The 71,920-nt window shown below is 49.0% G+C and overlaps 1 protein-coding gene across 1 annotated transcript; it reads right to left on the bottom strand.

Annotated features, from left to right (window-relative positions):
- Positions 1-11,459: 11,459 nt before the first annotated feature.
- LOC138278826 (avidin-like) lies at positions 11,460-63,941 on the bottom strand. The gene is made up of 4 exons (XM_069219336.1): positions 63,823-63,941; positions 60,406-60,607; positions 54,170-54,290; positions 11,460-11,827 (listed from the first exon to the last, which is right to left on the bottom strand). The coding sequence occupies exons 1-4, from the start codon at positions 63,898-63,900 to the stop codon at positions 11,794-11,796; spliced, it is 435 nt and encodes a 144-aa protein (XP_069075437.1). The 5' UTR covers positions 63,901-63,941; the 3' UTR covers positions 11,460-11,793.
- Between the last annotated feature and the right edge of the window lie 7,979 nt (positions 63,942-71,920).

Raw genomic sequence — 71,920 nt, 5'->3', positions numbered from 1 at the left:
AGCCCCTGTTACTCCAAAAAATTCATTGTCCAAACTGATGCATCTGAATTAGGGGTAGGGGCAGTCTTATCACAACTTAACTCTGAGGGCCAGGATCAACCTGTTGCTTTTATCAGCAGGAAGTTGACCCCTAGAGAAAAGCGTTGGTCTGCCATAGAGAGGGAGGCCTTTGCTGTGGTCTGGGCACCGAAGAAGTTGAGGCCATACCTGTTTGGCACTCACTTTATAGTTCAGACAGACCACAAACCTCTACTTTGGCTAAAACAAATGAAAGGTGAAAACCCTAAATTATTGAGGTGGTCCATATCTCTACAGGGGATGGACTATACAGTGGAACATAGACCTGGGAGTACCCACTCCAATGCAGATGGACTCTCCAGATATTTCCACTTAGACAATGAAGACTCATCAGGTCATGGCTAGTCTTATTGTCCTTCGTGGGGGGGGGTTGTGTAGGAAAGTACCATCTTGCCTGGCATGTTACCCCCATATTTCACTGTATATATGTTGTTTTAGTTGTATGTGTCACTGGGACCCTGCCAGCCAGGGCCCCAGTGCTCATAAGTGTGCCCTGTATGTGTTACCTGTGTTTTCACTAACTGTCTCACTGAGTCTCTGCTATCCAGAACCTCAGTGGTTATGCTCTCTCATTTCTTTCCAAATTGTCACTAACAGGCTAGTGACCAATTTCACCAATTTACATTGGCATACTGGAACACCCTTATAATTCCCTAGTATATGGTACTGAGGTACCCAGGGTATTGGGGTTCCAGGAGATCCCTATGGGCTGCAGCATTTCGTTTGCCACCCATAGGGAGCTCTGACAATTCTTACACAGGCCTGCCACTGCAGCCTGAGTGAAATAACATCCACGTTATTTCACAGCCATTTACCACTGCACTTAAGTAAGTTATAAGTCACCTATATTTCTAACCTTTACCTGGTAAAGGTTGGGTGCTAAGTTACTTAGTGTGTGGGCACCCTGGCACTAGCCAAGGTGCCCCCACATTGTTCACGGCAAATTCCCCAGAATTTGTGAGTGCGGGACACCATTACACTGCCAAACTGCCTTTTCAGGGGTTTCACTGCAGCTGCTGCTGCTGCCAACCCCTCAGACAGGTTTCTGCCCCCCTGGGGTCCAGCCAGGCTTGGCCCAGGAAGGCAGAACAAAGGACTTCCTCAGAGAGAGGGTGTTACACCCTCTCCCTTTGGAAAACGATGTGAAGGCAGGGGAGGAGTAGCCTCCCCCAGCCTCTGGAAATAAGCCAGTCTACACCGGTTCAGGGACCCCTCAGCCCTGCTCTGGAGCGAAACTGGACAAAGGAAAGGGGAGTGACTACTCCCCTGATCTGCACCTCCCCTGGGAGGTACCCAGAGCTCCTCCAGTGTGCTCCAGACCTCTGCCATCTTCGAAACAGATGTGCTGCTGGCACACTGGACTGCTCTGAGTGGCCAGGGCCAGCAGGTGACGTCAGAGACTCCTTCTGATAGGCACCTTCAGGTGTTGCTAGCCTATCCTCTCTCCTCAATAGCCAAACCCTCTTTTCTGGCTATTTAGGGTCTCTGCTTTGGGAAATTCCTTAGATAACGAATGCAAGAGCTCATCAGAGTTCCTCTGTATCTCTCTCTTCACCTTCTGCCAAGGAATCGACTGCTGACCGCGCTGGAAGCCTGCAAAACTGCAACAAAGTAGCAAAGACGACTACTGCGACCTTGTAACGCTGACCCTGCCGCCTTCTAGAATGTTTTCCTGGTGGTGCATGCTGTGGGGGTAGTCTGCCTCCTCTCTGCACTAGAAGCTCCGAAGAAATCTCCAGTGGGTCGACGGAATCTTCCCCCTGCAACCGCAGGCACCAAAGAACTGCTTCACCCGTCCTCTGGGTCTCCTCTCAGCACAACGAGCGAGGTCCCTTGAACTCAGCAACTCTGTCCAAGTGACTCCCATAGGCCAGTGACTCTTCAGTCCAAGTTTGGTGGAGGTAAGTCCTTGCCTTCCCACGCTAGACTGCATTGCTAGGAATCGCGTGTTTTGCAGCTACTCCGGCTCCTCTGCACTTTTCCAGGATTTCCTTTTTGCACAGCCAAGCCTGGGTCCACGGCACTCTAACCTGCATTGCACGACCTCCTGAGTTGTCCTCCGGCGGCGTGGGACTCTCTTGTGCAACTTCGGGTGAGTACCGTTTCACTCCACTTTGTACTGCCTGTTCCGGCACTTCTGCGGGTGCTGCTTGCTTCTGAGTGGGCCCCTTGTCTTGCTGGGCGCCCCCTCTGTCCCCTCATGCAATTGGCGACATCCTGGTCCCTCCTGGGCCACAGCAGCATCCAAAAACCCTAACTGCGAGTTTTGCAGCTAGCAAGGCTTGTTTGCGGTCTTTCTGCCGGAAATTACTTCTGCACGACTCTTCACGACGTGGGACATCCATCCTCCAAAGGGGAAGTTTCTAGTCCTTGTCGTTCTTGCAGAATCCTCAGCTTCTACCATCCGGTGGCAGCTTCTTTGCACCAACAGCTGGTATTTCCTGGGCATCTGCCCACTCTCGACTTGATTGTGACTTTTGGACTTGGTCCCCTTGTTCCACACGTTCTCTCGTCTGGAAATCCATTGTTGTTGCATTGCTGGTGTTGGTCTTTCCTGCAGAATTCCCCTATCACGACTTCTGTGCTCATTGGGGAACTTCAGTGCACTTTGCACTCACTTTTCAGGGTCTTGGGGTGGGCTATTTTTCTAACCCTCACTGTTTCCTTACAGTCCCAGCGACCCTCTACAAGGTCACATAGGGTTTGGGTCCATTCGTGGTTCGCATTCCACTTCTAGAGTATATGGTTTGTGTTGCCCCTATCCCTATGTGTCCCCATTGCATTCTATTGTGACTATACATTGTTTGTACTGTTTTCTATTGCTATTGCTGCCTATGTTGGTATTGTGTACATATATCTTGTGTATATTTTCTATCCTCATACTGAGGGTACTCACTGAGATACTTTGGCATATTGTCATAAAAATAAAGTACCTTTATTTTTAGTATATCTGTGTATTGTGTTTTCTTATGATATTGTGCAAGTGACACTAGTGGTACTGTAGGAGCTTCACTCGTCTCCTAGTTCAGCCTAAGCTGCTCTGCTAAGCTACCATTATCTATCAGCCTAAGCTGCTAGATACCCTATACACTAATAAGGGATACTTGGGCCTGGTGCAAGGTGTAAGTATCCCCTGGTACTCACTACAAGCCAGTCCAGCCTCCTAGAGGGACCCACATCTGTGAAATCGTAAGGGAAAGTGATAACTCAGCGACCATGCATTGGGTGAAAACGACAGACAGTAGAGAGGTAGTAGTGTTAAAGTACATGTAGTAGGTAGGTTTGTATTCTTACCTGTGTCTCACTGGAAATATTTCAGGATCACAGAGTTCCTGTTGTCGATGTCCTCTTCTTCGGCTGCCTCGTCTTCACTGTCCACAGGCTCCACAGCTGCAACAACACTGCCATCTGGACCATCCTCCTGCAGAAAAGCACCTGTCATCGCAAAGCCAAGTTGTGAGGCATACAGCAGGCCACAATTATTTGGCACACCTTCTTTGGTGAGTAGAATAGGGATCCACCTGTCATATGGAGGCACCTGAACCTGGCCTTCAGGAGGCCGAAGGTCCGCTCTATTATCTGCTGAGTTCACCCATGGGCCTCATTGTAGCGTTCCTCTGCCCTTGTCCTGGGATTCCTCACTGGGGTCAGTAGCCATGACAGGTTGGGGTAACCAGAGTCACCTGCAAATGGCGAGGGACAACTGTTAGACACATACTAAACTGCAGGGATATCCCCAGACCCAGACAACCGTTCCCACTGACTTGCTTCCAGGTACTCACCTAATAGCCACACACAGTGCCTCTGGAATTGACCCATCACATAAGGGATGCTGCTATTCTGCAGGATGTAAGCATCATGCACTGAGCCAGGGAATTTGTCATTAAAATGGGAGATGTACTGGTCTGCCAAACACACCATCCACACATTCATGGAATGATTACTCTTCTGGTTTCTGTACACCTGTTCACTCCTGCGGGGGAGGGTACCAAAAACACGTGTCCCATCAATGGCACATATGATGTTGGTGATATGTCCCAGCGCAGAGAAGTCACCTTTCACTGTAGGCAAATCCTCCACCTGAGGGAAAACGATGTAGCTCCGCATGTGTTTCAGCAGGGCAGACAACACTCTGGACAACACGTTGGAAAACATAGGCTGGGACATCCCTGATGCTATGGCCACAGTTGTTTGAAATGACCCACTTGCAAGGAAATGGAGTACTGACAGCACCTGAACTTGAGGAGGTATTCGTGTGGGATGGCGGATAGCTGACATCAGATCTGGCTCCACCTGGGCTCACAGTTCCAGGATTGTGGCACGATCAAGCCTGTAGGTGATGATCACATGTCTTTCTCCATTGTCGACAGGTCCACCAGCGGTCTGTACACCAGAGGATGCCGCCATCTCCTCACATGTCCCAGCGGACGGTGCCTATGAAGGACAACAGCGAGCACAGAGTCAACCAACCAGAGGTACGTAACCACAGCTTACACAGAACACAAATCCTAATCCGAAATTTGGCCTGTATGAGTGTTGAGGCTAGGCCTAGGTATGTGTGACGTAGTTAAAAATAAAGCCATGTGGGCCCCTGAAATGGCGGCAGCCTGACATGTAAAGTGGGACAATGGGATGTGAGGTAACTGAGCTGATGTTGTACACCGTCGCGGTAGGCGGTCGAAAACCGCAGCGCAATTCTGCATTGGTTAACATTGGATCCTATGGGTCCCAGGAGCCAATGATGATGTACGCCAGCATTGATGGTACGCACCGCCGCGGACGTGACCGCCATTTTCTATCTGTTCAATCACTCGATACCTGATCTTTGACAGGAGAGGACCTACACTGCAATTGCTGCTGTGACCTCGGTCTGAAAGAGACAATGGCTCGTGCGTCTGGGGAAAGGGCCCCTGCCTTAACATCGGAGGAGTTGGAGAAACTCGTGGATGGGGTCCTCCCCCAGTACATGCTACTTTACGGTCCTGCAGACAAACAGGTAGGTACAATGGGAGCATGCTCTATGGGCTATACCTGTGTGGAGTGGGGTGGATGAAAGATTGGGGGGGAGGAGATTGAGGTGTGCATGAAACGACGGTGAGTGCATGTGCCACATGGCAAGGGTAGGGATGGGGGCCAATGACTGTGATGGTGCAGTTGGTAAAAACTTTTCTTTCCCCCCTGTACAAATCATGTAGGTCAGCGCCCACCAGAAAAAAGATATTTGGCGTGCCATCGCCAAGGACGTCAGGACCCTGGGGGTCTACCACAGACAGAGCACCCACTGCCCTAAGAGATGGGAGGACATTCACCGCTGGAGCAAGAAGATGGCGGAGGCCCATCTGGGGATGGCCTCCCAACGTGGGAGGGGTGCCTGTCGCACCATGACCCCCCTGATGTTCAGGATCCTGGCGGTGGGGTACCCGGAGTTGGATGGGCGCTTGAGGGCATCACAGCAGCCACAAGGGGGTGAGTACACTCTCATTCTGCTGATTTTGCGAGGAGTGGAGGTGTCTGGGTGGGGGAGGTGGGCTGTGGGTTTCCCTAGGCCAGGGTGAGTGTGCTAGTTTGGTCCCCTTGTTCTGGCAGACCCTGTGGCACCCCACCCCACCTGTGTACAGTCCCAAGTACACCTAGTCAGGCTCCTGTGTCATCCATGTGTGCATATGTCAGCAATAGCCTTGTAGGCCATGTCCCAGGGATTGAACAGTGGACCCCAAGTGCGCGGTGTAGTGCAGGGGGCTTCTGTGTCTGTCGTGTCCGCCAACGGTAGTGGTAATGCATGCACTCAACATGTCTTTCTTCTGTCGTCCCCCCCCCCTTTTGTGGTCTCCCTGTTCTTGTGTGCATCAGCATCATCAGGCGGAGGAGCAGTGGCACCGGAGCAGGAGGGACCTGCATCCCACATGGCCCTGGAGGGCGAGACAATGGACTCGGATTTCACCAGTGGGACAGAGGGCGAGGGGAGCTTCACGGCAGGGACAGGATCTGACACCAGTGACACGGACTCGTCCTCTGATGGGAGCTCCCTTTTGGTGGCGGCAACATCTGTGCCCCCCACTTCTGCAGGTAGAGCCGCCACCCCCTCTACCAGCACCTCTGCCTTTGCCCCGTGCCCGCTCACCCAGGAGGGTGGGCATCACCTGCGCCCCAGGCACCTCAGCCCCTGTCGCAGTCACCCCTGCTGGTGGAGGCCATTGACCTCCTCAGGTCCCTCACTGTTGGGCAGTCTACCATTTTGAATGCCATCCAAGGTGTAGAAAGGCAGTTGCAACAAACAAATGCATTCCTGGAGGGAATTCATTCTGGTCAGACGGACCTTCACCGAGCCTTTCAGACTCTGGCCTAAGCACTGATGGCAGCCATTGTTCCTGTCTCTAGCCTCCCCCCTCCAACTTCCTCCACCCAGACCCAATCCCCTGTACCTCAGCCTATCCCAAGCACACCTTCAGACCAGCATGCACACATGTCAATACACAAGGGAAGCTCTGCCAAACATAAGCACCACACATCCCACAGGCACTCACACAAGCATCACACATATGCAGACACACCAACATCCACTGCCTGCACTGTGTCCCCCTCCTCCTCGTCTCCCTCCTCCCTCCCAGTCTCGTCTACACTCACACCTGCATGCACTACATCTACAGCCACTACTTCCATCACCAGCACACACACCACCACACCCCGCTCACGTGCAGTCACCACCCCCACTTCCATTCACACGTCCCCTGTGTCCTCTCCCAGTGTGGCTGTTACGCCACCTCCCAAGATACACAAACGCAGGCACACACCCACCCAACAGCCATCCACCTCCAGCGCATGCACCTTCACCCAAAGTCCCCAAACGAACGTCTGCTACAACCACAACCTCTTCCTCCACTCCCAAACCCCCTCCAGCTACCCGTCCCAGTGTTCCCAAGAAACTTTTCCTGTCCAACCTTGACCTCTTTCCCTCACCTCCCCCACCCCGTTCATCTCCTAGGGCCCGACTCTCCAGGTCCCTACCTAGCACCTCAGCCACAACATCTCTGGGACCAGTGGTGCCTGTAGTCACCGGAATCTGGAGTGCACCGGCCACCAGGGCAGCCAGTGTGGCATGGACCCACAGCACGGATAGCCCCCCACCTGTCAAGCATCAAAAGTTGGCCAGTATCCGGCGGGAGAGGGGGAAGACTCCAGCCACCAAAGCCGCTCCCAGGGGTACAGGTGGGAGTGTTAAGTCTGCTGCGACACCGTCCAAGGTGGTGAAGGGTCGCAAGAAAGTCAGCAAGTCTGGGAAGTGCAGCACGGCAGAGAAGACCGCCATCATCCCCACTGCCCAGGAGGCCACCACCAGCCCTGCTGCCCAGGAGGCCACCGCCATCATCCCCACTGCCCAGGAGGCCACCGTCATCATCCCCGCTGCCCAGGAGGCCACTGCAAGCACCAGCCCCGCTGGGCCAGACAGAACCGCCAGCACCAGCCCCGCTGGGCCAGACAGGACCGCCAGCACCAGGACTGCCAGCACCAGCCCTGCTGGGCCAGACAGGACCGCCAGCACCAGCCCCGCTGGGCCAGACAGGACCACCAGCACCAGCCCCGCTGGGCCAGACAGGACCGCCAGCACCAGCCACGCTGGGGCATGAAGGACCACCAGCACCAGCCCCGCTGCCCATGAAGGACTGAATCACTGCAAAAGGCCCTGCCGCCACACGCACCGCTGAACAGGGCACCACCGCCACAAGCACCGCTGAACAGGACACCGCCACAACAAGCACCGCTGAACAGTTCACCGCCGCAACAAGCACCATTGGCCCCTGAGCGCCAAGGGCACTGACGCTACTGAGTCCGTCACGAGCAGGATGAAGCACTCTGGGCACCAAGCTCCCTCCAGAACCAGTGGAGAAAGGCATCCACTACCTCAGTCCTTAGCAGGATGAAGCACTCTGGGCACAAAGCCCCCTCCAGAACCAGTGGAGAAAGGCATCCACTACCTCAGTCCTTGGCAGGATGAAGCACTCTGGGGGACAAAGCCCCCTCCAGAACCAGTGGAGACTGTTATCCACTTGAGAGACTGTAGCTTTGCACTCCCCAGGATGGAACAGTGGGCAAACCACCCACTGTAGAGACTTGAGAGACTGTGGCTTTGCACTCCCCAGGAGGGAACAGTGGGTAAACCACCCGCTGTAGAGACTTGAGAGACTGTGGCTTTGCACTCCCAGGATGGAACAGTGGGCATGTGGCCCCCTTCGTGGATTTGGCGTCATGTACTCAACCGGCTAAGGTGCCCCCCTTTCCCTTCCCCCTGAGGTGCCTGTTTTATTGCTATCTGATGCTCCTGCAGTGTTCTCTCCGTCATGTTCGGGGATTGAGTTTGGGCCTCGCCCATACCGTGTGGGCCCAGTGTTCCACGGACTTCAATGGAGCACTACCTGGACTACTATTCTTGGTGTATATTTTGTTTATAGTGTATATATATATTTTTGCGTACTGGATGTTAATATATTACAATGGTTACACTCATTTCCTTTTGTCCTTGAATTCTTCCGGGGGGGTGTAACTGTAATGTATCATGCTGTATTAGTGTGTGTGTTGTCGTGGGTGAGGGTGGGGGTGGGGGTGTTGCGTATTGCATGTGTGTGTCCCTGTTTTTTTCCTCCCCTCTCCTCTGTGTCGTAGGTGCAGTACTCACGTGGGCTTCGCCACCGGCGTTCGTGCTCCTGGTAGAGGAGCAAGAAGATAAGGGCTGGCAGGATCTGGAGTTCGGGTTCCATGGCATCCGGATCCCTCGTGGGGTGTGTAGAGGTGAGCATTTTCCCTTCGAAGTCCTGTTTACGCCGTGTTTTTGTTTGCGGTGAATCCGCCCTGGAAAAAGTGGCGGATTGGCAGGTTGTGATACTGTGGGCGGTACATTGTCCTCCGCCTGTCTGTTGGTGGTGACCGCCAAGCTGTTTGTTTGGACCGCCGTGGCGGTCGGAGTGTTAAAGTGGCTGTCTTTGTTGGTGGAAATGCTTCAGCCCATAGGGATCTCCTGGAAACCCAATACCCTGGGTACCTCAGTACCATATACTAGGGAATTATATGGGTGTGCCAGTATGCCAATGTGAATTGGTAAATTTAGTCACTAGCCTGTTAGTGATAAATTTGGAAAGCAGAGAGAGCATAACCACTGAGGTTCTAGTTTAGCCGAGTCTCAGTGAGACAGTTAGGCATCACACAGGGAACACATACAGGGCACATACTTAAGAGCACTGCGGCCCTGCCTGGCAGGGTCCCAGTGACACATAAACTAAAACAACATATATACAGTGAAATATGAGGGTAACATGCCAGGCAAGATGGTACTTTCCTACAGGTCGTAATTCCAATTTTTTTTCAGCCGCCCTGTTGGCGGTCTTACCGCCGCTTTAACACCAACCGCCAGGGTTGTAATGACCACCTATGTCCCAAATTGGACCTCTTAACTTCAACCTACACCTATGGAATTCATCATCAGATACAGCACCACCACAGCCACACAAACCACAGACTGACCACCTGGAAACTCCTCTCCACCCAGGACACCACCTCCACCATGAAATCTATCCATTCAGGAGCCCCCACAGAACCTTGCCCTCACAACAATTTAAATCTCGAAAACCAAAGGATAGACCAGGAGCTCAACTCCCTGCTCAACACCTCCAACATTTATGCAACATTTCCCAACACCCGTAAACACGGCAAAATCAATGCATATATGACCCAACTAGCCAGCGTCATCTGATCCCAAGGTCTCATCATAATTTCATATGCAGACAACACCTAGCTCAACCTCTCACTCACCGATGAAACCCACCATCACCAAAACCAACTTCCACATATTTATGACAGACGTCACAGACTTCATGAAGGACAACTGCCTGGACAACTCATTAGAGTAAGTAATGGGAGGAGGAAGGAAGAATCGAAGTAATGAAGATTACCAGTAAGTAATTCACACGTTACTGCCAGCAGGACACCCAACCCAATTATCATCATTTTGGAATCCAAGTAGGAACGGTGAGGGTGAGTCAGGCCTAATGACCTATAAGCAAACAAAGGCTTTACTAGAAGGAGTCAATGAAGAGACTTGAAGGTATGAGTTGCATTATCATACTTTTGGGTTCCAGCAACCCATCGGCTGCAGACTGACATACGTCTTTAGGGGCAAAAAGTCACAGTCTTAGAGGCCCCAATATAGAATTTACTGCATGTCCAATGCAATTAATGGTCAACCACTAAGCAGGGTACTCCTGGGCAGAAACACTGAACTTTTGCCAAAACTTTAAACTGATCCATTTCAGCTTTTGTGCAACATGTAAACATAGGGAAAAAGCCCAAAAGAAAGCCAATCATTTTATGGAATCCTCCAAGGTCTGTAACAAAGGCAAGCTTTGACTCAGGGACAGATCAAGATTTTCTTGGAGAAATAAGTAGAAATTGAGTTTAGCATAGATACACTCTAATCAATCATCATATCTACTTGGCTTGGGTTTGGAGAGGCAAATCTTCAGCTGATGGTTGAAGTAAACTCAGCACACTTATGGGGTGCTTAAGAGGTTCCCCTGGGAATATGGCCCTCTTGGGTGACAACATTCTCCCTGTACCAGTGGCCCTTGAGGCAGGGAGACAGGAGACCATCAATTTCACACCCCATAGTGGGTCATCTGCACTTACTACTGCTGTATCATCTCATAAGGGTCCTCCTGCTGTGATCCACTAAATATGCAAATCTGCCCAGCTTTGTAACACAGCAAGAGCCTATAGGATATAGAAAAAACACACACTGCTGGTACTTGCTTCAGTTCACGCAAGAGTATAATGCCAGCTGTTGCATTTCATTTCAGGTGATTCCTTTGGCACCCAACTATATCTCTGCATAGGACTATATTTGATAGAGGGACACAGTATCCTCATGAATATAATGATAAAGTAGGAAAACTTGTTCAAACTCCCTCAGTGCCAGTTCTATTTCTTCTGCTCCCACTACACGTGAGGATGACTTGTTGGGCTCCAACTTTTCTTTGATTTGCAGGCCTACATGGTGTGTTCTAGGATTTATGCCTTTTACACCAGTGATGGATTCAGAGGGCTGTGAGATACACTGCCAACTTATCTAAAACCTGCAGTAACATTTTAGGGTTTTCCAGGTCCAGACCTATCACTGAAACCACCTTTAGGAATAAAAGCTCAAACTGGTCTTTTCCGTTCTATGTTTCATTTCACTCCTGCAGTACACTCTGTCGCTTGAGTAGCAGTGGACCCTGAAGTTTTGAACATGCTCTTTTTTCATCCATGATGTCGGCTTCACCCAGACTTGCACTGATTATAGAAACTTACTTCTAAAGTTGTGCACCATGAAAGAAAATACTCATAGGCAACAATTCCGGATTCATTTTTTATTGATTTCAGTATATTTGAATATGATACAAAGCTTAATGACAGAGTAAACATGCCTTTAGACCTCTGCATAACCTGCTAGAAGCTTGTGGAATGGGATATTAGGTGGGCTGACTCAGGGAGGTTGTAAACCTCAGCAAGGCCCTGAAGTAGTGATTGGCAGTAGTGACTCTCTGTGAGTCTGTGGTCCATACCTCCTTGATAGGTGCTGATTTCAGTGAAACTATGCAAAGCTGATGTGAATAAGAACAGAAGAGAGTTCAGCAGATGTCAGTCCATCTCTGGTGTCTCATCCTTGGTGCAGCCTTAAGGATCCACTCAGAGCACTCGAGTAAAAACATTTGTCCCAACCCTGCAGGGCATAAATAAAACATACACATTAGGATTTCAGCAAAGACACTCTTAACATATTCATCATCTTGAGCAAAATTCAATCCACCATTTTCAAAATCTAATTACCTCCTCTTGTAACCACTCAGTCCGTATTCTCAATGATCAAACAATGAATGAACCTTATACCTATTACTCAGCCAAGGTCACATTCAGGTATTCATCTTCTCGAAAAACTCTCCCAGATAAAGACGGACATTGCTGAGTGTGAGTCCCTGCATTCCCTTTCATCTCATTCAGAAAACAAATCTCTACTCTTAATGTCAATCAATAAATAAATTATTTGTATTACAAGGATTTGTCCCTCCCTCTATCAAGTGTGGCCTATTGACCCCTGCCACAGGCCATTAAACAAGCACTGACAATGCCAAAACCTGTGGCTTATGAACAAAAGTGTATTTTGCGTCACTGATAGGTGTAGACACTCAGTAAATCATCAGGCACACGCTATGTCACTCCTCTTATTTCACACATGCATCCATTCATCAATTTATTGATTGATCCTTTGATACATGCTCTGACACAACCACATTAAAATACACACTAACTCTGCAACATATGCAAGATAAATGAAAAGGATAAATTTTTATAACAAAACTAAACATAGCAGTGTGTGTCCATCTTCCAAAGCGATTGTAAATAGTTGTTTTAAAGTTCAAGAATGGCGCCACATTCATAACCAATGTGTGGGTTATCTTTGAATGGTAAAACAATGATGCACTAAACAGCAGCATTCCATAATGCTCTTCTGGTTTAGAAGAAGTAGCCACGTGGGATGGAGTGACTGCACATGAAATGAGAGGTAGGCAAGTCACTTGTTAGCATTTCCTAGAAAGTTGTAGCATCCTCTTGAGAAATATTAAAATAAAAAGAGGAGAAGCAAAGAAATGAAAGGGGAACTATAAAAGGTGGACACTGAAAACTAAACAGCCAACCACCCTGGACACTGAAGCACACTCATTTTCAGGTGGATGTACACATGTAATCAGCAAACGCTGTCATTCACAGCAAGAGAGCCAATGACTGAGGTAGGCTGAACCAAGACCCCTTGCAGGATGCTGCCATGGATAGAAGTAAGGTGTAAATGACACTCAGGTAGACCAATGGCAGAACAAAGCTGATTTAAAGGCCCTCTATGTTTCCTTGTGGATATATATTTATAAATATGAATGTTTGTGTTATTTCATAATTTCAAAGCTTAGAAAATGTTCTGCTTTTGTGCGTAATTACGCACCATAGGAATAAATGGGAAATTTTTTAAAAATCCATACAAAATCAGGCAATGCTTTCACCTATTTTTAGGTCAAGGTTGTCAAGATTTCCTGTGGGCCAGCTGGAGAAGTTCGGGCAGTTCCCGGCTCAAGCTAGAGCAGTGGCTGAAAGTCTTGGAGTTGGTGCAAAACAGAGAGGGGGGCCGCTTGGAAACACAATGCACAGATGAACTTAAAGGTATGACCGGTGGATCCTCTTGGAAGGTGGAGGTCAATAGGGGTTAGGAACCTCTATAGCACAGCTGGTTTGCCAATGAAGGGGCCAGGGAGGCCGGGAACAATGCAGATTGGTCAGCCAGGAGTTGTGCATTTTGGGGTCCTTGGAGCCAGGTGCAGGTCACTTGGAGGGTACATTGATTGTCAGCAGGGCTATTCTATGGGGTGGTTCTTGTGTGTCCTGAAGCCTCTCAACTGGTCTTTGCTTCTGAGCTTTTGAGAGTCAGGAGTGGACTTTCCTTCTTGGTGTCCAACACTGGGGGTCCAGTACTCTGGGCAATGGTATGTCTCAGGCCCTGAAAGTTGCAGTGCCACCAAACTTGGGACACTGGTAGGTTTTGTTGTTTGGGTCCATCGTGATGAGTTTGGTCAAGCTGCTGGATCTGCTTCATTGGTCAGCAGCTGGTCAGTGAACTGGACTTCAGGGTGCACAAGAGTGATACCTTCACAATGAGTGAGGTATTTGGTGATTTTCTGAAGGATTGATGTGCTTTGGGATTTTGTAGAGTCCTTCAGTTTTCCAGTTAGCACCTCAGTGGCGTTGGTCGAGTCAGGGTTTGGTGCCTTTTTCTTTGTACAGCAGGATTTTTGTTCTTGTGTCTTGGGTCTTCTTTTCTCCTGGTCTTCTTGTGTCCATCAAATCTGATCTGTTGGTCTAGGGAGATCCACTAAATACATCTAAGGGTCATTAGGGGGAGTAACTGGTGGTGGCCATTGGGTCACCTATTTTAGGGTGGCTTCACCCACTAAGTGACCGCTTCCTGTGGGGAGGGCTCACATCCAACACTGGCATCAGTGTGGGTTAATTATTCTGAGTTGTTTGACACCAAACAGCCCAGGGTTCAGAGAGGACATCATGTAGCTAAAGAAATCATAATGATCTGTGTCCAGCACATGCATTTGCTATGGCTCCCCTGTACACTTACCACATCTTAAGGTTTAGCGATGTCCATAGTAGAGGCATTTTTTCTCATGCACACAAATGCCCTGACATGCATTATAGTGCACCCTGCCTTAGAGCTGTAAGGCATGCCAGAGTGGTGACCTACCTATATTGCATGCAGTGTTATTGGGCATGGCACTCTGGGTGAGTGTCATGTTGAGTTTGCAATTTTAGATGCACCTTGTCATGCACTTGCAATGGGAGTCTGCATGAGGCTCGTGTGGGGCATCCCAGAGTGACACAATTGGTGCTGTAACTCTGAGGGGCCCTCTTCAGTACTCATGCCCCAGGTATTCGAGGTACCATTTACTAGGGACTTTCAAGGGTGTCTGAAGTGCCAAACATAGTACAGTTTTTGTGAAAGAGATCTGGCCCTAGGAACCTGTTTAGCAGGGGCCCAGGGCACTTACAGTTTGAAACTGCATCATTTTCCAAGCAAAGAGTGGGTGGGGCTACCATGTCAACAGAGTCCCTTTCTCACACTTGCGCCTTAAGGTAATTAAAACTCGCATAGCGCCATGCACTGCTAATTATCACAGATATTACAGCACCCATGAAAACCTTTAATAAAATAAAAAAGCAATGAAACAGTAACAGTCAAATTATTGAACAAAAAACTGTGCATGGTGGGGGCACAATTTATAGTTACCTTACGGTACCAGTTATAGTTACTTGAAATAACTCTAACTATAACTGCTGAATTTCTATGGCTTTTTGTGAGTAAATTCAGAAACGAACTATAATGTCCCTGCAACCGTTGGGTTTTTAATTGAGTCTATATATCCCTTTTTTCCAACCCCTGCTTGATGAATCATCCTAAAACTAGGTAGTTATAGTTAGCAGACCACTACACAAGCATGGCACTGAAGATCAATGAAAGGCATGAACCAATACAACGGCTGTTGCTCACGTATAGTGGAAGAGACACGACTGCACGACTTATTAAGGTCGTAGCACAACACTTGATTTGGAGCGCATTTTACGCTTTTTGCATACATGACAGACATTGGACTTGGTGGGATGTCCAGAACACAGGATCCTCGATACAGTCTTTACAGTATTGGTTCATGCCTTTCATTGATGCCTTGAAAAAGTCTTTTAGACAAACCACGTGTCGGCTGTTAGGCTGTTGTTGCCATTGAACTTACCGTTGCCTTGATTTGAATCTCTTGCCAACGGATGAATAAAATCCTTTTGATGCACCATATACTCGTTTCACGCACTGACTTGCAAACATAGAAAAGTTTGGACTTCTTGGACTTTTTGGGTGTGCCCCGGTGCATATTTGTAGGAGGCTGAACTGGCTTGTAGTCAGTACCAAGGGGTACTTGCACCTTGCACCAGGCCCAGTTATCCCTTATTAGTGTATAGGGTGTCTAGCAGCATAGGCTGATAGATAATGGTAGCTTAGCAGAGCAGCTTAGGCTGAACTAGGAGACGAGTGAAGCTCCTACAGCACCACTAGTGTCATTTGCACAATATCATAAGAAAACACAATACACGGTTATACTAAAAATAAAGGTACTTTATTTTTATGACAATTGCCAAAGTATCTCAGAGTGTACCCTCAGTATGAGGATAGCAAATATACACAAGTTATATGTACACAATACCAAAAAAATGCAGTATAGTCTTAGAAAACAGTGCAAACAATGTATAGTTACAATAGGATGCAATGGGGACACATAGGGATAGGGGCAACACAAACCATATACTCCAAAAGTGGAATGCGAACCATGAATGGACCCCAAACCTATGTGACCTTGTAGAGGGTCGCTGGGACTATTAGAAAATAGTGAGAGTTAGAAAAATAGCCCTCCCCAAGACCCTGAAAAGTGAGTGCAAAGTGCACTGAAGTTTGCCAAAGGACAAAGAAGTCGTGATAGGGGAATAATGCAGGAAAGACACAAACCAGCAATGCAACAACGATGGATTTCCAATCTAGGGTACCTGGGGAACAAGGGGACCAAGTCCAAAAGTCACAAGCAAGTCGGAGATGGGCAGATGCCCAGGAAATGCCAGCTGTGGGTGCCAAGAAGCTTCTACTGGACAGAAGAAGCTGAGGATTCTGCAGGAACGACAAGGGCTAGAGACTTTCCCTTTGGAGGACGGATTCCCCACGCCGTGGAGAGTTGTGCAGACGTTTTTTCCCGCCGAAAGACCACCAACAAGCCTTGCTAGCTGCAAATCGTGCGGTAAGGGTTTTTGGATGCTGCTGTGTCCCAGGAAGGACCAGGATGTCGCAAATTGCATCAGGAGAGAGAGGGGATATAGAGCAAGACAAGGAGCCCTCTCAGCAGCAGGTAGCACCCAAAGAAGTGCCAGAAACAGGCACTATGAGGATGCATGAAACAGTGCTCACCCGAAGTTACACAAAGGAGTCCTACGTCGCCGGAGACCAACTTAGAAAGTCGTGCAATGCAGGTTAGAGTGCCGTGGACCCAGGCTTGGCTGTGCGCAAAGGATTTCCGCCGGAAGTGCACAGGAGTCGGAGTAGTTGTAAAAGACGCGGTTTACAACAATGCAGTCTGGCGTGGGGAGGCAAGGACATACCTCCACCAAACTTGGACTGAAGAGTCACTGGACTGTGGGAGTCACTTGGACAGAGTTGCTGGATTCAAGGGACCTCGCTTGTCGTGCTGAGAGGAGACCCAAGGACCGGTAATGCAGCTTTTTTGGTGCCTGCGGTAGCAGGGGGAAGATTCCGTCGACCCACGGGAGATTTCTTCTGAGCTTCTAGTGCAGAGAGGAGGCAGACTACCCCCACAGCATGCACCACCAGGAAAACAGTCGAGAAGGCGGCAGGATCAGCGTTACAGAGTTGCAGTAGTCGTCTTAGCTACTTTGTTGCAGTTTTGCTGGCTTCCAGCGCGGTCAGCAGTCGATTCCTTGGCAGAAGGTGAAGAGAGAGATGCAGAGGAACTCTGATGAGCTCTTGCATTCGTTATCTAAAGTTTCCCCAGAGACAGAGACCCTAAATAACCAGAAAAGAGGATTTGGCTACTTAGGAGAGAGGATAGGCTAGCAACACCTGGAGGAGCCTATCAGAAGGAGTCTCTGACGTCACCTGGTGGCACTGGCCACTCAGAGCAGTCCAGTGTGCTGGCAGCACCTCTGTTTCCAAGATGGCAGAGGTCTGGAGCACACTGGAGTAGCTCTGGACACCTCCCAGGAGAGGTGCAGGTCAGGGGAGTGGTCACTCCCCTTTCCTTTGTCCAGTTTCGCGCCAGAGCAGGGCTAAGGGGTCCCCTGAACCAGTGTACACTGGCTTATGCAGAATTGGGCACATCTGTGCCCATGAAAGCATTTCCAGAGGCTGGGGGAGGCTACTCCTCCCCTGCCTTCACACCATTTTCCAAAGGGAGAGGGTTTAACACCCTCTCTCAGAGGAAGTCCTTTGTTCTGCCATCCTGGGACAAGCCTGGCTTGACCCCAGGGGGGCAGAAACCTGTCTGAGGGGTTGGCAGCAGCAGCAGCTGCAGTGAAACCCCTGAAAAGGCAGTTTGGCAGTGCCAGGGTCTGTGCTACAGACCACTTGGATCATGGGATTGTGCCAACTATGCCAGGATTGCATAGAGGAGGCAATTCCATGATCTTAGACATGTTACATGGCCATATTCGGAGTTACCATTGTGAAGCTACATATAGGTATTGACCTATATGTAGTGCACGCGTGTAATGGTGTCCCCGCACTCACAAAGTCCGGGGAATTGGCCCTGAACAATGTGGGGGCACCTTGGCTAGTGCCAGGGTGCACTCACACTAAGTAACTTTGCACCTAACCTTTACCAGGTAAAGGTTAGACATATAGGTGACTTATAAGTTACTTAAGTGCAGTGTAAAATGGCTGTGAAATAACGTGGACGTTATTTCACTCAGGCTGCAGTGGCAGGCCTGTGTAAGAATTATCAGAGATCCCTATGAGTGGCAAAAGAAATGCTGCAGCCCATAGGGATCTCCTGGAACCCCAATACCCTGGGTACCTCAGTACCATATACTAGGGAATTATAAGGGTGTTCCAGTATGTAGGAAAGTACCATCTTGCCTGGCAGTTTACCCCCATTTTTCACTGTATATATGTTGTTTTAGTTGTATGTGTCACTGGGACCCTGTTCTCCAGGGCCCCAGTGCTCATAAGTGTGCCTGAATGTGTTACCTGTGTAGTGACTAACTGTCTCACTGAGGCTCTGCTAATCAGAACCTCAGTGGTTATGCTCTCTCATTTCTTTCAAATTGTCACTAACAGGCTAGTGACCAATTTTACCAATTTACATTGGCTTACTGGAACACCCTTATAATTCCCTAGTATATGGTACTGAGGTACCCAGGGTATTGGGGTTCCAGGAGATCCCTATGGGCTGCAGCATTTATTTTGCCACCCATAGGGAGCTCTGACAATTCTTACACAGGCCTGCCACTGCAGCCTGAGTGAAATAACGTCCACGTTATTTCACAGCCATTTTACACTGCACTTAAGTAACTTATAAGTCACCTATATGTCTAACCTTTACCTGGTAAAGGTTAGGTGCAAAGTTACTTAGTGTGAGGGCACCCTGGCACTAGCCAAGGTGCCCCCACATTGTTCAGGGCCAATTCCCTGAACTTTGTGAGTGTGGGGACACCATTACACGCGTGCACTACATATAGGTCAAAACCTATATGTAGCTTCACAATGGTAACTCCGAATGTGGCCATGTAACATGTCTAAGATCATGGAATTGCCCCCTCTATGCCATCCTGGCATTGTTGGCACAATTCCATGATCCCAGTGCTCTGTAGCACAGACCCTGGTACTGCCAAACTGCCTTTCCTGGGGTTTCACTGCAGCTGCTGCTGCTGCCAACCCCTCAGACAGGTTTCTGCCCCCCTGGGGTCAAGCCAGGCTTGTCCCAGGATGGCAGAACAAAGGACTTCCTCTGAGAGAGGGTGTTACACCCTCTCCCTTTGGAAAATGGTGTGAAGGCAGGGGAGGAGTAGCCTCCCCCAGCCTCTGGAAATGCTTTCATGGGCACAGATGTGCCCAATTCTGCATAAGCCAGTCTACACCGGTTCAGGGGACCCCTTAGCCCTGCTCTGGCACGAAACTGGACAAAGGAAAGGGGAGTGACCACTCCCCTGACCTGCACCTCCCCTGGGAGGTGTCCAGTGCTCCTCCAGTGTGCTCCAGACCTCTGCCATCTTGGAAACAGAGGTGCTGCTGGCACACTGGACTGCTCTGAGTGGCCAGTGCCAACAGGTGACATCAGAGACTCCTTCTGATAGGCTCCTTCAGGTGTTGCTAGCCAATCCTCTCTCCTAGGTAGCCAAACCCTCTTTTCTGGCTATTTAGGGTCTCTGTCTCTTGGGATCCCTTAGATAACGAATGCAAGAGCTCATCCGAGTTCCTCTGCATCTCTCTCTTCACCTTCTGCCAAGGAATCGACTGCTGACCGCGCTGGAAGCCTGCAAAACTGCAACAAAGTAGCTAAGACGACTACTGCAACTCTGTAACGCTGATCCTGCCGCCTTCTCGACTGTTTTCCTGGTGGTGCATGCTGTGGGGGTAGTCTGCCTCCTCTCTGCACTAGAAGCTCCGAAGAAATCTCCCGTGGGTCGACTGAATCCTCCCCCTGCAACCACAGGCACCAAAAAGCTGCATTACCTGTCCCTTGGGTCTCCTCTCAGCACGACGAGCGAGGTCCCTTGAATCCAGCAACTCTGTCCAAGTGACTCCCACAGTCCAGTGACTCTTCAGTCCAAGTTTGGTGGAGGTAAGTCCTTGCTTCCCCACGCCAGACTGCATTGTTGGAAACCACGTCTTTTGCAACTACTCCGGCTCCTGTGCACTTCCGGCGGAAATCCTTTCTGCACAGCCAAGCCTGGGTCCACGGCACTCTAACCTGCATTGCACGACTTTCTAAGTTGGTCTCCGGCGACGTGGGACTCCTTTGTGTAACTTCAGGTGAGCACCGTTTCACGCATCCTCATAGTGCCTGTTTCTGGCACTTCTCCGGGGGCTACCTGCTGCTGAGAGGGCTCTTTGTCTTGATCGACGTCCCCTCTCTCTCCTGACGCAATTTGCGACATCCTGGTCCTTGCTGGGCCATAGCAGCACCCAAAAACGCTATCCGCATGATTTAAAGCTAGCAAGGCTTGTTGGTGTCTTTCGGCGGGAAAACACTTCTGCACGACTCTCCACGGCGAGATGGATTTATCCACCAAAGAGGAAGTCTCTAGCCCTTTTCGTTCCTGCAGAAACCTCAGCTTCTTCTGTCCTGTAGAAGCTTCTTTGCACCCACAGCTGGCATTTCCTGGGCATCTGCCCATCTCCGACTTGCTTGTGACTTTTGGACTTGGTCCCCTTGTTCCACAGGTACCCCAGATTGGAAATCCATTGTTGTTGCATTGCTGGTTTGTGTCTTTCCTGCATTATTCCTCTATCACGACTTCTTTGTCTTTTGGGGAACTTTAGTGCACTTTGCACTCACTTTTCAGGGTCTTGGGGAGGGCTAATTTTCTAACTCTCACTATTTTCTAATAGTCCCAGCGACCCTCTACAAGGTCACATAGGTTTGGGGTCCATTCGTGGTTCGCATTCCACTTTTGGAGTATATGGTTTGTGTTGCCCCTATCCCTATGTGTCCCCATTGCATCCTATTGTAACTATACATTGTTTGCACTGTTTTCTAAGACTATACTGCATATTTTTGGTATTGTGTACATATAACTTGTGTATATTTGCTATCCTCATACTGAGGGTACACTCTAAGATACTTTGGCATATTGTCATAAAAATAAAGTACCTTTATTTTTAGTATAACTGTGTATTGTGTTTTCTTATGATATTGTGCAAGTGACACTTGTGGTACTGTAGTAGCTTCACACGTCTCCTAGTTCGGCCTAAGCTGCTCTGCTAAGCTACCATTATCTATCAGCCTATGCTGCTAGACACCCTATACACTAATAAGGGATAACTGGGCCTAGTGCAAGGTGCAAGTACCCCTTGGTACTCACTACAAGCCCGTCCAGCCTCCTACATTGGTTGTGCAGCGGTGGGATAAGTGCTTTGAGACTACTTACCACTCTTGTCATTGTACTTTTCATAAGAGAAAAATATACAAAACAAGTTCAGTGTGTGTACACATAGCTAAAAAGTTTTGCATTTCCTCTTTTCACTCTTTTCTAAGTGCTGAAAAGTACTTCTAAACTTTCAAAAAGTTCTTAAAAGTTGAAAAAGTTTTTTTTCTGTCTTTCTAAACAGTTCTGAAAACTTTTTTCTCTTTTTCTATCACTTTAACTCTCTCTAAAAATGTCTGGCACAGGCCAAAATGTTGATCTGTCCAAACTTGCATATGACCACCTTAGCTGGAAAGGAGCAAGGAGTCTTTGTGTAGAGAGAGGTTTGAGTGTAGGGAAGAATCCTTCCTTGGAATTATTGCTTAACATGCTTAGAGAACAAGATAAGGCTAAAAGTGCCCCATCTTTTGAAAAAGTAGCTAATGGTTCCCAATCTGATCCAGGGACTCCCCCAGGAAAGGATTCAGGAAAGAAACTTCCAAGCCTGCCCATTACTAGACAGTCTAGCATATTTGGTAATGATGAAGAGCCACACCATACAAATAGTGTTGTCTCACATCATAGCAAAAGCATTTATTCTCACCACAGTGGTAGTGATGTTTCTGTTAGCCAAGCTGTTAGGGTGGCTTCTGTAAGGGACAGGTCTCCTTCTGTTCATTCTTCTGTGTCTAAGAATGTCCCTCCCACCAACCCTGATGACAGAATGTTAGAAAGGGAACTCAACAAGTTGAGAGTGGAACAAACCAGACTGAAGCTTAAAAAGCAACAGCTGGATTTAGATAGACAGTCTTTTGAACTAGAGAAAGAAAGACCGAAGTTGGGTTTAGATACCCATGGTGGCAGCAGCAGTATTCCCAATAGTCATCCTGTAAAAGAACATGATTCCAGGAATCTGCACAAGATATAAGGAGGGGGATGACATTAACAAGTGGTTTGCTGCACTTGAGAGGGCCTGTGTTGTACAGGATGTCCTTCAAAGGCAGTGGGCTGCTATCCTATGGCTATCATTTAGTGGAAAAGGTAGGGATAGGCTCCTTACTGTGAAAGAAAGTGATGACAATAATTTTATAGTTCTTAAGAATGCACTCCTGGATGGTTATGGCTTAACCACTGAACAATACAGGATAAAGTTCAGAGAGACCAAAAAGGAGTCTTCACAAGACTGGGTTGATTTCATTGACCATTCAGTGAAGGCCTTGGAGGGGTGGTTAAATGGCAGTAAGGTTACTGACTTTGAAAGCCTGTATAACTTGATCCTGAGAGAGCATATTCTTAATAATTGTGTGTCTGATTTGTTGCACCAGTACTTGGTGGACTCTGATCTGACCTCTCCCCAAGAATTGGGAAAGAAGGCAGACAAATGGGTCAGAACAAGGGTGAACAGAAAAGTTCATACAGGGGGTGACAAAGATGGCAACAAAAAGAAGGATGGTAAGTCTTCTGACAAGGGTGGGGACAAATCTAAAAATGAGTCTTCATCAGGTCCACAAAAACACTCTGGTGGGGGTGGTGGGTCCAAATCCTCCTTTAATCAAAACAAGGAAAAGAAACCATGGTGCTATTTATGTAAAGTAAAAGGCCATTGGACAACAGATGCCAGTTGTCCAAAGAAAAGCACCAAGCCTCCTACCACTACAACCCCTACTGCTACACCTAGTGTCCCTACTAATAGCAGTGGTGGTGGGAGCAAACCTACTGATAGCCAATCCAAGGGAGTAGCTGGGCTCACTATTGGTAACTTAGTTGGGGTTGGTCTTGTTAGGGAGACCACAGAGGCTGTGTTAGTCTCTGAGGGGGCTATTGATTTAGCCACCTTAGTTGCTTGTCCCCTTAATATGGATAAGTACAAGCAGCTACCCCTAATAAATGGTGTTGAGGTTCAGGCCTACAGGGACACTGGTGCCAGTGTCACAATGGTGATTGAAAAACTGGTCCACCCTGAACAACACCTACTTGGTCACCAGTACCAAGTAACCGATGCTCACAACAACACACTTAGCCACCCCATGGCTGTTGTAAATCTCAACTGGGGGGGGGGGTTACTGGTCCAAAGAAAGTTGTGGTAGCCACAGATTTACCTGTAGACTGTCTACTAGGAAATGATTTGGAGACATCAGCTTGGTCAGATGTGGAGTTGGAGGCCCATGCAGCAATGCTGGGCATCCCAGGGCATATTTTTGCTTTAACCAGGGCTCAGGCCAAAAAGCAAAAAGGACAGGGAAGCTTGGATCCTGGAACAATGGACCAAGTGCTCCCTAAAGCTAGGGCTAGTAGAAGCAAACCACTTCCTACTATCCCTCCCTCTACAGTGGATTCTACTTCTGAGGAAGAAGAATTCCCTCCCTGTGCAGAACCTACACCAGAGGAGCTTGAAGCAGACACTGCTGAGCTTTTGGGTGAAGGGGGGCCTGCCAGGGAGGAGCTGAGTATGGCACAGCAAACCTGTCCCACATTAGAGGGTCTGAGACAGCAAGCTGTCAAACAGGCTAATGGGGATGTCAGTGACTCTCACAGAGTTTACTGGGAGGACAACCTCTTGTACACTGAGGCAAGGGATCCTAAACCTGGAGGTGCCAGGAGATTAGTGATTCCTCAGGAGTACAGAAAGTTCCTCCTAACTCTTGCCCACGACATTCCCCTAGCTGGGCATCTGGGACAAATGAAAACTTGTGACAGACTTGTCCCCTTGTTTCATTGGCCTAGAATGTCTGAGGACACAAAGGAAATTTGTAAGTCCTGTGAAACCTGTCAAGCCAGTGGCAAGACAGGTGGCACCCCAAAGGCACCCCTTATTCCACTGCCTGTGGTTGGGGTTCCCTTTGAAAGGGTAGGGGTTGACATAGTTGGCCCCCTTGAACTTCCTACTGCTTCAGGCAATAGGTTTATCTTGGTGGTAGTGGACCATGCCACAAGATACCCTGAAGCAATTCCTTTAAGGACCACTACTGCACCTGCAGTGGCAAAGGCCCTCTTGGGAATATTTTCCAGGGCGGGCTTCCCAAAGGAAGTAGTATCAGACAGAGGGAGCAATTTCATGTCTGCATACTTAAAGGCCATGTGGAAGGAGTGTGGTGTGACTTATAAGTTCACTACACCCTATCATCCACAAACAAATGGACTGGTGGAGAGATTTAACAAAACTCTCAAATGCATGATTATGGGTCTCCCTGAAAAACTCCGCAGGAGATGGGATATCCTTCTACCATGCCTCATTTTTGCCTACAGGGAGGTACCCCAGAAAGGAGTGGGCTTCAGCCCCTTTGAACTTCTTTTTGGACACCCTGTTAGGGGTCAACTCACACTTGTGAAGGAGGGTTGGGAACAACCTTTAAAAGCTCCAAAACAAGATATTGTGGACTATGTACTTGGCCTCAGATCAAGGATGGCTGAGTATATGAAAAAGGCCAGTAAAAACCTTCAGGCCAGCCAAGAGCTCCAGAAGCAATGGCATGATCAGAAGGCTGTTTTGGTTCAGTACCAACCATGGCAGAAAGTGTGGGTCTTGGAGCCTGTGGCCCCAAGAGCACTCCAAGATAAATGGAGTGGTCCCCACACAATTGTTGAGAAAAAGGGTGAAGTCACCTATTTGGTTGACTTAGGCACTGCCAGGAGTCCCCTTAGGGTGCTCCATGTCAACCGCCTGAAACCCTACTATGACAGGTCTGATCTCACCCTGCTCATGGCAACTGATGAGGGACAGGAAGAAGACAGCGATCCTCTACCTGATCTCTTCTCTTCCACAGAACAAGATGCTCTTGTGGAAGGTGTAGTTTTGGCTGATTGTCTTACTGCTGAGCAGAAAGACCATTGCATAAATCTCCTAGATCAATTCTCTGAACTCTTCTCTACTGTGCCAGGTACCACTTCTTGGTGTGAGCACACTATAGATACTGGAGACAGCTTGCCTGTCAAAAGCAAGATCTATAGGCAGCCTGACCATGTCAGGGACTGCATAAAGCAAGAGGTCCAGAAAATGTTAGAACTAGGAGTGGTTGAGCACTCCGAAAGTCCATGGGCTTCTCCTGTGGTACTTGTACCAAAACCCCATTCCAAAGATGGAAAGAAGGAAATGCAGTTTTGTGTAGACTACAGAGGTCTCAACTTGGTAACCAAAACTGATGCTCACCCTATACCCAGGGCAGATGAGCTCATAGATACACTGGCATCTGCCAAGTATCTAAGCACTTTTGACTTGACTGCAGGATATTGGCAGATCAAATTGTCAAAATATGCTAAACCTAAAACAGCATTTTCAACCATTGAAGGACATTACCAGTTCACTGTAATGCCTTTTGGATTGAAAAAAGCACATGCCACTTTTCAGAGGTTGGTGAACACAGTCCTGCAAGAGCTGGAAGCTTTCAGTGCAGCATATTTGGACGATATAGCTGTCTTTGGCTCCAGCTGGGATGATCACCTGGTCCAACTATGGAAAGTTTTGGAGGCCCTGCAGAAGGCAGGCCTCACTATCAAGGCCTCAAAGTGCCAGATAGGGCAGGGTAAGGTGGTTTATCTGGGACACCTCGTTGGTGGGGAACAGATTGCACCACTTCAGGGGAAAATCCAAACAATTATTGATTGGGTTCCCCCTACTACACAGACTCAGGTGAGAGCCTTCCTAGGCCTCACTGGGTATTACAGGAGGTTCATTAAGAACTTTGGCTCCATTGCAGCCCCTCTTAATGACCTCACATCCAAGAAAATGCCTAAAAAGGTATTATGGACAGCAAACTGTCAGAAAGCTTTTGAGGAGCTGAAGCAGGTCACGTGCTCTGCACCTGTCCTGAAAAGCCCTTGTTACTCTAAAAAATTCTATGTCCAAACTTATGCATCTGAATTAGGAGTAGGGGCAGTCCTATCACAACTTAATTCTGAGGGCCAGGATCAATCTGTTGCTTTTATTAGTAGGAGGTTGACCCCTAGAGAAAAGCGTTGGTCTGCCATAGAGAGGGAGGCCTTTGCTGTGGTCTGGGCACTGAAAAAGTTGAGGCCATACCTGTTTGGCACTCACTTCATTGTACAGACAGACCACAAACCTCTACTTTGGCTAAAACAAATGAAAGGTGAAAATCCTAAATTGTTGAGGTGGTCCATATCCCTACAGGGAATGGACTATACAGTGGAACATAGACCTGGGAGTAGCCACTCCAATGCAGATGGACTCTCCAGATATTTCCACTTAGACAATGAAGACTCATCAGGTCATGGCTAGTCTTATTGTCCTTCGTTTGGGGGGGGGTTGTGTAGGAAAGTACCATCTTGCCTGGCATGTTACCCCCATTTTTCACTGTATATATGTTGTTTTAGTTGTATGTGTCACTGGGACCCTGTTCTCCAGGGCCCCAGTGCTCATAAGTGTGCCTGAATGTGTTACCTGTGTAGTGACTAACTGTCTCACTGAGGCTCTGCTAATCAGAACCTCAGTGGTTATGTTCTCTCATTTCTTTCAAATTGTCAGGGGTACCACAGGAGAAGCCCATGGACTTTCAGAGTGCTCAACCACTCCTAGTTCTAACATTTTCTGCACCTCTTGCTTTATGCAGTCCCTGACATGGTCAGGCTGCCTATAGATCTTACTTTTGACAGGCAAGCTGTCTCCAGTATCTATAATGTGCTCACACCAAGAAGTGGTACCTGGCACAGTAGAGAAGAGTTCAGAGAATTGATCTGGTAGATTTATGCAATGGTCTTTCTGCTCAGCAGTAAGACAATCAGCCAAAACTACACCTTCCACAAGAGCATCTTGTTCTGTGGAAGAGAAGAGATCAAGTAGAGGATCACTGTCTTCTTCCTGTCCCTCATCAGTTGCCATGAGCAGGGTGAGATCAGCCCTGTCATAGTAGGGTTTCAGGCGGTTGACATGGAGCACCCTAAGGGGACTCCTGGCAGTGCCTTAGTCAACCAAATAGGTGACTTCACCCTTCTTTTCAACAATTGTGTGGGGTCCACTCCATTTATCTTGGAGTGCTCTTGGGGCCACAGGCTCCAAGACCCACACTTTCTGCCCTGGTTGGTACTGAACCAAAACAGCCTTCCGATCATGCCATTGTTTCTGGAGCTCTTGGCTGGCCTGAAGGTTTTTACTGGCCTTTTTCATGTACTCAGCCATCCTTGATCTGAGGCCAAGTACATAGTCCACAATATCTTGCTTTGGAGCTTTTAAAGGTTGTTCCCAACCCTCCTTGACAAGTGTAAGTGGACACCTAACAGGGTGTCCAAAAAGAAGTTCAAAGGGGCTGAAGCCCACACCTTTCTGGGGTACCTCTCTGTAGGCAAAAAGGAGGCATGGTAAAAGGATATCCCATCTCCTGCGGAGTTTTTCAGGGAGACCCATAATCATGCCTTTGAGAGTTTTGTTAAATCTCTCCACCAGTCCATTTGTTTGTGGATGATAGGGTGTAGTGAACTTATAAGTCACACCACACTCCTTCCACATGGCCTTTAAGTATGCAGACATGAAATTGATTCCCCTGTCTGATACTACTTCCTTTGGGAAGCCCACCCTGGAAAATATTCCCAGGAGGGCCTTTGCCACTGCAGGTGCTGTAGTGGTCCTTAAAGGAATTGCTTCAGGATATATTGTGGCATGGTCCACTACCACTAAGATAAACCTATTGCCTGAAGCAGTAGGAGGGTCAAGGGGGCCAACTATGTCAACCCCTACCCTTTCAAAGGGAACCCCAACCATAGGCAGTGGAATAAGGGGTGCCTTTGGAGTGCCACCTGTCTTGCCACTGGCTTGACAGGTTTCACAGGACTTACAAAATTCCTTTGTGTCCTCAGACATTCTAGGCCAATGAAACAGGGGAACAAGCCTGTCCCAAGTTTTCATTTGTCCCAGATGCCCAGCTAGGGGAATGTCGTGGGCTAGAGTTAGGAGGAACTTTCTGTACTCCGGAGGAATCACTAATCTCCTGGCAGCTCCAGGTTTAGGATCCCTTGCCTCAGTGTACAAGAGGTTGTCCTCCCAGTAAACTCTGTGAGAGTCACTGACATCCCCATTAGCCTGTTTGACAGCTTGCTGTCTTAGACCCTCTAATGTGGGACAGGTTTGCTGTGCCACACTCAGCTCCTCCCTGGCAGGCCCCCCTTCACCCAAAAGCTCAGCAGTGTCTGCTTCCAGCTCCTCTGGTGAAGGTTTTACACAGGGTGGGAATTCTTCTTCCTCTGAAGTTGAATCCACTGTAGAGGGAGGGATAGTAGGTAGTGCTTTACTTCTACTAGCCCTAGCTTTAGGGAGCACTTGGTCCATTGTTCCAGGATCCAAGCTTCCCTGTCCTTTTTGCTTTTTGGCCTGAGCCCTGGTTAAAGCAAAAATATGCCCTGGGATGCCCAGCATTGCTGCATGGGCCTCCAACTCCACATCTGACCAAGCTGATGTCTCCAAATCATTTCCTAGTAGACAGTCTACAGGTAAATCTGTGGCTACCACAACTTTCTTTGGACCAGTAACCCCCCCCAGTTGAGATTTACAACAGCCATGGGGTGGCTAAGTGTGTTGTTGTGAGCATCGGTTACTTGGTACTGGTGACCAAGTAGGTGTTGTTCAGGGTGGACCAGTTTATCAATCACCATTGTGACACTGGCACCAGTGTCCCTGTAGGCCTGAACCTCAACACCATTTATTAGGGGTAGCTGCTTGTACTTATCCATATTAAGGGGACAAGCAACTAAGGTGGCTAAATCAATAGCCCCCTCAGAGACTAACACAGCCTCTGTGGTCTCCCTAACAAGACCAACCCCAACTAAGTTACCAAAAGTGAGCCCAGCTACTCCCTTGGATTGGCTATTAGTAGGTTTGCTCCCACCACCACTGCTATTAGTAGGGACACTAGGTGTAGCAGTAGGGGTTGTAGTGGTAGGAGGCTTGGTGCTTTTCTTTGGACAACTGGGATCTGTTGTCCAATGGCCTTTTACTTTACATAAATAGCACCATGATTTCTTTTCTTTGTTTTGATTAAAAGAGGATTTGGGCCCACCACCCCCACCAGAGAGTTTTTGTGGGCCTGATGAAGACTCATTTTTAGATTTGTCCCCACCCTTGTCAGAAGACTTACCATCCTTCTTTTTGCCATCTTTGTCACCCCCTGTATGAACTTTTCTGTTCACCCTTGTTCTGACCCATTTGTCTGCCTTCTTTCCCAATTCCTGGGGAGAGGTCAGATCAGAGTCCACCAAGTACTGGTGCAACAAATCAGACACACAATTATTAGGAATATGCTCTCTCAGGATCAAGTTATACAGGCTTTCAAAATCAGTAACTTTACTGTCATGTAACCACCCCTCCAAGGCCTTCACTGAATGGTCAACAAAATCAACCCAGTCTTGTGAAGACTCCTTTTTGGTCTCTCTGAACTTCATCCTGTACTGTTCAGTGGTTAAGCCATAACCATCCAGGAGTGCATTCTTAAGAACTGTAAAATTATTGGCATCACTTTCTTTCACAGTAAGGAGCCTATCCCTACCCTTTCCACTAAATGATAGCCATAGGATAGCAGCCCACTGCCTTTGAGGGACATCCTGTACAACACAGGCCCTCTCAAGTGCAGCAAACCACTTGTTAATGTCATCCCTCTCCTTATAAGGGGGAACTATCTTGTGCAGTTTCCTAGAATCATGCTCTTTTGCAGGATGACTATTGGGAATACTGCTGCTGCCACCATGGGTTTCTAAACCCAGTTTCTGTCTTTCCTTCTCTACTTCTAAAGACTGTCTATCCAAATCCAGCTGTTGCTTCTTGAGCTTCAGTCTGGTTTGTTCCACCCTCAACTTATTGAGTTCCCTTTCTAACAATCTGTCATCAGGGTTGGTGGGAGGGACATTCCTAGTCACAGAGGTGTGATGGGAATGAACAGAAGGAGACCTGTTACTTACAGAGTGAACCCTAGCAGCTTGGCTAACAGAAACATCACTTCTACTGTGGTGAGAATGAATGCTCTTGCTATGATGTGAGACAACACTATCTGTATGGTGTGACTCAACCTCAGTACCAACTATGCTAGACTGTCTAGTGATGGGCAGGCTAAGAAGTTTCTTTCCTGAATCTTTTCCTGGGGGAGTCCCTGGATCAGATTGGGAACCATTAGCTACTTTTTCAACAGATGGGGCACTTTTAGCCTTATCTTGTTCTCTAAGCATATTAAGTAATAATTCCAAGGAAGGATTCTTCCCTACACTCAAACCTCTCTCTATGCAGAGACTCCTTGCTCCTTTCCAGCTAAGGTGATCATATGCAATCTTGGACAGGTCAACATTTTGGCCTGTGCCAGACATTTTTAGAGAGAGTTAAAGTGATAGAAAAAGAGAAAAAAGTTTTCAGAACTTTTAGAAAGACAGAAAAAAACTTTTAAAACTTTTTAGAACTTTTTAGAAAGTTTAGAAGTACTTATCAGCACTTTGAAAAGAGTGAAAAGAGGAAATGCAAAACTTTTTAGTTATGTGTACACACACTGAACTTGTTTTGTATATTTTTCTCTTATGAAAACTACAATGACAAGAGTGGTAAGTAGTCTCAAAACACTTATCCCACCGCAATGTAGGAGGCTGGACTGGCTTGTAGTGAGTACCAAGGGGTACTTGCACCTTGCACCAGGCCCAGTTATCCCTTATTAGTGTAGAGGGTGTTTAGCAGCATAGGCTGATAGATAATGGTAGCTTAGCAGAGCAGCTTAGGCTGAACTAGGAGACGAGTGAAGCTCCTACAGTATCACTAGTGTCATTTGCACAATATCATAAGAAAACACAATACACAGTTATACTAAAAATAAAGGTACTTTATTTTTATGACAATATGCCAAAGTATCTCAGAGTGTACCCTCAGTATGAGTATAGCAAATATACACAAGTTATATGTACACAATACCAAAAATATGCAGTATAGTCTTAGAAAACAGTGCAAACAATGTATAGTTACAATAGGATGCAATGGGGACACATAGGGATAGGGGCAACACAAACCATATACTCCAAAAGTGGAATGCGAACCACGAATGGACCCCAAACCTATGTGACCTTGTAGAGGGTCGCTGGGACTGTTAGAAAATAGTGAGAGTTAGAAAAATAGCCCTCCCCAAGTGTAGGAGGCTGGACTGGCTTGTAGTGAGTACCAAGGGGTACTTGCACCTTGCACCAGGCCCAGTTATCCCTTATTAGTGTATAGGGTGTCTAGCAGCTTAGGCTGATAGATAATGGTAGCTTAGCAGAGCAGCTTAGGCTGAACTAGGAGACGTGTGAAGCTACTACAGTACCACCTAGTGTTATATGCACAATATCATAAGAAAACACAATACACAGTTATACTAAAAATAAAGGTACTTTATTTTTATGACAATATGCCAAAGTATCTTAGAGTGTACCCTCAGTGAGAGGATAGGAAATATACACAAGATATATATACACAATAGCAAAAATATGCAGTATAGTCTTAGAAAACAGTGCAAACAATGTATAGTTACAATAGGATGCAATGGGGAAACATAGGGATAGGGGCAACACAAACCATATACTCCAGAAGTGGAATGTGAACCACGAATGGACCCCAAACCTATGTGACCTTGTAGAGGGTCGCTGGGACTATTAGAAAATAGTGAGAGTTAGAAAAAATAACCCTCCCCAAGACCCTGAAAAGTGAGTGCAAAGTGCACTAAAGTTCCCCTAAGGACAAAATAGTCGTGTTAGAGGGAAAATGCAAGGAAAACACAAATCAGCAATGCAACAACGATGGATTCCTGACTGAGGGTACCTGTGGAACAAGGGGACCAAGTCCAAAAGTCACAAGCGACTCGGAGATGGGCAGATGCCCAAGAAATGCCAGCGGTTGGTGCAAAGAAGCTCTTACTAGGCTGAAGAACTGTGAATACTGCAGGAACGACAAGGGCTAGAGACTTCCCCTTTGGAGGATGGATCCCACACGCGTTGGAGAGTCGTGCAGAAGTGTTTTCCCGCCGGATGGACGCCAACAAGCCTTGCTACACGCAAATCGTGCGTTTGGCGTTTTTGGACGCTGCTGGGGCTCAGGAGGGACCAGGAGGTCGCAAATTGGACCTGCAGAGAAAGGGGACGTCGAGCAAGACAAAGAGCCCTCACTGAAGCAGGTAGCTCCCAGAGAAGTGCCAGAAACAGGCACTACGAGGATGCGTGAAACGGTGCTCGCCGAAGTTGCACAAAGGAGTCCCACATCGCCGGAGACCAACTTAGAAAGTCGTGCAATGCAGGTTAGAGTGCTGTGGACCCAGGCTTGGCTGTGCACGAAGGATTTCCGCCGGAAGTGCACAGGGGCCGGAGTAGCTTGCAAAGTCGCGGTTCCCAGCAATGCAGCCCAGCGAGGTGAGGCAAGGACTTACCTCCACCAAACTTGGGCTGAAGAGTCACTGGACTGTGGGGGTCACTTGGACGGTGTCGCTGGATTCGAGGGACCTCGCTCATCGTGCTGAGAGGAGACCCAAGGGACCGGTAATGCAGCTTTTTGGTGCCTGCGGTTGCAGGGGGAAGATTCCGTCGACCCACGGGAGATTTCTTCGGAGCTTCTGGTGCAGAGAGGAGGCAGACTACCCCCACAGCATGCACAAGCAGGAAAACAGTCGAGAAGGCGGCAGGATCAGCGTTACAGAGTTGCAGTAGTCGTCTTTGCTACTATGTTGCAGGTTTGCAGGCTTCCAGCGCGGTCAGCGGTCGATTCCTTATCAGAAGGTGAAGAGGGAGATGCAGAGGAACTCGGCTGAGCTCATGCATTCGTTATCTGAAGTTTCCCCAGAGACAGAGACCCTAAATAGCCAGAAAAGAGGGTTTGGCTACCTAGGAGAGAGGAAAGGCTACTAACACCTGAAGGAGCCTATCACAAGGAGTCTCTGACGTCACCTGGTGGCACTGGCCACTCAGAGCAGTCCGGTGTGCCAGCAGCACCTCTGTTTCCAAGATGGCAGAGGTCTGGAGCACCCTGGAGGAGCTCTGGACACTTCCCAGGGGAGGTGCAGGTCAGGGGAGTGGTCACTCCCCTTTCCTTTGTCCAGTTCCGCGCCAGAGCAGGGGCTAAGGGGTCCCTGAACCGGTGTAGACTGGCTTATGCAGAATTGGGCACATCTGTGCCCAACAAAGCATTTCCAGAGGCTGGGGGAGGCTACTCCTCCCCTGCCTTCACACCATTTTCCAAAGGGAGAGGGTGTCACACCCTCTCTCAGAGGAAGTTCTTTGTTCTGCCATCCTGGGCCAGGCCTGGCTGGACCCCAGGAGGGCAGCTGCCTGTCTCAGGGGTTGGCAGCAGCAGTAGCTGCAGTGAAACCCCAGGAAGGGCAGTTTGGCAGTACCAGGGTCTGTGCTACAGACCACTGGGATCATGGAATTGTACCAACAATGCCAGGATGGCATAGAGGGGGCAATTCCATGATCATAGACATGTTACATGGCCATATTCGGAGTTACCATGGTGAAGCTACATATAGGTAGTGACCTATATGTAGTGCACGCGTGTAATGGTGTCCCCGCACTCACAAAGTTCAGTGTATTGGCTCTGAACAATGTGGGGGCACCTTGGCTAGTGCCAGGGTGCCCTCACACTAAGTAACTTTGCACCTAACCTTTACCAGGTAAAGGTTAGACATATAGGTGACTTATAAGTTACTTAAGTGCAGTGTAAAATGGCTGTGAAATAACGTGGACGTTATTTCACTCAGGCTGCAGTGGCAGGCCTGTGTAAGAATTGTCAGAGCTCCCTATGGGTGGCAAAAGAAATGCTGCAGCCCATAGGGATCTCCTGGAACCCCAATACCCTGGGTACCTCAGTGCCATATACTAGGGAATTATAAGGGTGTTCCAGTAAGCCAATGTAAATTGGTAAAAATGGTCACTAGCCTGTCAGTGACAATTTGGAAAGAAATGAGAGAGCATAACCACTGAGGTTCTGATTAGCAGAGCCTCAGTGAGACAGTTAGTCACTACACAGGTAACACATTCAGGCACACTTATGAGCACTGGGGCCCTGGGTTACCAGGGTCCCAGTGACACATACAACTAAAACAACATATATACAGTGAAAAATGGGGGTAACATGCCAGGCAAGATGGTACTTTCCTACACAACCCCCCCCCCCAAACGAATGACAATAAGACTAGCCATTACCTGATGAGTCTTCATTGTCTAAGTGGAAATATCTGGAGAGTCCATCTGCATTGGAGTGGCTACTCCCAGGTCTATGTTCCACTGTATAGTCCATTCCCTGTAGGGATATGGACCACCTCAACAATTTAGGATTTTCACCTTTCATTTGTTTTAGCCAAAGTAGAGGTTTGTGGTCTGTCTGAACAATTAAGTGAGTGCCAAACAGGTATGGCCTCAACTTCTTCAGAGCCCAGACCACAGCAAAGGCCTCCCTCTCAATGGCAGACCAACGCTTTTCTCTAGGGGTCAACCTTCTACTAATAAAAGCAACAGGTTGATCCTGGCCCTCAGAATTAAGTTGTGATAGGACTGCCCCTACTCCTAATTCAGATGCATCAGTTTGGACATAGAATTTTTTAGAGTAACAAGGGCTTTTCAGGACAGGTGCAGAGCACATGGCCTGCTTGAGCTCCTCAAAAGCTTTCTGACAGCTTGCTGTCCATAATACCTTTTTAGGCATTTTCTTGGATGTGAGGTCATTAAGAGGGGCTGCAATGGAGCCATAGTTCTTAATGAACCTCCTGTAATACCCAGTGAGGCCTAGGAAGGCTCTCACCTGAGTCTGAGTGGTAGGGGGAACCCAATCAATAATAGTTTGGATTTTCCCCTGAAGTGGTGCAATCTGTTCCCCACCAACAAGGTGTCCCAGATAAACCACCTTACCCTGCCCTATCTGGCACTTTGAAGCCTTGATAGTGAGGCCTTCCTTTTGCAGTGCCTCCAAAACTTTCCATAGGTGGACCAGGTGATCATCCCAGCTGGAGCTAAAGACAGCTATATCGTCCAAATATGCTGCACTGAAAGCTTCCAGCCCTTGCAGGACTGTGTTCACCAACCTCTGAAAAGTGGCAGGTGCATTTTTCAAACCAAAAGGCATTACAGTAAACTGGTAATGTCCTCCAATGGTAGAAAATGCAGTCTTAGGTTTAGCATCTTCTGACAATTTGATCTGCCAATACCCTGCAGTCAAATCAAAAGTGCTTAGATACTTGGCAGATGCCAGTGTATCTATGAGCTCATCTGCCCTGGGTATAGGGTGAGCATCAGTTTTGGTTACCAAGTTGAGACCTCTATAGTCTACACAAAACCGCATTTCTTTCTTTCCATCTTTAGAATTGGGTTTTGGTACCAGTACCACAGGAGAAGCCCATGGACTGTCAGAGTGCTCAACCACTCCTAGTTCCAACATTTTCTGAACTTCTTGCTTTATGCAGTCCCTGACATGGTCAGGCTGCCTATAGATCTTACTTTTGACAGGTAAACTGCCTCCAGTATCTATAGTGTGCTCACACCAAGAAGTGGTGCCTGGCACAATGGAGAAGAGTTCTGAAAATTGTCCTAGGAGATTTATGCAATTATCTTTCTGCTCAGCAGTAAGACAATCAGCCAAAACTACACCTTCCACAAGAGCATCTTGTTCTGTGGAAGAGAAGAGATCAGGTAGAGGATCACTGTCTTCTTCCTGTCCCTCATCATTTGCCATGAGCAGGGTGAGATCAGCCCTGTCATAGTAGGGTTTCAGGCGGTTGACATGGAGCACCCTAAGGGGACTCCTGGCAGTGCCTAAGTCAACCAAGTAGGTGACTTCACCCTTCTTTTCAACAATTGTGTGGGGTCCACTCCATTTATCTTGGAGTGCTCTTGGGGCCACAGGCTCCAAAACCCACACTTTCTGCCCTGGTTGGTACTGAACCAAAACAGCCTTCTGATCATGCCATTGCTTCTGGAGCTCTTGGCTGGCCTGAAGGTTTTTACTGGCCTTTTTCATGTACTCAGCCATCCTTGATCTGAGGCCAAGTACATAATCCACAAGATCCTGCTTAGGAGCTTTTAAAGGTTGTTCCCAACCCTCCTTTACAAGTGTGAGTGGACCCCTAACAGGGTGTCCAAAAAGAAGTTCAAAGGGGCTGAAGCCCACTCCTTTCTGGGGTACCTCCCTGTAGGCAAAAAGGAGGCATGGTAGAAGGATATCCCATCTCCTGCGGAGTTTTTCAGGGAGTCCCATAATCATGCCTTTGAGAGTTTTATTAAATCTCTCCACCAGTCCATTTGTTTGTGGATGATAGGGTGTTGTGAACTTGTAAGTTACACCACACTCCTTCCACATGGCCTTTAAGTATGCAGACATGAAATTGCTTCCTCTGTCTGATACTACTTCCTTTGGGAAGCCCACCCTGGAAAATATTCCCAGGAGGGCCTTTGCCACTGCAGGAGCTGTAGTGGTCCTTAAAGGAATAGCTTCAGGATATCTTGTGGCATGGTCCACTACCACCAAGATAAACCTATTGCCTGAAGCCGTAGGAGGGTCAAGGGGGCCAACTATGTCAACCCCTACCCTTTCAAAGGGAACCCCAACCACAGGCAGTGGGATAAGGGGTGCCTTTGGAGTGCCACCTGTCTTGCCACTGGCTTGACAGGTTTCACAGGACTTACAAAATTCCTTTGTGTCCTCAGACATCCTAGGCCAATGAAACAATGGTACCAATCTGTCCCAAGTTTTCATTTGACCCAGGTGCCCAGCTAAGGGAATGTCATGTGCCAGTGTTAGGAGGAACTTTCTGTACTCCTGAGGAATCACTAATCTCCTGGCAGCTCCAGGTTTAGGATCCCTATGCTCAGTGTACAAGAGGTTGTCCTCCCAGTAAACTCTGTGAGAGTCACTGACATCCCCATTAGCCTGTTTGACAGCTTGCTGTCTGAGACCCTCTAATGTGGGACAGGTTTGCTGTGCCACACTCAGCTCCTCTCTGGCAGGCCCCCCTTCACCCAAAAGCTCAGCAGTGTCTGCTTCCAGCTCCTCTGGTGTAGGTTCTGCACAGGGAGGGAATTCTTCTTCCTCAGAAGTAGAATCCACTGTAGAGGGAGGGATAGTAGGAAGTGGTTTGCTTCTACTAGCCCTAGCTTTAGGGAGCATTTGGTCCATTGTTCCAGGATCCAAGCTTCCCTGTCCTTTTTGCTTTTTGGCCTGAGCCCTTGTCAAAGCAAAAATATGCCCTGGGATGCCCAGCATTGCAGCATGGGCCTCCAACTCCACATCTGACCAAGCTGATGTCTCCAAATCATTCCCTAATAGACAGTCTACCGGTAAATCTGAAGCTACCACAACTTTCTTTGGACCAGTTACCCCCCCCCCAGTTGAGATTTACAACAGCCATGGGGTGGCTTTGTGTTATGTTGTGAGCATCGGTTACTTGGTACTGGTGTCCAAGTATGTGTTGTTCAGGGTGCACCAGTTTCTCAATCACCATTGTGACACTGGCACCTGTGTCCCTGTAGGCCTGGACCTCAACACCATTTATTAGGGTTAGTTGCTTGTACTTCTCCAAGTTATGGGGGCAAGCAACCAAAGTGGCTAAATCAATAGCCCCTTCAGAGACTAAAGTAGCCTCTGTGGTCTCTCTAATCAGACCAACCCCAACTAAATTACCAAAAGTGAGCCCAGCTACTCCCTTAGATTGGCTATTAGTAGGTTTGCTCCCACCACCACTGCTATTAGTAGGGACACTAGGTGTAGCAGTAGGGGTTGTAGTGGTAGGACCTGTGGTGCCTTTCTTTGGACAACTGGGATCTGTTGTCCAATGGCCTTTTATTTTACATAAATAGCACCATGGTTTCTTTTCCTTGTTCTGATTAAAGGAGGATTTGGACCCACCACCCCCACCAGAGTGTTTTTGTGGGCCTGATGAAGACTCATTTTTAGATTTGTCCCCACCCTTGTCAGAAGACTTACCATCCTTCTTTTTGTTGCCATCTTTGTCACCCCCTGTATGAACTTTTCTGTTCACTCTTGTTCTGACCCATTTGTCTGCCTTCTTTCCCAATTCTTGGGGAGAGGTCAGATCAGAGTCCACCAAGTACTGGTGCAACAAATCAGACACACAATTATTAAGAATATGCTCTCTCAGGATCAAGTTATACAGGCTGTCATAATCAGTAACTTTACTGCCATGTAACCACCCCTCCAAGGCCTTCACTGCCTGGTCAATGAAATCAACCCAGTCTTGTGAAGACTCCTTTTTGGTCTCTCTGAACTTTATCCTGTACTGTTCAGTGGTTAAGCCATAACCATCCAGGAGTGCATTCTTCAGAACTTGGAAATTATTGGCATCATTTTCTTTCACTGTAAGGAGCCTATCCCTACCTTTTCCACTAAATGATAGCCATAGGATAGCAGCCCACTGCTTTTGAGGGACATCCTGTACAGCACAGGCCCTCTCAAGTGCAGCAAACCACTTGTTAATGTCATCCCCCTCCTTATAAGGGGGAACTATCTTGTGCAGATTCCTGGAATCATGCTCTTTTGCAGGATGACTATGGGGAATACTGCTGCTGCCACCATGGGTATCTAAACCCAACTTCTGTCTTTCCCTCTCTATTTCTAAAGACTGTCTATCCAAATCCAGCTGTTGCTTCTTGAGCTTCAGTCTGGTTTGTTCCACTCTCAATCTATTGAGCTCCCTTTCTAACAATCTGTCATCAGGGTGGGTGGGAGGGACATTTCTAGATACAGAGGTATGATGGGAATGAACAGAAGGGGACCTGACCCTTACAGAGGGCACCCTAACAGCTTGGCTACCAGCATAATGTGAGATCACATCATCAGTATGGTGTGATTCAACCCCTGTACCAACTATGCTAGACTGTCTAGTAATGGGCAGGCTGAGAAGTTTCTTTCCTGAACCTTTTCCTGGGGGAGTCCCTGGATCAGATTGAGAACCATTAGCTACTTTTTCTACAGATTGGGCACTTATGGCCTTATCCTGTACTCTAAGCATATTAATTAACAGTTCTAAGGAAGGATTCTTCCCTACACTCAAACCTCTCTCTATGCAGAGACTCCTTGCTCCTTTCCAGCTAAGGTGATCATATGCAAGTTTGGACAGTTCAACATTTTTTCCTGTGCCAGACATTTTTTTTAGAGAGAGTTAAAGTGATAGAAAAAGAGAAAAAAGTTTTCAGAACTTTTTGGAAAGACAGAATTTTTTTTTAAAACTTTTAAGAACTTTTTGAAAGTTTAGGAGTACTTTTCAGCACTTAGAAAAGAGTGAAAAGAGGAAATGCAAAACTTTTTGGCTATGTGTATATACACTGACCTTGTTTTGTATATTTTTCTCTTATGAAAAGTACAATGACAAGAGTGGTAAGTAGTCTCAAGCACTTATCCCACCACTGCACAACCAATGTAGGAGGCTGGACTGGCTTGTAGTGAGTACCAAGGGGTACTTGCACCTTGCACCAGGCCCAGTTATCCCTTATTAGTGTATAGGGTGTCTAGCAGCTTAGGCTGATAGATAATGGTAGCTTAGCAGAGCAGCTTAGGCTGAACTAGGAGACGTGTGAAGCTACTACAGTACCACCTGGTGTCATATGCACAATATCATAAGAAAACACAATACACAGTTATACTAAAAATAAAGGTACTTTATTTTTATGACAATATGCCAAAGTATCTTAGAGTGTACCCTCAGTGAGAGGATAGGAAATATACACAAGATATATATACACAATAGCAAAAATATGCAGTATAGTCTTAGAAAACAGTGCAAACAATGAATAGTTACAATAGGATGCAATGGGGAAACATAGGGATAGGGGCAACACAAACCATATACTCCAGAGGTGGAATGTGAACCACGAATGGACCCCAAACCTATGTGACCTTGTAAAGGGTCGCTGGGACTATTAGAAAATAGTGAGAGTTAGAAAAAATAACCCTCCCCAAGACCCTGAAAAGTGAGTGCAAAGTGCACTAAAGTTCCCCTAAGGACAAAATAGTCGTGTTAGAGGGAAAATGCAAGGAAAACACAAATCAGCAATGCAACAACGATGGATTCCTGACTGAGGGTACCTGTGGAACAAGGGGACCAAGTCCAAAAGTCACAAGCAACTCGGAGATGGGCAGATGCCCAAGAAATGCCAGCGGTTGGTGCAAAGAAGCTCTTACTAGGCTGAAGAACTGCGTTTGGCGTTTTTGGACGCTGCTGGGGCCCAGGAGGGACCAGGAGGTCGCAAATTGGACCTGCAGAGAGAGGGGACGTCGAGCAAGACAAAGAGCCCTCACTGAAGCAGGTAGCACCCAGAGAAGTGCCAGAAACAGGCACTACGAGGATGCGTGAAACGGTGCTCGCCGAAGTTGCACAAAGGAGTCCCACGTCGCCGGAGACCAACTTAGAAAGTTGTGCAATGCAGGTTAGAGTGCCGTGGACCCAGGCTTGGCTGTGCACGAAGGATTTCTGCCGGAAGTGCACAGGGGCCGGAGTAGCTTGCAAAGTCGCGGTTCCCAGCAATGCAGCCCAGCGAGGTGAGGCAAGGACTTACCTCCACCAAACTTGGGCTGAAGAGTCACTGGACTGTGGGGGTCACTTGGACGGTGTCGCTGGATTCGAGGGAGCTCGCTCGTCGTGCTGAGAGGAGACCCAAGGGACCGGTAATGCAGCTTTTTGGTGCCTGCGGTTGCAGGGGGAAGATTCCGTCGACCCACGGGAGATTTCTTCGGAGCTTCTGGTGCAGAGAGGAGGCAGACTACCCCCACAGCATGCACCACCAGGAAAACAGTCGAGAAGGCGGCAGGATCAGCGTTACAGAGTTGCAGTAGTCGTCTTAGCTACTTTGTTGCAGTTTTGCAGGCTTCCAGCGCGGTCAGCAGTCGAGTCCTTGGCAGAAGGTGAAGAGAGAGATGCAGAGGAACTCTGATGAGCTCTTGCATTTGTTATCTAAAGTTTCCCCAGAGACAGAGACCCTAAATAGCCAGAAAAGAGGGTTTGGCTACTTAGGAGAGAGGATAGGCTAGCAACACCTGGAGGAGCCTATCAGAAGGAGTCTCTGACGTCACCTGGTGGCACTGGCCACTCAGAGCAGTCCAGTGTGTTGGCAGCACCTCTGTTTCCAAGATGGCAGAGGTCTGGAGCACACTGGAGGAGCTCTGGACACCTCCCAGGGAAGGTGCAGGTCAGGGGAGTGGTCACTCCCCTTTCCTTTGTCCAGTTTCGCGCCAGAGCAGGGCTAAGGGGTCCCCTGAACCAGTGTAGACTGGCTTATGCAGAATTGGGCACATCTGTGCCCATGAAAGCATTTCCAGAGGCTGGGGGAGGCTACTCCTCCCCTGCCTTCACACCATTTTCTAAAGGGAGAGGGTGTAACACCCTCTCTCAGAGGAAGTCCTTTGTTCTGCCATCCTGGGACAAGCCTGGCTTGACCCCAGGGGGGCAGAAACCTGTCTGAGGGGTTGGCAGCAGCAGCAGCTGCAGTGAAACCCCAGGAAAGGCAGTTTGGCAGTGCCAGGGTCTGTGCTACAGACCACTGGGATCATGGGATTGTGCCAACAATGCCAGGATGGCATAGAGGGGGCAATTCCATGATCTTAGACATGTTACATGGCCATATTCGGAGTTACCATTGTGAAGCTACATATAGGTATTGACCTATATGTAGTGCACGCGTGTAATGGTGTCCCCGCACTCACAAAGTCCGGGGAATTGGCCCTGAACAATGTGGGGGCACCTTGGCTAGTGTCAGAGTGCCCTCACACTAAGTAACTTTGCACCTAACCTTTACCAGGTAAAGGGTAGACATATAGGTGACTTTTAAGTTACTTAAGTGCAGTGTAAAATGGCTGTGAAATAACGTGGACGTTATTTCACTCAGGCTGCAGTGGCAGGCCTGTGTAAGAATTGTCAGAGCTCCCTATGGGTGGCAAAAGAAATGCTGCAGCCCATAGAGATCTCCTGGAACCCCAATACCCTGGGTACCTCAGTACCATATACTAGGGAATTATAAGGGTGTTCCAGTAAGCCAATGTAAATTGGTAAAATTGGTCACTAGCCTGTTAGTGACAATTTGAAAGAAATGAGAGAGCATAACCACTGAGGTTCTGAGTAGCAGAGCCTCAGTGAGACAGTTAGTCACTACACAGGTAACACATTCAGGCACACTTATGAGCACTGGGGCCCTGTATGACAGGGTCCCAGTGACACATACAACTAAAACAACATATATACAGTGAAAAATGGGGGTAACATGCCAGGCAAGATGGTACTTTCCTACAATATTCTTCACATGTTGTTGGGTGGTGTTTTGACCAACTAATTTTGTACCTGTAGTGGCTAGGTGCTAGTACTGATGGGGACCCTTGGCTTGAACAAGCTCATTATATAAATAATACATCGATGTGTGCACATAAGGAGGTGCGAACCATATGCAGAGCCACTACCTTGTTTGTTTTGGAATCTTCCCCCTGCTTCAGCAGGCATCAAACTTCAGCTTCACCGGTACTCTGGGTCACCTCACATCCTGACCAGCGTGGCCCCTGGAACACAGGTGGTAAACCCCAGTGACCCAGACTGTCCAGGGGTTCAACTGTCCGAATTTGGAGGAGGTAAGTCCTTGCCTCCCCTCCCCAGACAGTAATCCTGTGCACTGCATGTTCTGCAGCTACAAGGGCTTCTGTGCACATGTCCAAGAAATCCTGCATGCACAGCCGAGCCTAGGTCCCCAGCACTCTGTCCTTCGATGCTCAGCTCCCTGAGTTGATCTCCGGTGTCGTGGGACCTTCTTTTGCAGTGTTGAGACAACCGATGTGTTCAGTCTTATTGAACCTGTGTTCAAGGACTTCTGTGGGTGCTTCCTGCTTGTGCATGGGCTCTCTACTTTGCTAAGGCACCACTCTCTCTCCTCTCCCAAGTGGCAACATCCTGGTCCTTCCTGGGCCCGGGCAGCACCCTTTTTCTTTAACCGCAACTCTTGAAGCTAGCAAGGTTTGTTTGTGGTATTTTTCCAAGGAAATAACTCTGCATCCTCCAGTACGCCGTGGGACATCTTCTGCATGAAAAAGAACTTCTTACCACCTTTCGTTCTTGCAGAATCTTCAGCTTCTTCCAACTGGAGGCAGCCATTTTGCACCTTCATCCGGGGTTTAGTGGGCTCCTGCCACTTTAGCGACTTTTGAAGTTGGTCCCATTCCTTTGCAGGTCTTCAGGTCCAGGAATCCGTATTCAGTACTTTGCAGTCTGTTGTGGTCTTCGCAAAATCCTTTATCAGGACTTTAGTGTGTTTCTGGGGAAATAGTAGTACTTTACTCCTACTTTCTAGGGTCTTGGGGTGGGGTATCTTTGACACACTTAGTATTTTCTTACACTCCCAGCGACCCTCTACACATTACACTAGCCTAGGGGTCCATTTGTGGTTCGCATTCCACTCTCTTATTATATGGTTTGTGTTGCCCCTAGGCCTATTGCATCCTATTGTATTCTACAGTGTTTGCACTACTTTTCTAACTGTTTACTTACCTGATTTTGGTTTGTGTGTATATTTTGTGTATTTTTTTTTACCTCCTAAGGGAGTATATCCTCTGAGATATTTTTGGCATATTGTCACTAAAATAAAGTACCTTTGTTTTTAGTAACACTGAGTATTGTCTTTCTTATGATATAGTATCTATATGATATAAGTGATATTGCATGAGCTTTGAATTTCTCCTAGTTCAGCCTAAGCTGCTCTGCTATAGCTTTCTCTGTCGGCCTAAGTTGCTAGAACACTACTACACTCTACTAATAAGGGATAGCTGGACCTGGCACAAGGTGTAAGTACCATTTGTAGCCCCTATAAGCCAGGCCAGCCTCCTACACTAGACACTCTATTATTATTGTACCTTATAAAATAACAAACGCAAGTAAACCCCCTCAACCCCAAAAGTTATTGAAGTGTGGAAGTATGCTAGCCACTCCCAAAAGCTTGAATTTAAATACCACCTCTGTAGGCCCCTGGGTATAGCGGAAGCTACTCCTGATAAGCTTGATGGAATACTTCAAATGAAAACCACCTAACTCAAGGTCCAGAAAGGACTGCCTCAGAGAGCACAGAAAAAATAATAATAGATATGCATATTAACCTGCCACAAGGCAACACAAACATACACAGCTCCCCTCACCTTACCCATCCTTACAATCCTGCTCCTCAGTCATGAGGCATAGCCCACAGTACCTCCCCGTAGACCGTGTTCAATATGTTGCTCACCGTTTGCCGCCTCCATCCCTGTGCCATCATTGCTCATGTCAAGTATGCTTCTGCCTACAGATGTTGTTCATTTTGTCAACTAACCAATGTTTTTTTAATCAATAAAACATTAGTCTTAAAAATCTTTAAATACGTCTTGTTGAAGGAGAGTGAGGCCTTTGAAAGCTTGGAGCCTGTGGCATGATGCCCTCTGTTCTTGATGGTGCTGTCTTATTGGTTAATCCTCTTGATAGTTTTCTGTTGATTCGTTTTAGTCTCTCCACAGACGGGAATCTCAAGTTATTCCCTACCAGGTGTGTACATTTTACACCACCCAATTCGTTCTTTATATTCTGGTGCTCAGCATTTTCCTTTTTTGTTTTCAAACGTAGCACCGCATAAGTCAGAATGCCAAGTAAAGCCGAGTATCTGACGAGCTTCTTACAAATGACTTGGAGTAATGTAACATCGTCCACAAAAGTGTAACTGGCCATTGATGACCGGGTGGTCATAGCGAATTCTAATAAGGAGAATTTTCTAGCCCTCTCTAAGAACAGCTGAGTAAATGAAAAGCATGCAGCTGAAGTGAGTTTCATGAACTCTGCACCCTCAGAAACAGTGTGAATGTATTTATTCGGTCCGACTTGACAGAGCTTCAACTCTCTCCCAGAGCTCTTGTACGGTACGAAAACAAGCAATGCTTGTCTTGCAAAATGCAGATTTGCAGGAGGTTTGATTGGCTGCTGGGCTACTTCTTGTATTTCTCTGGCATCATGTGATTGAATCTTGTACTATCTCCATTGTATTGCATCATACTGCAGAATTAGCGCAGCGTTTGAAACTCGTTCCTAGGCTGCAAGTCACTCCCGGATGAACAGGTGAGAGCCCACCGCGTTTGTTGTGGTGGAATATGGGTTTGTACGGCGGTCCGTGTCGGAAGCGTTGGGTGTAATATGTGAGATCTGGAGGTATGCTCCAATCGTGTCATGGTGAACCTATGGCTGCCCTCAAACATGGAGTGGACAGAGAGATGTACAACACAGAGGTGCGCTTGATGGGCCACTACAGATGCATACAGTAAACGTTTGACAATGCATATAAGTAATTGGAAGCAGAACCTGTTAGTGCAGTTGTTTGGCTTTTGTGGCTGTCAGGTGTGAGCTGCATCTGAGCAGCATTCACAGTTTCAGAGAGAAGTTTATGGTAGCCGGGCTTTGCTAGGGAGATGCCAGCAAGTAACGTACATGACTCCAGCCCCCCATATACCACAATGTGGCTAACTTTTAAAGAGGCCCTTAGAATCAGGTGCTGCAGATCACACCTGTCCACAAAGAAGAAGCATCCAGAGGGTCCTGCAATGCGCATTAACTTCTGCCAAGCCTGCATGCAGGGCCAACATGTGGACACAGTGGTGACCAAGGTTTCTCTCAAATCCTAGAAGGAGACCCAGAAAACTACTTTTCTTTACTCTTAAAATAAGAAAAACATTAAGGAAGTCAGTTAGAATCTGGCATGCCAGCTGGCAAACACCTGGGGTTAGGGGGGGCACCGGCTCTGCCATCCTAGCCACAGAATGCCCAACATAATGTGAGAAACTCACTGTGTCAAAAGGGTTTCTCCATCAAAAGTGCTTCTGCCAACATGGCCGCATCACTTCTGGCGCAACAATCAGCAGCAAGGCTGCATGCTTGAGCATTTGGCATTTTTTACATTTTCAAAAGACAAACCCCAAAATAAGCATTATTTTTTGGAAAACGTAAAGCCATTCCTCATAATAGCTGGAAGGTATTTTTTAGGGTCGAGCCTGAGTCGCATGCGCTTGCGCATGTGTATCGCTAGCGAGACGCTTTAGGAATTAGAAAAGGGCTTGGAGCCCCGCCCACGTCACGTCAGTGTCTTTCATTGGTTCGTGGTCTTGCCTGTTAGAATCTGCTTGCTTTCATTAGTGGAAGACACGCATACATCATGCCTTTTCCAGGGGCTAGCCCTCCTCGAGCACAGAAACCAAGTACTGAAAACATGCGAGGCTCGCTGTTTCCCGTCAGGTTTGTGGACTACTTTTTCTCTATTTTTGCAGCGCGATCTCGCTGGGCAGAAGTCGAGCGCTTTGCATAACATCGACCCTGTTACACAGTTAATTGCAGTTTTGCCGGTTACGTAGATAATTGCACTTTTGCCGATAGGTTTCATTGTGAGTGAACTGTAGCAGCGCGATCGCGCTGTTTTTTTCTTTGAACGTGGCAAGAAAAATCCGGTTGGGAGTTTACAACTGGTAATAGCCATAACTCGGATAAATGCAAGACTCTAGTGCACAGCGTCGCCTGTGGCTAAGGCTATAGGCCTGGCTCCTGGTGTTCAGGGCCTGTCGCTTCTGACGTGGAGAGGTCTGAGGCTGAGCTCCAAGACACACATGCCTGCTCACACGTCTCTCATCCCTCTCTCTCCCTCTACAGACAGCCCAGCCCGCTTCAGCATCAAGGAACTCAAAGGGATGCTGGTTTGGTCTCCCACCCCCTGCGTCTCTGATACAAAGCGTGAGAATGCACTCATACCGCCCTCCCTCTCCCTTCATCTTCTTCCGTCAGTGTGTGACTGATAGTGTGCCTGCTCTCCTGCCGGCCTTCTCACCTGATATCTCTCATGTTACCTTCATCTCTCACCTGGCGATCTCACGTCCTGGTTTTGTGTCTCTCGTTTCCTCCCCCCGTATCTTCGCCATGGGTACCTCCGCTGGTTTGTACTTTCCAGACACTCGCATCTCACCAGCTGCTCTTCTTCTCCAACTCCCCTTTATTCTTCTCTTGTCCCCTTATTCCCCGTATCCTGGGCGCCCTCGCGTTTCTTACTTAACTGGTGACGTATTGAAAAGGGGGTCGGGTTTCAGGGGGCGCCTTCTTTCACTCCATGGATGCCGACTGAGGTAAAGGTCTCTACCTCCTTTCTTCTACTAAAACAAGGCAACATTTGTGCATCGGGAGTTGAAGCCCTGGCAAGCGTCCCATGTCTATGCGTGACTAGCTGCTTCAGTCCAAGTTTTTTTTCTTCCAGTTCTGGGCCTTGTAGTCATATTTGTTCATTTATAAAACAAGGACTACAACTTACAGAATTTAAAATAAAAATAAATAAAAAAATTGGCCTGGGGTACCTCAACACGTATGGACCGTGTAAAGTTTGTAAAGAAGTATTTTGCTGTAGAGATTCTTAAGACTAAGGGACAGACGTATCAAAGGGTTTTACCCATTCTGTGTCTAAGGGAAAATGCGTTGGTACATATGGCCCTAAGTCCATGCATGCCCCTATCCAGCACTTTCTTTTCTCCCAAACCATCCTACTTCTTGTAGCTCCACAGTGGCAATGGGCTGGTACACTCCGTGCCATTACAAGCGATAAGATAAAATGGCAAGGGGCAGTGCATCTTGAGTCTTAATTGCCCAATAACACCATTTTCTTTCAGGCCTGGTTTTCCGTCTGCTTGGCAGATGTGCGACGGGCTGGTGCCTTTCAGACTAGACTCAGGCAGGCTCCAGGTCTGGTAATCACGTACAATTATATAAAGTAAATTTGATTTCCAGGGACCCAGCAGGTCCGTGCCATTTGACAGGTGCATGACACCACTGATCTCGCTAAGGCCTTAGACTGGAGTAACATGCCCTGGATTCATGCCATTCTGGATGCCCTAAACCTGCCTTTTTCTGCCAGGTTTGTGGATTGACTCTTCCTTGCATTTAAACAACAAGAGGGCCTGTTTCATGCGAGGCCTCAGTCATCTCTTTTTAGAACATCTGCATGCCGGGATATTTGAGTCCATATTTAAAATGTTAACATCGAAACTACACGTCATAGCAAACAATGTACAATTTGCTAAACGCCAGGGCCCGTTGAATGTCACTCAAGGGGAGTGGTAACTGTCCAGCTATAGATTGTCTTTTGTCTATTGCCGATGTGCGCGTGTAATAACCCTACAATTCTACTGTCTGGTTTTGAGGTGCATGGGGTTGGCTCCCTCAAGCTGACATTGACACCTTGTGTCTTTTTAGGGTTGAGCGCAAACGATCCGTCCATGCTGTAATCTCTCTTTGGGCTTCTAACCACGCTCTTGTCATGTCAGTCACTTTCATTGGTTCGTGGTCTTGCCTTTTAAAATCCGCTTGCTTCCATTTGTGAAAGGCATGCATACGTCATGCCTTTTCCGGTGTTTACCCACCTACACAGCACCGGACAACTACTGAAACCATTTGAGGCTCGATGTTTTCAGCATGGATTCCGGACTACTTTATCTTTTTATTTTCCACGCAGAGTGATCGCGCTGTGGTTTACATAACGCGATTCCGCTGCATTTTACATAACGCGATCGCGCTGTTTTTTTCCTTGTAATTTGTGTGGCAAGAAAAGTCTGGTTAGGAGTTTACAACACTAATAGCTCTAAGTCGAGCAAATGCGAGACCTGTTGCATTGTAAATGCTTGTTTCAGCTTGTTAGGAACTTCTTCCAGAGTAAAAACCTGGCTCTGCCGATCCACACAGCAGACTGGCTCAGGCCACAAAGGGTTACTGTGTTGTGGTTCATGGTTCAACTTCCACCCAGACTGCTGACCTGCACAGTGAGTGTTCTGGAACTGAAAAGAATATGAAGTAATAGCATGTACGCTTAGCACACCATGTACCAGATGAGTGATGCAACGCACTGTCTGGCCTTAAAAAAAACTATGATTTTCACCAACACAGCTATTGATATTTTAATAGCAAGGAGCTCCTACTGGTTTGAGATTTTAAAGAGCTGTGTGGTTTTAGTCAGAGATTATTAACATGGTTCCGGAGGTGGTGGCTGGCTCCGGTGGTGTGTCACGGGGCCCTCCGGTGGTGTGTCACGGTGCCCTCCGGTGGTGTGTCACGGTGCCCTCCGGTGGTGTGTCACTGTGCCCTCCGGTGGTGTGTCACGGGGCCCTCCGGTGGTGTGTCACGGTGCCCTCCGGTGGTGTGTCACGGGGCCCTCCGGTGGTGTGTCACGGTGTTGTGTCACGGTGCCCTCCGGTGGTGTGTCACGGGGCCCTCCGGTGGTGTGTCACGGGGCCCTCCGGTTGTGTGTCACGGTGGTGTGTCACGGTGCCCTCCGGTGGTGTGTCACGGTGCCCTCCGGTGGTGTGTCACGGTGTTGTGTCACGGTGCCCTCCGGTGGTGTGTCACTGTGCCCTCCGGTGGTGTGTCATGGTGCCCTCCGGTGGTGTGTCACGGGGCCCTCCGGTGGTGTGTCACGGGGCCCTCCGGTGGTGTGTCATGGTGCCCTCCGGTGGAGTGTCACTGTGCCCTCCGGTGGTGTGTCACGGGGCCCTCTGGTGGTGTGTCACGGGGCCCTCCGGTGGTGTGTCACGGTGTTGTGTCACGGTGCCCTCCGGTGGTGTGTCACGGTGCCCTCCGGTGGTGTGTCACGGGGCCCTCCGGTGGTGTGTCACGGTGTTGTGTCACGGTGCCCTCCGGTGGTGTGTCACTGTGCCCTCCGGTGGTGTGTCACGGGGCCCTCCGGTGGTGTGTCACGGTGTTGTGTCACGGTGCCCTCCGGTGGTGTGTCACGGGGCCCTCCGGTGGTGTGTCACGGGGCCCTCCGGTTGTGTGTCACGGTGGTGTGTCACGGTGCCCTCCGGTGGTGTGTCACGGTGCCCTCCGGTGGTGTGTCACGGTGTTGTGTCACGGTGCCCTCCGGTGGTGTGTCACTGTGCCCTCCGGTGGTGTGTCATGGTGCCCTCTGGTGGTGTGTCACGGGGCCCTCCGGTGGTGTGTCACGGGGCCCTCCGGTGGTGTGTCATGGTGCCCTCCGGTGGTGTGTCACTGTGCCCTCCGGTGGTGTGTCATGGTGCCCTCCGGTGGTGTGTCACGGGGCCCTCCGGTGGTGTGTCACGGGGCCCTCCGGTGGTGTGTCATGGTGCCCTCCGGTGGTGTGTCACTGTGCCCTCCGGTGGTGTGTCACGGGGCCCTCCGGTGGTGTGTTACGGGGCCCTCCGGTGGTGTGTCACGGGGCCCTCCGGTGGTGTGTTACGGGGCCCTCCGGTGGTGTGTCACGGGGCCCTCCGGTGGAGTGTCATGGTGCCCTCCGGTGGTGTGTCACTGTGCCCTCCGGTGGTGTATCACGGGGCCCTCCGGTGGTGTGTCACGGTGCCCTCCGGTGGTGTGTCACGGGGCCCTCCGGTGGTGTGTCATGGTGCCCTCCGGTGGTGTGTCACTGTGCCCTCCGGTGGTGTGTCACGGGGCCCTCCGGTGGTGTGTCACGGTGTTGTGTCACGGTGCCCTCCGGTGGTGTGTCACTGTGCCCTCCGGTGGTGTGTCACGGGGCCCTCCGGTGGTGTGTCACGGTGTTGTGTCACGGTGCCCTCCGGTGGTGTGTCACGGGGCCCTCCGGTGGTGTGTCACGGGGCCCTCCGGTTGTGTGTCACGGTGGTGTGTCACGGTGCCCTCCGGTGGTGTGTCACGGTGCCCTCCGGTGGTGTGTCACGGTGTTGTGTCACGGTGCCCTCCGGTGGTGTGTCACTGTGCCCTCCGGTGGTGTGTCAAGGTGCCCTCCGGTGGTGTGTCACGGGGCCCTCCGGTGGTGTGTCACGGGGCCCTCCGGTGGTGTGTCATGGTGCCCTCCGGTGGTGTGTCACTGTGCCCTCCGGTGGTGTGTCATGGTGCCCTCCGGTGGTGTGTCACGGGGCCCTCCGGTGGTGTGTCACGGGGCCCTCCGGTGGTGTGTCACGGTGCCCTCCGGTGGTGTGTCACGGGGCCCTCCGGTGGTGTGTTACGGGGCCCTCCGGTGGTGTGTCACGGGGCCCTCCGGTGGTGTGTCATGGTGCCCTCCGGTGGTGTGTCACTGTGCCCTCCGGTGGTGTATCACGGGGCCCTCCGGTGGTGTGTCACGGTGCCCTCCGGTGGTGTGTCACGGGGCCCTCCGGTGGTGTGTCATGGTGCCCTCCGGTGCTGTGTCACTGTGCCCTCCGGTGGTGTGTCACGGGGCCCTCCGGTGGTGTGTCACTGTGCCCTCCGGTGGTGTGTCACGGGGCCCTCCGGTGGTGTGTCACGGTGTTGTGTCACGGTGCCCTCCGGTGGTGTGTCACGGGGCCCTCCGGTGGTGTGTCACGGGGCCCTCCGGTTGTGTGTCACGGTGGTGTGTCACGGTGCCCTCCGGTGGTGTGTCACGGTGCCCTCCGGTGGTGTGTCACGGTGTTGTGTCACGGTGCCCTCCGGTGGTGTGTCACTGTGCCCTCCGGTGGTGTGTCACGGTGCCCTCCGGTGGTGTGTCACGGGGCCCTTCGGTGGTGTGTCACGGGGCCCTCCGGTGGTGTGTCACGGGGCCCTCCGGTGGTGTGTTACGGGGCCCTCCAGTGGTGTGTCACGGGGCCCTCCGGTGGTGTGTCACTGTGCCCTCCGGTGGTGTGTCACGGGGCCCTCCGGTGGTGTGTCATGGTGCCCTCCTGTGGTGTGTCACGGTGCCCTCCGGTGGTGTGTCACGGGGCCCTCAGGTGGTGTGTCACGGTGCCCTCCGGTGGTGTGTCACGGGGCCCTCCGGTGGTGTGTCACGGTGGTGTGTCACGGTGCCCTCCGGTGGTGTGTCACGGTGCCCTCCGGTGGTGTGTCACGGTGTTGTGTCACGGTGCCCTCCGGTGGTGTGTCACGGGGCCCTCCGGTGGTGTGTCACGTGGTGTGTCACGGTGCCCTCCGGTGGTGTGTCACTGTGCCCTCCGGTGGTGTGTCATGGTGCCCTCCGGTGGTGTTTCACGGGGCCCTCCGGTGGTGTGTCATGGTGCCCTCCGGTGGTGTGTCACGGTGCCCTCCGGTAGTGTGTCATGGTGCCCTCCGGTGGTGTGTCACTGTGCCCTCCGGTGGTGTGTCACGGGGCCCTCCGGTGGTGTGTCACGGGGCCCTACGGTGGTGTGTCACGGGGCCCTCCGGTGGTGTATCACGGTGCCCTCCCCACTGATCCAAGGCTGTCGGTACTCCTTGCACAGTGGCACTCCATGCACTGCAGGAAGAGGTCGTGAGCTTCAGCACTTGCCCCCTCCGCCTCCCCTGCCTCACACGGTTTAGCGTGCAGCAGGTTTGCATTGCATAGTGAAGTCCAAAGAAAGGAAAAGCAACATGCTCTTGTCTGTATCCTGAGTTCATCTGCAGCGGAGTGTCAGTAGCAAGGCAATCGCGAGTCACGCTGGCGCAGTACTTCATAACACAGAAATTGACAAGAGAAAGCATTTTACCTACTTTTTGCATTTGCATACTCATTTTCTGATACAGCCCAATAAAATACATTTTGAAACCCTGGAAGTTATTAAAAAGGAACATTATCTCGTTTTCCGCTGAATATGTCTCAGTGAGGAAGGCTTGAAAAAGTAAAAATGATGCTCACCTACAAATTCATATATTCCATCACTACGTTCCCTATCTCATTGACCCAATCATTCTTCATCGAAATTAACAAAGCGTGACTGAAGTTCTGGGGCAAGGTAACACTCAAGAACATCAGTACACCAACTACATAAAAGAATCAAGCTGGACAAGACACTTTCCCGAACTTTTATCTTTCTCAAGACGCCATGAGAATGACATCGGTCTTAAAACAGCAAAAGAATCCTACAGACTATGACACGCCACCTTGGGGTAAACTTAAAGCCCCCTTAACTGAAGCTATAGCTCTAACAGTCTTCTCTTCCGCAGCAACTAGAAACTACCGCTTTCCCCATATTTTGTCACAAACACAAAAAGAATCGTAAAGAAATATACAAAAATGCAATCTTTAATGAAAGAAGAATATCTTAGCAGCAGCATTGTGTTTAGCAAAGAGTTGAACACAGAAATGCGGGAACTCCGGGTGTCATAATGGCGGTTCGGTCACTGGAAGAACAATCAGACACCGTGCTCATCTCGCTACTGCAAACCATAAAAAAGATAAAAAGTAGTCCACAAACCGGACGGAAAACAGCGAGCCTCGCATGTTTTCAGTACTTGGTCACTGCGCTGGAGGAGGGCTAACCACCGGAACAGGCATGACGTATGCGTGCCTTCCACTAATGAAAGCAAGCAGATTTTAACAGGCAAGCACACGAACCAATGAAAGACACTGACGTGACGTGGATGGGGCTCCGAGCCCTTTTCTAACTACTAAAGCGTCTCACAAGCGAAACGCATGCGCAAGCGCATGCAAGGCAGGCTCAACCCTAAAAATTTATCAAAAGTTGCAATATTGAATCATTATAAACAAGCTTTGGCATATTTACTTATCCTCTTTAGAACAAGCACAATTCATTAGAGTATCAAAAGTGTATATGCACATTTTTATGTTGAACCACACTTCCTAAGCTTTGGGAAAGACATCAGAAGCAGTTGCATCTTACTTATAATGGAGATCTACTAACATCTTAGGGCACTTCATAAGGGACATTTAATAAAATCTTGAAGGACTGCAGCCTTGTTAAAGACTGCAAGCTGCTATTTCTGCCTCGAGAGGGACGTGTAGTAATGACATGAAGCACTGCAACCAGGAGAAAGGCTAGGCCTTTTGGTTTTGCCAATGCTTGTCTCCCTTTTCTGTTCTTTTACCAACATGTTGTTCTTTCTTTTTTCTCTACGTTTCTATCTCTTTTTCTAAGTCTAAATTTGATAATGGAAAACACACTTGAGTTTCTTATTGAAAATGAATCCCCATCAAAACTTACCTTGTTGCTTTCCAGTTGTCTTTTCTCTTTTCAGTGTAACTTCTAAGCAGCCACATTGTCTCCAAAACGTCACTTCCATTGTCATCCTTAAAGCACTGCCCAGTGAAGACTGTCACTGATTCTGAAGAAGAGAGAGGATACACATTGTGTAGAATTTCAGTGGGAACGTGATGTAAATTCTAGTTACATTTCAAAGTTTGAGGCTCTGAATTTGAGGCAGAGTTTCAGCAAGGCCCGATATGCCTTGTGGGCATGTACCCTTAGAAGCATGGGCATCCACGGGGCATTTTGTAAGACCAGGTTGATGCAATGTAGGAACATACTCAGAACTGTTGATATCCTGTGGGACTTTCCTGTGGATATATTGTGCATTATGATGCTGTGGATATACCTTCCTGCCACAGGAGAGAGGCTGTGGCAGGGCTGGCTTTAGGGCAGTGCGACTGGTGCAGATGCACTAGGTGCTGACCTGGAGGGGGTGGGCACTGACCTTGGGGGGAGGGACACTGTGTTTAGGAAGAACTTACAATTTATAAGCATCTGATGCAGAGTTCATTGTGCATCCAGCTATAAGGCAGCAATTAAAATGTCTATAGGCAGTTTTGACTCGCCATAAAGTGGTGCAGAGGGTTAATATGCCTGCTGCAAAGAACAGATCTGTATTTTATGTAGACAGCTGAGTGGATTAGTAAAGCCAGTTTATTCCAGCATCTTAAAACAGGAGAAATATCTGTGTGAAAGGGGCTATGGGGAGATGAGGAGTAGTTTTGCCGGGTGGTAGTGAGGGAATCTGAGGAGGAGGTCATGGTGGGAACCAAAAAAGATAGTCACACCAGGAGTCCCGAGCTCTAAAGCCAGCTCTGGGTGGCGGCATGATCATGGAGCCTCTATGAGGCATATTTATAAGAGCCGTGCTTCACGTTTGTACCATGCAAATGGTACATGAGTGACGTAAGGCTCTGAGTCAGCTTTATGAAGCCATGCAAAGCCGCTTTGAATGGCCTAAAAAATCTTGAGTAAAGCTATGCAGAATAAATTGCTGCTTCACCTTACTTATACATTCATCCAGCTGTCCATCTATTCACCTTTCCAACCACCCACCCGTCATCATCCAACCATACTTTTTTATATTCCTCCATCCTCCTGTACACTCTTTTATCTATACTTTCATCAATCTTTAACACATCTGTCTATGAAGATATTATTGTATTCATTCATCCTGTTATGCATCCACCCATTAACTCTTCTCTATCTGTCCATTCTTCCATCCTCCCTTTTACTTGAGGACCCTTTCCCTCCAAACCTTCATCCATTAACCCATACATCCTTTAACTCTTCCCTCCCTCCATATTTTCCCCCTTTAGCCTTTTCTTTCACATTTCCTTCCTTGCTGTCACTGTTCCTTCCTCCTCCTGTTCTTTGCCCTTTCTCTCCATCATTGTTCCCTCATCCTTGCTGCTTCTTTCTCTCTCATCCTCTTTGTTTTCTAATAATTTCTCTCTCTGTGTTTTCCTCTACCCTGATAATGCCTCCTTCTTTCTATCTGTCCCTGTGCATGTGGCCCGCCCCCTGCGGCGCGGTGCTACCTAAAGGCCTTATTACCATTTATCTGCAGACAGAAGAGACAATGACCAGCTCATTACAGTTTGTGTTGGATTCACTTCACCAGCCCTTGGGTCCAGTGCCAGCCCCCCTTAAGCTGTTAGAGCGGAGGGGGGATCCCTATGCCACTGGGCGGGGTGTCATTTAGGAGTCACCAGGGGTCGCATCTGTGACCCCTGGAATGCCCCCCATAGCCCCTGACGCTGTCTTTGCGACCCCCTGGCCTCTAAAGTGGCAAAATCTGTGCCAGGAAAACAGTGGCTTCTGGAAATCAATTGGGGCTCCAATCTCTTGGGTTTTTTCTCATTTTTATTACACTAATAGTTAATAATGTTTCATCACTCACTGTCAGTGTAATAAAACAGTACAATTTGCTGGAATATGACTTTCACTGGCAGCTGAGGTAAGAAAAAGTGCATTTAAATGTATGTTGTCTGCATGCTTCCAAGTGAGTGTGCACTTACATGAGAGAGAGAGAGAGAGAGAGAGAGAGAGAGAGAGAGGCAGAGAGAGGGAGAGAAGGAGAGCGGGAGAGAGATTGTGAGTTAGAACGGGTGTATTTGTAGGAGTGACTTCACACCAGAGAGTGCAGCAGGGAGCACACCCCTCTCAAAAATCTGAAAAAGCAAGGAGAAGACAAGAGCTAGAGCTATGCATCAGCACGTGAGAGCTGGGCCTCGGACCTATCAGGAGATCCCTGTGGGGCACGTGCCTTCTTGGGACAGTCTGTACATCACTCAGCACTATATAAGAGTGATGGAGCAGCACGGGGAGAGCTGGGACTGGGACCTATCAGGAGATCCCTGTGGGGTACGTGCCTTCTTGGGACAGTCTGTACATCACTCAGCACTATATAAGAGTGATGGAGCAGCACGGGCGAGCTGGGCCTGGGACCTATCAGGAGATCCCTGTGGGGCACGTGCCTTCTTGGGACAGTCTGTACATCACTCAGCACTATATAAGAGTGATGGAGCAGCACGGGGAGAGCTGGGCCTGGGACCTATCAGGAGATCCCTGTGGGGTACGCGCCTTCTTGGGACACTCCGTACATCACTCAGCACTATATAAGAGTGATGGAGCATCACGGGGAAAGCTGGGCCCTGGGACCTATCAGGAGATCCCTGTGGGGTACGTGCCTTCTTGGGACAGTCGGTACATCACTCAGCACTCTATAAGAGTGATGCAGCAGTACAGGAGAGCTGGGCCTGGGACCTATCAGGAGATCCCTGTGGGGTATGTGCCTTCTTGGGACAGTCTGTACATTACTCAGCACTATATAAGAGTGATGGAGCAGCACGGGAGAGCTGGGACCGGGACCTATCAGGAGATCACTGTGGGGTACGTGCCTTCTTGGGACAGTCTGTACATCACTCAGCACTATATAAGAGTGACGGAGCAGCAGCACGGGAGAGCTGGGACCGGGACCTATCAGGAGATCCCTGTGGGGTACGTGTCTTCTTGGGACAGTCTGTACATCACTCAGCACTATATAAGAGTGACGGAGCAGCAGCACAGGAGAGCTGAGCCTGGGACCTATCAGGAGATCCCTGTGGGGTACGTGCCTTCTTGGGACAGTCTGTACATCACTCAGCACTATATAAGAGTGATGGAGCAGCATGGGAGAGCTGGGCCTGGGACCTATCAGGAGATCCCTGTGGGACACGTGCCTTCTTGGGAGAGTCTGTACATCACTCAGCACTGTATAATAGTGATGGAGCAGCACAGGAGAGCTGGGACCGGGACCTATCAGGAGATCCCTGTGGGGTACGTGCCTTCTTGGGACAGTCTGTACATCACTCAGCACTATATAAGAGTGATGGAGCAGCAGCACGGGAGAGCTGAGCCTGGGACCTATCAGGAGATCCCTGTGGGGTACGTGCCTTCTTGGGACAGCCTGTACATCACTCAGCACTATATAAAAGTGACGGAGCAGCAGCACGGGAGAGCTGAGCCTGGGACCTATCAGGAGATCCCTGTGGGGTACGTGCCTTCTTGGGACAGTCTGTACCTCACTCAGCACTATATAAGAGTGATGGAGCAGCACGGGGAGAGCTGGGCCTGGGACCTATCAGGAGATCCCTGTGGGGCACGTGCCTTCTTGGGACAGTCTGTACATCACTCAGCACTATATAAGAGTGATGGAGCAGCAGCACGGGAGAGCTGGGACCGGGACCTATCAGGAGATCCCTGTGGGGTACGCGCCTTCTTGGGACACTCCGTACATCACTCAGCACTATATAAGAGTGATGGAGCATCACGGGGAAAGCTGGGCCCTGGGACCTATCAGGAGATCCCTGTGGGGTACGTGCCTTCTTGGGACAGTCGGTACATCACTCAGCACTCTATAAGAGTGATGCAGCAGCACGGGAGAGCTGGGCCTGGGACCTATCAGGAGATCCCTGTGGGGTACGTGCCTTCTTGGGACAGTCTGTACATTACTCAGCACTATATAAGAGTGATGGAGCAGCAGCACGGGAGAGCTGGGACCGGGACCTATCAGGAGATCACTGTGGGGTACATGCCTTCTTGGGACAGTCTGTACATCACTCAGCACTATATAAGAGTGATGGAGCATTACGGGGAAAGCTGGGCCCTGGGACCTATCAGGAGATCCCTGTGGGGTACGTGCCTTCTTGGGACAGTCGGTACATCACTCAGCACTATATAAGAGTGATGGAGCAGCAGCACGGGAGAGCTGGGCCTGGGACCTATCAGGAGATCCCTGTGGGGCACGTGCCTTCTTGGGACAGTCTGTACATCACTCAGCACTATATAAGAGTGATGGAGCAGCACGGAAGAGCTGAGCCTGGGACCTATCTGGAGATCCCTGTGGGGTACGTGCCTTCTTGGGACAGTCTGTACATCACTCAGCACTATATAAGAGTGATGGAGCAGCACGGGAGAGCTGGGACTGGGACCTATCAGGAGATCCCTGTGGGGTACGTGCCTTCTTGGGACAGTCGGTACATCACTCAGCACTATATAAGAGTGATGGAGCAGCAGCACGGGAGAGCTGGGCCTGGGACCTATCAGGAGATCCCTGTGGGGCACGTGCCTTCTTGGGACAGTCTGTACATCACTCAGCACTATATAAGAGTGATGGAGCAGCACGGAAGAGCTGAGCCTGGGACCTATCTGGAGATCCCTGTGGGGTACGTGCCTTCTTGGGACAGTCTGTACATCACTCAGCACTATATAAGAGTGATGGAGCAGCACGGGAGAGCTGGGACTGGGACCTATCAGGAGATCCCTGTGGGGCACGTGCCTTCTTGGGACAGTCTGTGCATCACTCAGCACTATATAAGAGTGATGGAGCAGCACGGGAGAGCTGGGCCTGGGACCTATCAGGAGATCCCTGTGGGGCACGTGCCTTCTTGGGACAGTCTGTACATCACTCAGCACTATATAAGAGTGATGGAGCAGCACAGGAGAGCTGGGCCTGGGACCTCTAGATGGAATGCCTTACCTGATAAAATTCAATGGCACAGGACCTTGGGACCTTTCGTGGAAAGCTGAAACATGGTTTTTTAAATAGGTTCATGATATCAAGTAAATTCCAATCAGGCCTCAACAGCTCCTGCTATTTTTAAGCACCAAGAAACTTTGGTGAATGAGCACTCTATAACCATTAATAGCATAACATGACATGACCTGACATGTACACAGAACTGAGTGAGTTAGGCTCACCGCTACATATAATCCTCCAAAAACACCCTAAAAGCCACAATGAGCAGAGGATCTTACTGAATACAGGCAAGTCAGACATGTAGAAATGGCAACTCAGTCATGCAACTCACTCAAGAGTTCCTACACAGGTCCACACAAGCAGAGCATCAGCCGAGTCTACATCATGCTGGGCTCGACAAAAGTTTACATCTTCCTGGCAGGTGCAGAGCTTAGTCAGTGAGATTCAGGGGTGTGAATCGCAAATTTCCCAACAAAAATCAGTATGCAGAACGGCGGAGGGATGAAATGACCAAGGCTTGTGATAAACAGATCCCAGGAGGAACCGGTTCAATACTGATTTCTATTAGTTGGGCCTCTGTCTAAGCTCCTGGTAAAAAATTAACAAGTTAAAACCTTTAAGTCAATAAGGACAAAGAGAAAAACCAACAAAGGCATAGATAGGACACCCCACTCAAGCCCCCAGGCCTAACTCTCAGGCCAAGAATGCAATCACTTTACGCGGTGTCACACCCCAACCACTCCTCCCCTCCCAGGAAGCTGCACTCAAACAAGATTCAACATTGTTGATTGTGCAATTACTAAAGTGAGCCAATGACACATTCTCTGCTGCGCCCTGAGCTGAAGGCTGAAATAAAAAAACGTCCAAAATAAACTTTTTTAATGCAATGGAATATGGTGAGCAGTGACGCTTTAAAGCTATGTTGCCTCAGTAATCAGTAATGAATGACCCATCTTTAAAGAAATACCTTTATCTTTTGCGTATTGTCAAGATTGCTGAAATGGTTTATCTAATGCTGCCTGAGTAATACATTAAGTTTTTTAAATAAATCATTTTAGTAGCTCTGAAATTTGGAAGAGGACAGGAAGCTGTGGGATGCACAGGAAGGAGAGCAAACAATGGCTGAACATTTCATTTCAATAAATAAACTTATCGTTGAAAGCCATACTGGAGAAGTTCCACTTCACGATGAAGCCCACGATGGGCTCGTCGTCGAGCTCTTGGGCACCTGCCAGAAGGGACTCTGTGATGGTGTTGTTTGTTGAAGAAACAGCCGTTAGATAGGACCCCTTGAAGCCCCCTCTGGAGTTGACACTTCCGATGGACATGGTGGAGCCAAGATCGTTCTTCCACATCCCGGAGAGATGACACTGCGGAGAGACAGACAGGAGCCATGTTCAGGTCCACAAGCGTGCAGGACATCATCCTGGTGGGTGGAGTCAGTGGCAGCCGCTCCACAAGGGCTGAAGGCACCACAGCTTGTGATGCGCCACAGCATCTGTGGATGCAGCTCCTCACCGCTTGAGCATGGGCGTAACAGAGGCCCCTGCAGCCCCTGCAGTGCGGGTGGTCCACAGGCTTACCCACACTGGAGGGGCCCCTTAGCCCCTACTGATTAGGGTGTAGGAGGTCCCTTCAGCTTATCTTGCAGGGGGACCCCTCACATTTTGTTATGCCACTGGGCTTGGTTGATGTAGCACTACACATAAATCCACTTTTTATTGACACTAAAGTATTGTCATACATGGTGGTTCTTCTCCAGAGAGGAAGTGAGCTATATTCACAGTGCATAATGCTTCACATTACATTGACACTGCACCCTCATTGTAGACTCAACACACTGCTGTGTTTCACAGATCTCAACAGTTGATGGGAGTTTGTTTGAGTGGCTTAACTTCGTTGTGTGACTCGTGTCCCAAAATGCATGACCCTGGGGTGGTAAGGCACGTCTCTCCCTTGGCTTTAGCAAAGGTGTTGTGGTATGTGCCTTAACACAGTCCATTTACTGTTGAAGTGTAACATGTGCACTAGGGTCTCCCTGCCCGACATATAAAGGCAAATATTTACAAGCCACTTGTGCCACCAGTGTGTCACTTTTTATGACGCACCGGCAGCTCAATGTGCAGACACATATCTCTGTGCATTTCCATGGCCTCGTAGATATGGTGTAAGGCAATGCAGCGCAAGTCACTAAATTGTCTTACACTGTGTCAGGGGGGCGTTCCAGGGCCTTGCGGGGGGGTTTCCCACACAACACCCATAGTTTTTGACTCATTTCCAGCTTGCAAAGACGTGTACACCTGGGAATGCGTCAAAACTGTGTGCCTCCCCAGGGGAGGCCTAGCAAGGAGAAAATTCTGCAGCACACATAGAAAGAGAAAAAATACTTGATGGATTGTGTTTGTGCAGGAAGGTGAGCCTTTTTGCACAAAATCAGTCCTGCTAAGAATGCTGACACTCTTGAATCATGGTGCAAGGGTGTCTGCGTTGGAGCTAGGCACCAAATTGTGCATCAGTGCTGGCTCGTAGATGCGGTGCATTCCTGCCCTTTCAAATTGGCGTAAGGCAGCACAGAAAATATACTTGTGGCACTGCCCTACACAAACTCTTTTTAAATATGCCCCCACGTATACATTTAGGGGCATTTTTGTGAGCCCCTTGCACCACCAGTGCATCACTTTTTAAGACACACCGGCAGTGCAGCGTGCAGAGCCATATGTATGAGACCACACAAAGCGACTTTATGTGGCTTTTCATGGCCTTGTAGATATGGTGTAAGGCAACGGAGCATAAGTCACTGCGATGCTCACACTGCATCAGGGGGCGTTCCACGGGTGTTGCTGTGTATTTCCCACACAACATCCACAGATTTGTATGCATTACCAGATTTCCAAGGATGTGTAAATCTGGGAATGACTCAAAACTGTACACCTGCCCAGGGAGGGGTAACGAGGATAAATGTGTTTATTTCTCCTTGTTTTTTCCTCTTTGTGTGCTGCATTCTGGGCATATTTAAAATTCCCTAGCTCCACCGAACCGTCACTTTTTGTGAAGCTCTGGTGGTGCAATGCCCTGCACCGTATATACAAGGTGACATTAAGCCACGTGGCTTACCCCCACCTTGTAAATACGGCCCCTTCACAGGCAGCACTTTCCGTGAAGGGGCGTGCAATGGGTGTTGATGTGGGCGTGCCACAGCAACACCCATTGCATTTTGACACTTCCCCAGAGTTATGAGTTTCCGTAAACCTGAGGCAGCGCCAAAATCTAATGCAACCCCAAGGGTAGCGTTAGCTTGGCGCAAAGAGGAGAAATGCTTTAATTTCTCCTCTTTTTTTGCTCTTTCTAGGTGTGCTACATTCTGCAGCACACACAGAAAGAGCAAATTGCCATTTGAAATTGTTTTTGTGAAGAAATGTGTTCCTTCCTTCACAAAAACAATCTCCCCCGCAATGCAGTCATCCTTGCATTATGGTGCAAGAGTTGCTGCGTTGGCGCACAGCAGCAAATTTAGTGCCAGCACTGGGGAAAACACAGGGGTGCGCCGTATTCTAGTAAACACAGAGCATCCGTCCGTTTTGAAAATGACAGTGCACGACGTTGCCAAATTTGGCGCAGCAACGCGCACCATCATTTTCTGTTAACTCTGGCCCTTACTGTTTAAACCTCCTTACCATGCTTCTGACACAGGTGGTGAGGGTCTGTCTCACAGGGAGGATGGTGGGGGGGGGGCTGGAGAGATTTACAGGTTACACCTCCTAACCATGCTGCAGACAGTGGTGGCGAGAGCCAGACCCACATGCAGAAGGACTGGGAAGTGGAGACATTTACAGGTTACACCTCCTTACCTTGCTGCAGTAGAGATGGTGAGAGCCAAGCCCACAGGGAGAAGGATTGGGGCCTGGGGAGATTTACAGGATACACCTCCTTACCTTTCTGCACAGAGAGCCAATCCCACATGGAAAAAGATTATGGCCTGGAGAGATTTACAGGTTACCCCCCCAACCTTGCTGCAGACAAAGGTGATTATGGCCAGTCACACAGGGAGAAGGGCTGAGGCCTTGAGAAATGTATAGGTTACAACTCCTTACCGTGCTGCTCACAGTGGTGGTGAGGGCCATTAGGGAGAAGGACTGGGGGCCTGGGGAGATTTACAGGTTACACCTGCTTACCTTGCTGCATTGAGAAGTGATGAGAGCCAATCCTACAGGGAAGAAGAGTGAGGCCTGGAGAGAGTTACTGCTTACACCTCTTTACGCTGCTGCAGACAGTGGTGATGGACTTCAGACCCACAGGAGGAAGGCAGAGGGCCTGGATAGATTTACAAGTTTCACCCCCTTACCTTCTGCAGAGAGAGGTGGTGATGGCCAGTCCCAAAGCGAGGAGGACTGAGGACCCAGAACAAATTACTGGTTCCCCTCCCTACCTTGCTGCTGACAGGTGGTGAGAGCCAGGCCCACAGGTATAAGGACTGGGGCCCTGGAGAGATGTTACAGGTTACACCGCCTTATCTTCCTGCAGACAGAGTTGATAAAAGCCAATCCCAAAGGAGGCTGGAGAGATTTACAGGTTTACACCTCCTTACCTTGCTGCACACAGTGGTGGTGAGAACCAAGCCAAGAAGGAGCTGGAAGGGAGTCCTTGTGCCGTACCTAGGTGCCATGGTACCTTCTCGTGGGTGCTACCAGTCCTATCCTTTGGTTAGACGTGGTTTCTATTTATATTCTAGAGGACAAGCCACCTATCTCCCCCCCACTGTTAAAAAACTCCCCCTGAGCTGGTGGAATGATGTAACCATGTAATAGGATATATTTGTTTTCCCACACATGAATCAGCCAGATTCCCAGCAGGGGAGGGTAAAGAAAAGGTCAGGAGATCTTGTGTTTCAGAGAAGGTGGCAGCAAAATGCCAGCACACACTGTACTGGGTATGTGTGTGCCCTCTGTCGGTGCCAAGGAGAGGCACTTAGGCCCTATAGGGAAGGGTGGGTGTTAGAAATGGGGTTTCCGGTTGTAGGAAAATACTCTTTTTTGCCATGGTTACCCCATTTTCTGCCTGATGTCAGAGTACTTGACTGTGTTCACTGGGATCCTGCTAACTAGGACCCCAGTGATTATGCTCTTACTCCTCTAAATTTTGTTACTGCATACTGTTAACTCAGGATTTCTCCCAAAATTGGCATACTGGTGCCCCCTTATAAGTCCCTAGTATATGGTACCTATGTACCCAGGGCATTGGGGTTCCAGGGGATCACTAAGGGGTGTAGCATATCTTTTTCCACCCATAGGGAGCCCATGCAAAGACTCCTACAGTTCTGTGATTGCAGCCTGTGTGAACAGGTGCATGCACACTGTCATTTACGCTGCACCATGTCACTTATAAGTTACCCCTAAAGCAGGCCCTCCAGCCCAGAGGGCAGGGTGCAGAGTACCTGTGTGTGAGGGCACCCCTGCACTAGCAGAGGTGCCTCCACGACCTCCAGGACCATTTTCCTGGACTTCGTGAGTGTGGGGATACCATTTTATGTGTGTATTGGACATAGGTCACTACCTATGTCCAGCTTCATAATGATAACTCCAAACATAGGCATGTTTGGTATCAAACATGTTGGAATTATACCCCAATGCTTTTGCAAGCATTGGTTGTATGATTCCATGCACTCTGGGGGCTCCTTAGAGGACCCCTAGTAAGGCCATTCCAGCCTTCTGAGATTTTCCAGGCAGCCCCAGCTGCTGCCACCTCTTAGATAGGGTTCTGCCCTCCTGTTACTTGAGCAGCTCAAGCCCAGGAATACAGAACAAAGAGTGTTACTCCCTCTCCCTTTGGAAATAGGTGCTACAGCCATAGGAGGGATGGCCTTCCCAAGCCCCTGGAAATGCTTGGAAGGTCACATTTGGTGCCCTCCTTGCATAATCCAGTATACACCAGTTCAGGGACCCCCTGTCCCTGCTCTGGCGCAAAACTGGACAAAGGAAAGGGGAGTGACCACTCCTCTGTCCATCACCACCCCAGGGGTGGTGCTCAGTGCTCCTTCAGATGGTCCATTGGTTTTTCCATCTTTGATTACCAGTTGGCAGGGAAATCGGAGAGCATCTGAGAACCCTCCCCTGATAGGTGCTTACCTATTTAGCTGACCAATCCCCCTTTCAGGGCTATTTAGGGTCTCTCTCTTAGGTGGTTCTTCAGATTCGTATTGCAAGACAACAGCAGGAATCCTCTGCATCCCTTACTTCACCTTCTCACAGAAGAAACTGTATCTGGACCCTAAAGGAACTCTACAAACTGCAACGCAGAAGCAAAGATGATTTCTGCCACATTGTGTCTTCAGCTCCTGCCAGCAACTGCAACTGTTTCCCGGTTGTGCATCCTCAGAGGACAGCCTGTCTTCAGCCTGCATCAGAAGAACAAAGGAATCTCCCTTGGAGTGAAGGAATCACTCCCCTGCTTCAGCAGGCACCTCTCTGCAATGACGACAGGCGGCGTGGGTCCCCTCTCCTGATGGGCTGCGTGTATCCTGACTCAGGGTGGTGGACTGAAGTGGTTCCGACAGTCCTGACATCCTTCTGCCCATCTTTGGTGGAAGTAAGAGCTTGCCTCCCCACGTAAGACAGCACCCCCAAGCACTGTGTGTTTTGTAGTTGCCAAGGCTTGTTGGCATCCTTCCACAAAATTCTTCATGCACTGTGCAGCTCTGGCCCCCAGCACACTATCCTGTGATGTACAGCTTCCTGTGTGGTTCTCTGGCAGCGTAGGACCCTTGGTTGTAGTGCTGCTTTGGCCTCCTTTTGCACCTGCTTTGTCCCTGTGCTGAGCGACTCCTGTGCATGCTGCCTGGTCTTCTGTTTTCTGAGATGCTGAGAGACCCCTCAGAGTACCCATCCTGGGTAGAGTCCACCAGGTCCCTCCTGGACCGAGGCAGCACCATTTTCCACTAACCACAAGCTTTGCGTGTACCAAGGCTTGTTGGCAGAATCCAGCAACGCAAACCAGACTGCAATCTTCCATCCAGTGTGGGACATAATCTGCACCAACCAGGAACCCGCATCCATCTTCTTGGATGCAGTACTGACTGTTCTTCACCAGTGGTTCTTCTTTTGCACCTTCATCTGGGTCAGCAGGGGCTCCTGTTCTCCCTGGACCCTTCTGTGTTTCTATGACATGGTCCCCTTCTTCCACAGGTCTTCAGGTCCAGGAATTCACTGTTGGTCTCTTGTAGTCTCTTCTGGTTCTTGCATTATCTTCTTTCTCATGTTCTTGTGTGTTCTAGGAAACTTACTGTGATTTACTCCTGTTTTCCTGGGCTCTGGGGTGGGTTCTATTACTTACCTTTGTTGTTTTCTAATACTCCCAGCACCCCTCTACACACTACACTTGCCTAGGTGGGAAACTGACATTCACATTCCACTTCCTTAGTATATGGTTTATGTTCCCCCAGGCCCATTTCTAACCATTGTGATTTTCACTATTTGTACTGTTTCTAACTGTTTTTATTGCTATTTCTGCATGCTAGTGTATATAATTTGTGCATTACTTACCTCCTAAGGGAATATAGTCTCCATGTTTTTTTTGGCATTTGTGTCACCAAAATAAAATACATTTATTTTTGTAACACTGAGTATTTTCTTTCATGTGAGAGAGTACTGTGTGACTGTAATGGCATTGCATGAGCTTTGCATGTCTCCTACAGTTACCCCTTGAGAACCTGGCTTCTAGACACTGACTACATTTCACTAATAAGGGATAACTGGATCTGGTATATGGTGTAAGCACCATAGGTACCGACTACAAACCAGGGCAGCCTCCTGCACACAACGTAATTATTAGACCAAACATAACATGTCAGTTATACCCTGCTACTCAAGCAGTTTTCAGAACATTACACAATAACTCGGCAGAACCAGCAGTAGTCACATATAACACACAGGTTACTTACTATTCTGCAACATAAGCAGTAGTCAGGAATTATCACATTACTAAAGAAATGCACTTGTCATAGAAATATCATAAATGCCCATATCAGGAACATTATAAAACATATTGCAAGTCATGAAAACATATCAGCGTAGAATTTCCATAAAAAGAACAACAGCAAACATAAATGGCACATCACCAGAAGAGACAGGAAAACGTATTAATGTCCATATTTCAGGATCATTCAGAAATCATATGTCCCCAAAAAGATTACCTGATTACTGATGCTTCACTGCTCCGAACGAGAGTCTTGTTGTAATTAGGGGGAAGGGGTGACACACACCCTCCTCTGACTTTTATATCAGGCCCCTCCTGGGGCCTGCGATCTCTGGGGGCTCCCCTGGGCCGCAACTGGACCTCCAGAGGGGCGGGGGCAGCCCGCGCAACAATGGCCGCAACACAGGGGACCTGGCCGCATGGGGGGGCCTCTGGCGAAGCTTACACCCTGCCCGCAGTCTACAGGGGCAATATCAGGACTCTGTTGGAGCAGGGGGAGGCTCCGATGAGAATTTTTTCTCCCTGCCCATCCACACAGCAGCAAAGGGGGCCATGGGGCGGGGAGCCTCCAATGAGGCTTCCTTCCCCGCCTGGATTCAACAACCAGGGAAAGCCTGTCTCGGCAATGGCAGAGGCCAGGCACCAGATTGGGTGCATGCTTGTGCCCCAGGGGTGCTCCTCGGAGCATGCTCCACCCCGGGGGGAACAGTAGGAGCGCGCTCGCTCCTTTCCTCACTTTTAGCGGTGCCCTGGGGGGCACTTCCAGAAGAGTGCCTTCGACGTGCTCGTAGACACACAAATGTCCGGGTTGCAGCAGTGAACTCCTCACTGTGACAATGTGCTTTCCAAAGCTCTGAGGGCAATAAAATGGGAAAAGCGCTTTTCAAATTGCTGGAAGATTTATGGCCACAGCGCTCCCAAGCACACAAAAAGGCTACAGCCCTACCAAGTGCACAAAACAGCTGAAAGAAAGTGCTCTCAAGGCACTACGTGATGAGAGCAAGCACTCCTTGTGCTTTATGCAGTTGCAGGGGTCAGGGGCCACAGTACCCTGCTCCTGGGGGACAAAGTACAATGGAGCACAGGGCGGCAGGTCCCAGCAGCTGGCCAGCACAAGGGGAATGCAGGCAAGTGGCAGTTCCTCACAGTGACTAGGCAAGTCACAGATCAGCACAGCAGCAGCAGTCCATGGCGGTTCCTGGGGGGGTCCCTCCAGCAGCATTCTGTGTCCAGTTCCAAGATGTTTCACAAATTGTGGGGAAAAATCCCCTGTACTTATACTCAGTTTTTGCAGTGGATAACACAGAAGGGGAGAGGAGGTTCCAACCAGTTACAACTTGTTCTGGGAGTGCCTCCTCTCTCATCCAGCACAGGCTCCAAACATCAGTTGGGGTAAACAACCCTTTTGTGTGAGGCCAGAGAACAGCTTTTACAAATGCAAGTGTGCCCCGCCTCCCCTTTCTCTCAGTCCAGGAAGACTAATCAAAATGCAGATGCACCTCTGTGACACCTCCACCCTCCCTGTGTACAGGCTGTATGAAACATATGCACAAAGTCCAATTGTCACTCTGCACAGACGTGGATTGGAGTCAAGCTGCAAAACACCAGTCATAAGCACACAGAAATGCTCATTTTCTAGAAGTGGCATTTCTGTAATAGTAATAAAAAATCCACTTGCACCAGTAAGCAGCATGTCTTACTACCATTACAACCATACCAAACATGCCTATGCTACCCCCCATATATCAGACAATAACCCCTAGATATGAGGCTGGGTATTTCCAATGAATTCTATGGGAAGGCAGCACTCACAGCATTGAGGTTTGTCACTACCAGGACAGGCCACGCAACCAGGCACATGTCCTGCCTTCTGCATACATAGCACCCTGCCCATAGGGCTCTCTAGGGCCTACCTTAGGAGTGACTTACATGACATTCTACTATACTACCTCAATGCAAGGTCCCTCCTGGTTCACACCTGCACACTGTGTCCTACCTCAATGCAAGGTCCCTCCTGGTGCACACCCGCACACTGTCTACTACCTCAATGCAAGGTCCCTCCTAATGCCACCTGCACACTGTGTCCTACCTCAATGCAAGGTCCCTCCTGGTGCACACCTGCACACTGTCTACTACCTCAATGCAAGGTCCCTCCTAATGCCACCTGTACACTGTCTACTACCTCGATGCAAGGTCCCTCCTGGTGCACACCTGCGCACTGTCTACTAGCATTGCTGCAAGGTCCCTCCTGGTGCACACCTGCACACTGTCTACTGCCTCGATGCAAGGTCCCTCCTAGTACACACCCGCACACTGTCTACTAGCAGTGGTGCAAGGTCCCTCCTGGTGCACACCTGCACACTGTCTACTACCTCGATGCAAAGTCCCTCCTGGTGCACACCTACACACTGTCTAATACCTCAATGCAAGGTCCCTCCTAGTGCACACCTGCACACTGTCTACTACCTCAGTGCAAGGTCCTGCCTGGTGCACACCTGCACACTGTCTACTACCTCGATGGAAGGGCCCTTCTGGTGCACACCTACACACTAATACCTCAATGCAAGGTTCCTCCTAGTGCACACCTGCACACTGTCTACTACCTCAGTGCAAGGTCCTGCCTGGTGCACACCTGCACACTGTCTACTACCACGATGAAAGATCCCTGGCGCACACCTGCACACTGTCTACTACCTTGATGCAACGTCCCTCCTGCTGCACACCTGCACACTGTCTTCTAACATTGTGCATTATTCCTCCTGGTGCATACCTGCACACTGTCTACTACATCAATACAAAGTCCTCTTGGTGCATACCTGCACATTGTTTACTAGCATCAGTGTAAGGTCCCTCCTGGTGCACACCTGCACACTGTCTACTGCCACAATGCAAGATCCCTGGCACACACCTGCACACTGTCTACTACCTCAATGCAAGGTCCCCTTGGTGCACACTTGACTACCTAATGCTGGACCCCATTAACGGCCATTATGAACCCATATTCAACCAGTGCCAGGTACATTACCAGTCTCCACGAATCACTATCTTCCCCAAGCTGATTGGCTTTTCCCATACACCTTGAAATCCTATGTTTCCTAGGTCAGACTAATTTCCTTTGCAGCCTTTTTGCCCAACTCTGCTGCAGTCTTAGCCTCACATCACCAGGTTCATGAAAACCTTCCAGTCTTAGTAGCAACCTGTAGGAGGCTGGCCTGGCTTATAGTGGGTACCTTATGGTACTTACACCCTGTGCCAGGTCCATTTATCTCTTATTAGTAAAATAGAGGTGTTTCTAGCAGCTTAGGCTAATAGAAGGTAGCTATGGCAAAGCAGCTTAGGCTGAACTAGGAGACATGCAAAGCTCCTACTATACCACTTATATCATATAGCACAATATCATAAGAAAACACAATACTCAGAGATACTAAAAATTAAGGTACTTTGTTTTTATGATAATATGCCACAAGTATCTCAGTGAGTACCCTCAGTAAGAAGGTAAGTAATATACACAAGTTATATGTACACAAACCCAAAACAGGTAAGTAAGAGTAAGAAAACGAATGCAAACAGTGTAGAATTAGAATAGGATGCAATAGGCAAACATAGGTCTAGGGGCAACACAAACCATATATTCCAAGAGTGGAATGAGAATCACGAATGAACCCCAGACCTATGGGAGCTTGTAGAGGGTCAGTGGGACTGTAAGAAAACAGTCAGGGTGTCCAAGATACCCCACCCCAAGACCCTGAATAGTAGGAGTAAAGTACCCCTACTACCCCAATAGGACAAAATAGTTGTGATAGGGGGATTCTGCAAGAACAACAAACACCAGCAAAGCACTGAAGACGGATTCCTGGACCTGAGGACCTGCAAGGGGACAAAGTCCAAGAGTCGCAATAATGTCCAGAGTGGTCAGGAGCCCAGGAAACCCCGGATGAAGGTGCAAGAAGGCTGCCTCTGGGTGGAAGAAGCCAAGGATTCTGCAACAACGAAAAGGGATAGGGACTTCTCCTTTGGATGGAAGATGTCCCACAGCGTGCTGAAGGTTGCAGAAGTATTTCGCAGAAATACCGCAAACAAGCCTTGCTAGCTGCAAGGGTCGCGGTAGAGGTTTTTGGGTGCTGAAGAGGACCAGGAAGGACCAGGATGTCGCTCCTTGGAGGAGGAGACAGAGGGGGCACTCAACAACTAAGGGAGCCCCCAAAGAAGCAGGCAGCACACGCAAAAGTACCTGAACAGGCACTTGGAAGGAAAGTGAACCGGAGTCCATGCAAAGTCACAAAAGGGAGTCCCACGACGCCGGAGGACAACTCAAAAGGTTGTGCACTGAACGAAGGAGTGTCGGGGACGCAAGCTTGGATATGCACGAAGGAAATCCTGGAAGAGTGCACAGGAGCCAGAGCAGCTGCAAATCACGCAGTACCCAGCAATGCAGTCTAGCATGGGGAGGCAAAGACTTACCTCCACCTAACTTGGACTGAAGAGTCACTGGACTGTGGTAGTCACTTGGACAGAGTTGCTGAGTTCCACGAACCACGCTCGTCAGGATGAGAGGGAACCCAAAGAACCAGTGTTGCAGTCTTTTGGTGCCTGCGTTAGCAGGGGGAAGATTCCGTCGACCCACAGGAGATTACTTCAGAGCTTCTGGTGCAGGGTGAAGGCAGGCTGCCCCCAGAGCATGCATCACCTGTAAACAGTTGACAAAGCCGGCAGGA

This window comes from Pleurodeles waltl, unplaced genomic scaffold (assembly GCF_031143425.1).
Source record: "Pleurodeles waltl isolate 20211129_DDA unplaced genomic scaffold, aPleWal1.hap1.20221129 scaffold_65, whole genome shotgun sequence".
Lineage (NCBI taxonomy): Eukaryota > Metazoa > Chordata > Amphibia > Caudata > Salamandridae > Pleurodeles > Pleurodeles waltl.
This window is presented reverse-complemented; position numbering and strand designations above follow the sequence as displayed.

Coding starts and splice junctions, on each gene's coding strand:
- LOC138278826 (XM_069219336.1), bottom strand. CDS start 63,900: ATGGCACCTAGGTACGGCACAAGGACTCCCTTCCAGCTCCTTCTTGGC. Junction 60,608..63,822: donor CCACCACTGTGTGCAGCAAG/GTAAGGAGGTGT, acceptor GTCTCTCCGCAG/TGTCATCTCTCCGGGATGTG. Junction 54,291..60,405: donor CGTGAAGTGGAACTTCTCCA/GTATGGCTTTCA, acceptor TCTCTTCTTCAG/AATCAGTGACAGTCTTCACT.